Below are 72,089 nucleotides of genomic sequence, written 5' to 3' on the forward strand. Positions count from 1 at the left end.
GCTATAATAATGAAAGCTATATATAAAATGCTTAATTTGTTTATATGTGCTTAAATAATCCCAACATTTACATAAATCAACTAAAAAAAGTCTTGTTATTAGTTTTTATACTCTCACCAGTTATTCCCATGCCATGCCACCAACCTGAAAAAAAAAAATCACCTGATCCATTTCAAGTCTTCAACTTTCCCAAAAACACTGAGTCTATGTGCCTTAAATGACCAAACATGTTATTCTAAGTGGGTTTATCGGTTTTCCTGTATTTAAATAGTTGGAACATTGAGAGTTTTAGAAATGCATCATGTTGTAGAGTTATTGATTAATGGTGATGTAAGAGCCATTTTTTTGTTTTTGGTAAAATGGTAATATGTGCTATAGGAGCACCAATACCCTTTAGTTGATACCTTTATTTTGAATAGGACCTTTAACTTGACAGAGCTTGAGATGGCCTTAAAGTTAAGATGGCCGCCGCTCACCTGTTAGATTAATCTAGAGAACAAAGGAAAGGCGTAGAGACATATAGTTCTTTACAAGACTTGGATTTTGGAGATATTTTTGTTTGTTTTAATCTCTCATTGGATATAATTTGTACCACTTTAATCATCTAACCTGCTAATAATTTCTGAGCCATTGGTGCATTCTTGTTTATTCATGTTTGCCTGCCCACCTGCTTGCCTGTCCGCTTGCCTGCCTATCTACTATCCTACCCACCTGTCTACCATCCATCCATATCACCCCTTCGAAGGTACAATTTATAATTTATTTGAAAGCTTGTCAAAGGACCGACTAACGTCAACTCATTTGAAATATGACATAACAAAGGTAAAGAACTTTGCTATTATTTGCACGGGACTTATTTGAAGTGTTTGGAAATCATGGAATCCCTTGTTGACTGCAATTGAAGCATAATGTTTGAGTGAAACTTGGAATTGAAGACATTGGCCTTTTTTGGAACTTTGAGGGAGCCAAAGCTTTGAAGTTGATTCACCATTAGAGTGCTCTATTGTTGAATTTTGAATTTGCTATTGAAATTGAAGTTGTTATTGGGACAGATCAGACTTCATAGATAGGAAGAATATTTAATCCTTTGTTTGGAAGAATTAAGATGGCTATTATGGCTGATTGACATATTTAATGCGCTTTGTGCAACCCGCAGAGGAAAACTTGGGGTGTGTACCCGTAGAATGAATGAACTGAAGGAATTAATGAAGAATGGAGATATTAAAACTGTTAACACAGGCCTTGAACAGTTAAATGTGGCTTTAAATGATTTTCAAGATGCTCACCAGTCTGTACAAGTGTTACTTAATGAAGATGAAAGGAAAAGTGACAATAATGAGTGGTACGAACCAAAGATGCAAATGTTTGAAATATTTCTAAAGGAGGAAGACATATGGAAAGGTGATCAAAGCCTTCAGACCCTTTGGACAGCATATCTAATGTGTCGGCAAGTAGAATAGGACCTCCACGTTCTGCTAGCCATGCTTCCAAATATTCATCAGTGTCTTCTGCTCGTCTAAAGGCTGAAGCTGAAAATGCAGCCCTGCTGCGATGCAGCCAATCACTTCAGGAAAAACATGACCTGGAAAGACAAAGAATTGAAGTGCAAAATGCAATAGAAAGAGTTGATCTCGAAACAGAATCGGCTGCAGCTGATGCCAAAATACAGGTGTTACAGAATATCAACACTCAACCAAGGAGTTCTAAACTCAGATCAGCAGAATCTTCAGACTCAGCAGGAGATGGCATGAATGCATATCTGAAAAGCCAGTATGAAAGAGTTATGGGAGGTCTTCCATCAGAACCTTCACCTGTGGAATATGCTCAAATTTCTGTCATTCCCAAAACACCACTGCAAAGAACCTTAACACAAGACACACGGCCACAGAGGACTGAGAGGCAAGTTCAAACAATGCAGCTGACACGAAACAGTCAAGTTGGCAAAGGCACTTTCCCACCACTTGCACCTTCAACCTCAGGTAAGCGTGAGTGCTATTGCGGATCTGAATGTGCAGCAGCAAAGGGTGAATTCACTGCCAACTAGAGATCTGCATGTTTTCAATGGAGAAACTCTAAGTTTTAGACCTTTCATGCAAGCATTTGAACACCGCATTGAAAATAACACCAGCAGCAGCCAAGATAGGCTTTACTACCTTGAACAATTCACCTCTGGCCAACCAAAGGAGTTGGTTAGAAGTTGCCTTCATATGGGTGCAGACAGAGGGGATGCGGAGGCAAAGAGGTTACTGGAACTTCATTTTGGAGATGAGTTCAAGATTACAAGTGCTTACATAGACAAAGCCTTAAACTGGAATAGCATCCCATCAGACAATGGTGAGGCTCTACAGAGTTACACTCTCTTTCTTCGTGGCTGTTGTAATCTAATGCATACTTTGAGGTACATGGATGAATTAAATTTGCCATCGCATATGAGGCTTCTTATCTCCAAGGTACCATACAAGATTAAAGAAAAATGGAGAACACACGCTTATGATATAAAAGAAAAATCAGGAGCAAAGGCATCATTTGGAGATCTTGTCAACTTCCTGGAAAGACAGGCCAGGATTCTACAAGACCCCTATTTTTGGAAACCTTCAAGATGCATCAGCATCCAAAAAACCACCAAGGTCCACCATCTCTAAATCCATTTTGAGTTCAAAGCATAAGAGCAAAGGGACCAGTTTCGCCACTACTCTAGCTGTAGTGCCAGCGAACACTGCAGAGCGTTCTAATGTAGAGAATGTTGTGCAAGTGCCCAAAGCGTCCAGTCTGCCAAAAACTCTGTCCTGCCTGTGATAATGAGCATGGGATCGTGTCATGTCAAGAACTGCTAAAAAGGTCTCATAATGGAAGGGTTGATCTTTTGAAGACTAAATGTATTTGCTTTGGTTGTCTGGTTAAAGGGCACATGAGTCGAAACTGCAAAAATAGACAAACATGTTCAGTGTGCTCTAAAACCCATCCAACTATTTTGCACGTATTCCAGAATGAAATGCAAGTTCAGAATTCTTCAGATGATTCAAGCCAGGATCTGGGAAAAACAGTGAGCAATGGGCTAGTTTCACTGAAAGCAGCCACATTTGACCATAATAATGAGCACTGCACCTTTGCAATTGTCCCAGCTCAAGTCAAACTGAATAACTCAAACCGCATAGTTCAGACACATGCTTTCCTAGACCCTGGAAGCTCCGCAACATTTTGCACAGAACAGCTTGGAAGAAGACTGAATGCAGTGGGCAAGCAACAACAAATACTTTTGCGCACAATGGGACGAAAGAAGTATGTTAACACCCTGGTCATCAAGGGCCTAGAAGTTTGTGCTTTGGAAGGAAATGATTTCATAGAATTACCAGAAACTTATACTCAGCAGGAGATTCCAGTTAGTAAGGAACACATCCCTAGACAAGAAGATCTGCAAAAATGGCCTTATCTTCAGGATGTTCAAATACCCAATTGTAGCATCTTGGTACCAGTCATTTTAGATTTCATGTCCCAGGCACCCTAAATTTCAACATCTACTCCTCAATTAACCAATGAGCAACCCAGTTTTACACACACACCTGGCTCCAGAATGACTGGAGCCTACGCAAAGACCAGATAACCCCATGCGGCTTCTCTGATTAGGGGCCCTCAACACACACACACACAACACAATGAGACATTCCTTTTACTAATAAAACCCGAAGATAAGGTACTCTAAGGTTCTCATTCTTATAACCCTTTTTGTAATGTGTTCTTCTTTTAAGGCTTGCCTGACTTAAAATTATTTGCTCCTTAATTTTCTGACAAGGGTGTATTTTATTCATGTGTCAGAAAACAACATTGTACTTTAAAATAAGTTGTACTTTGATTAATGATCTATGTATGTAATGTACCGCTGCCTTCATACCGTCATTACCCTTCATGTTTAGTATCCAAATGACCACAAAATTATCGGTTACTCATTTTTCAAGCACTGGTGTATTTTATTTGAGCACGAAAGGCGCCATACCGTCTTAATACACCCTGGATCAAACTTTAAAGTCATCTAAAAGTTTGATAGCTAAACCACGCCCACAGACACCTGAAACAAAGGGAGTTTTTCCCTCGAAAAACTTGACCGAAGTATTGGTCATCTCCCCAAAGATGGGTGGAGTTTGCGACCTTTAAATTGTCACAAACACCACTAATCCGTGGTCAGACTTCCGGAACAGCTTCAAGACGACTCCATCTTCCTTCAAAGAAGTTCCAGCAAGCTTCACTTCCAAGAACGACAACTGCTCTGATCTTCAGGAGAACTTGGAAGAACGTCTGACCCCACCCTAACTGACTTTTCAGAGATTTCTCTGTTGCATCCGGACTCTTGTTCAGTAAGCCAATGCAAGTAACCGTTTCCTTTACCAACCAATTTAGATGCATAATTTTAAGTAGGAATCTTTCATTCAATCTTAAGGTGAGTTTAAGTTTCTGTGACGATTTCCCAGTTAGGGAAAATTAATTTTTGAGTCTAAGCTTGCCATTCCTTTCCTTCCTTTCTCTAGTTTCTTCTTTCCAGTCTCTTCCTCCCTTTCCCCAATTTTAATTTCTTTTGCTTTATTTTATTTTCATTTTCATTTTTGTTTTCCCTATTTCTTTTGTTTGTTTGTGTAGTTAGTTTTATGTTGTGTTTGTCTCATTCATTAAATGTCATAATTTTGAGCCACGTCTCTGAGTCTCGCTCACAAATTAAGGTACCGGCAATATCTGGTCTGAACTACATGCTCTATTAAGTTAATTTAATTTAAATTACGGTATACAGTAAAAGGAGAGCGAATCTTTCTTGGCCGGGAAGATACCGCCTTCATAGAATTAATAATGGTTACACGGCCTGTTCGGCGGACGAACAGACCAAATAAGCGTAACGTTAATTCCAGTACCGTTAATTTCAACTTAGGTTAAAATATTTGGAAGTCACTATAACATGTTATAGTTGTTTATAAATATTTACCTTGCTTCGCGAGCCAAAATCGCTACACAATATTGATGCGGAAGTTGACCTTCTCATAGGAATAAATGCACCCAAGTTTATGGAACCTTGGAGAATTATCAATAGCCAGGGTAATGGACCCTTTGCTATAAAGACACTGCTATTTTGGGTGGTAAACTTCATAGTGAGGATGCATATATTAATAAGCAAGGTCAAAGGCATGTTTATGCACATCGCATTCACGTCAACAAACTGAGTGAGCTTCTGATTCAGCAATACAACCATGATTTCCCAGAGAAGAGGTTGGATGAAAATAAACAAATGTCAATGGAAGACTGCACATGCAGATTATGGGCAGCTCTGCTGAAATTATTAATGGACATTATCAACTGCCTTTACCATTTAAGAAGGATAACCTTATAATGCCAAACAACCGTCATCTGGCAGAACAAAGGACATCGGCACTAAAGAAAAGGTTTCAGAGGAACAGTGGCTTTCACAAGGAATACAGGGCCTTTATGGAAAAAGTGATTTCCAGTGGACATGCTGAACGTGTACCCCACCACCAGCTGAATCAAGAAAATGGAAAGGTGTGGTACATACCCCATCATGGTGTGTTTCACCCTAATAAAGGTAGCTTGTGTGTGGTATTTGACTGTTCTGCAGCATATCAGGGGACCTCACTGAATATTGAGCTTATTCAAGGTCCGAACCTTACAAACACTCTAGTTGGAGTTTTAGTCCGCTTTCGCCAAGGCAAAATTGCCATCATGGCTGATGTGGAGAAAATGTACCATCAGGTGAAAGTCTCGCCTCAACATGTGAACTTCCTACGTTTCCTCTGGTGGCCAAATGGGGACATCACTCAGCCACTGAAAGAATACAGGATGGTTGTACATCTTTTCGGTGTAACGTCATCAGCCAGTTCAGCAAGTTATGCATTGAGGAGGACAGCTGAGGATAACAAAGGGTGTTTTTCAGCTGAAACGACAAGAACAGTTAAGAATAACTTTTATGTAGACGACTTGCTAAAGGCTGTTGATTCAGAGAATCATGCCATCAAATTCTGTAAGGAATTGAGCTTACTCTGTGCGACTAGAGGGTTCAAATTAAGCAAATGGATTAGTAATAATAAAGTTGTCTTAGCCTCCATTCCAGAGTCTGAAAGGGCAAAGGACATACAAAATCTTAACCTTGACATTGAGGATCTGCCCATTGAAAGAGCACTGGGTGTGCAATGGTGTATCAAGGAAGATGCCTTCACATTCCAGGTAATCATCAAAGAGTGTCCAATCAGCAGATGAGGAATTTTCTCTATGGTCAGATCCATATATGATCCACTTGGATTTCTTGCACCCATCACCTTTCCAGCAAAGTGCATTCTACAGGAGTTATGCAAGCAGAACATAGGATGGGATGAAGAGTTATCAGAGGTCCATGTCCAAACCTGGAAGAGATGGTGGCAAGATCTTCCTAGAGTAAGGGGGTTTAAGGTTAGTCGTTGTTTTGTCCCGGACAATTTTGGAACTGTCAAAACGGCCCAGATGCACCACTTCTGTGATGCGAGTGACATTGGGTATGGCACAGTCACTTACCTTAAGCTGACAAGCAACAGCAACAAGATTCATGTTGCCTTTTTAATGGGAAAAGCACGGGTTGCCCCATTGAAACTGATGACTACACCACGAATGGAGCTCACTGCTGCAGTACTGGCAGTACGTATGGACAAAATGCTATCTGAGGAAATGCATATGGAAATGGAACGGTCTCTGTTTTGGAGAGATAGCATGACTGTTTTGAGGTATGAAAACAGAAGATTTCAAACCTTTTGTTGCCAACCGTCTGAATGTCATCAGAGGTGCATCGGAGGTGTCTCAGTGGAAATACATAAACACCAAACTAAATCCTGCTGACTGTGCTTCACGTGGACTGCACATTGATACGTTTCTGAAAGGTCAGTCCTGGATCAGTGGTCCAGATTTCTTAAAGAAATCACCTGATTGCTGGCCAGACCCTCCATCTGAGCTTGTTCTATCCCCAGATGATCCTGAATTAAGAAAAGTTATCACACTAAACGTGGCTGTAAAGGACAGCTGTGACCCGACTACTTATCTGATGAATTACTTCTCAACGTGGACAAAGCTTAAGAAAGCAGTGGCATGGTTTCTCAGGTTAAAGTCTATCCTGTTGGAACTGGCTAAAAGGCATAAGATAGGAATGGATCAAAGCAGACACACGATGGCCACAAGAAAAGGAAAACAAGCGAAAACTGGTTCATATGTGCTATCAGTCAGTGACATGGAGGATGCGGAGATGGCTATTGTGCAGTTTTGCCAGATGCATGGATTTTCACAAGAAATAATTAGCGTACAGAAAGGCATGCAATGTGTAAGCAGAAACAGCATCATCTACAGACTAGACCCTTTCCTTGATGCTGGCATACAGAGGGTTGGTGGACGTTTACGCAAAATGCCCACTTCTGTTGAGCAAAAGCACCCTGCGATTCTCCCCAAAAACCATCATGTTTCCAAACTCGTGCTTTGCCACATCCATCAAGAAGTTGGACACGGTGGTAGGAATGTTATGCTCTCCAAACTTAGACAAAGATATTGGATTCCCTGTGCCAATTCTCTTGCCAGAAAAATAATTAATGAGTGCACTACATGCAGAAAGGTCAATTCAAAGGTTGGCGAACAGAAAATGGCAAATCTTCCTATTGACAGGTTGACCCCTGATCTACCACCCTTTACTTATGTAGGGGTTGATTATTTTGGACCACTGGAAATAAAGCAAGGGTGTAACAATGTTAAACGCTATGGAGTGATTTTCACATCTTGCCAGCCGTGCAATACATCTGGAACACGCATTCAGACGTTTCATTGCTAGAAGAGGGCAAGTGTCTGAGTTACGGTCTGACAATGGAACAAACCTTGTCTCAACTGAAAGGGAACTGAAAGAAGCCATGAAATCTTGGAACTTACAGCAGATAGAACAAAGTCTACTTCAAAAGGGAGTGAAATGGACCTTCAATCCTCCCCATGGTGCTCATTATGGAGGGATATGGTAGAGGCTCATTCACATGGTCAAGAAAATATTACTGTCGGTAACCAGCCATCAACGTTTGGATGATGAAGGCCTTCAAACAGTGATGTGCGAAATTGAGGCCATTCTTAATAGCCGTCCACTTACAACAATCTCTGACAATCCAAATGATTTAGAGCCACTAACACCTAATCATCTTTTACAGCTTAAGTTTCAGCCTGTGTTACCTCCAGGGCTGTTTGTAAAGGAAGATTTGTATGTCAGACGTTGCTGGAGGCAGGTGCAGTACATTTGCCGATCTGTTCAGGAAGCGCTGGGTCAAAGAATATCTACCTCTTCTGCAGACACGGCAAAAGTGGACCCGTGCCAGACGCAACTTCCAACAAGGAGACATTGTACTGGTAGCAGACGTCGCCGCACCACGAGGATCATGGATGTTAGCCCGAGTCACTGAAGCCCTCCCTGATTCTCAAGGCTTGGTTCGCAGTGTGCGACTTCAAACCCAAACAAGCCAACTTCAGAGACCCGTCAGCAAGATTTCCTTGCTGATAGAAGGCCAGCAACTTAAAGTTAACCAGACCAATGCGGACTTGCGCACGTGCATACACTCACACAGATGCATACACTGATTATTTGCATACAGTAAATTGTAATTTGTAAATAGATCATGGCTCTTTAGAGAATTTACATTTTGATTTGATTAATAGCTTGCTTCCCGTGGTAGCTATAAAGGGCGGGATATGTAAGAGCCATTTTTTGTTTTTGGTAAAATGGTAATATGTGCTATAGGAGCACCCATACCCTTTAGTTGACACCTTTATTTTGAATAGGACCTTTAATTTGACAGAGCTTGAGATGGCCTTAAAGTTAAGATGGCCGCCGCTCACCTGTTAGATTAATCTAGAGAACAAAGGAAAGGCATAGAGGCATATAGTTCTTTACAAGACTTTTGGATTTTGGAGATATTTTTGTTTGTTTTGATCTCTCATTGGATATAATTTGTACCACTTTAATCATCTAACCTGCTAATAATTTCTGAGCCATTGGTGCATTCTTGTTTATTCATGTTTGCCTGCCCACTTGCTTGCCTGTCCGATTGCCTGCCTATCTACTATCCTACCCGCCTGTCTACCATCCATCCATATCACCCCTTCGAAGGTACAATTTATAATTTATTTGAAAGCTTGTCAAAGGACCGACTGTCAACTCATTTGAAATATGACATGACATAAAGGTAAAGAACTTTGCTATTATTTGCACGGGACTTATTTGAAGTGTTTGGAAATCATGGAATCCCTTGTTGACTGCAATTGAAGCATAACTGGAAAGTTACTGACTTTTTTTCACAGTAAATTCATGACATAATTACAAACTGAGCATGTATTTGTTGGGAGTGTTTTGAGAGAGAGTTATTGATGTTTTATGGGTAAATCTGCTTTCACTTTTGAACTTGAACATGACCGAAGTGGCATCAAACAAAGGTAAGGTTCAACTTTTGCTGGATAAAGTGTAAGTCTTCTGAAACTGAATGATGTGTTGCAGGAATCTTGTTAGTCTGCTTGAAAAAGTGAGACAGATTTGTAGAGCATTTTTGTGATCTGCAGAATCTCCACTCACAGGATTCATTTGTCTTCCACACCATTCTGTAGAAACTGTAGAGACAGGTGTGTGTAAGAATCCCAGGATATCAGCAGTTACTCAAAAACCCATTGTGACCAAAATCCATTTAATCGTTGAAGTTACTGAGATCACACTTTTTCTTTATTCTGATTAACTGAAGCACTTGACCTGTATTTATAGTAACTTGTGATTAATAGCATGTTAAATCTTAAATCTTTCTCTCTTACAAACAATTATAAATATCTAGAGATGTTTGATCAGAGCAAAAAGTAATCAAAGCAAATGGGTGAGGTTATTGCATGTGTAAGTATTTTGAGAAAATGCCTTAAGAATCTTTTCAAACATAAAAACCTTATGAGTCAGGGACAGAGGACAATTTATGATTAACATACTGGGATTACACGATTTGAAAGTACTATTTGCAAATTTCTTGCATGTGTGTGTGTGTATATATATATATATATATATATATATACTTTCTTGTGCATATATTGCACATGTTCCCTTTACAGTGAGCAGCTGCATTAAACTAGCTCAATATGCTAATATATAAATAAATTTGTACACATACTCTATACTGTTGTGCATATAATCCTGTATAATGCATATAATCTCTCTGCAGCACCCTGTTGTGGCAGTTTTGCCTTAGATTTATAAAATACACTCAGACTCAGAGGTAACACACATCCAAGATGGCGGCGCGGCAGTAGCACGCAGCGGCCTCTCCGGATTCAATACGGTGCTCTTGTAATGGTAAAAGCAAAGAAATAAAGAAAGAATTTTATTTTGGTGCAGAAAAAGGCATCTTCCATACAGTGCAAAGTCTAAACAGTGAAGCAGCAAATTCTAGTGTTTCGGGTCTCCCTTTTGTACCCCAAGTGTATGTGTGTGATCATGCACCCATCATGGTGATTTAGTCAGGCAAGGCCACGTTCCATTTTCAGTTCTTATCGAGCACATGCACACATACTCCCAACACTGGAATATAAAGTTCCCAACTTTCTAACATGTACACAATCAATGGCTAGAAAAAGGGCTTCTTGTTCTTTCTCCCTAGTCTGACACGCAAAATTTACTGTTAAAGCACATAAAAATGATCATATAGAAACACTCATGACATTTAAAATTTCACTACATTTTCCTCCTTTTTATGCTTTAGGACAAACTCTATAAACAACATTTTAAGGTATTCAAAAGACAGTTTTAGACTTAACATCATTTATTGTTCACAGTTCATTTACACAGTTTGTTTCTGTTTTCTTCCTTATGTACTTTTTTCCTTATGTACTGTGTTTTCTCATTTGGATTTTGCTGACCTGTTTCTTGTCTGTCTGGGTTTTGGAAATCTGCCTGTCGCTCACGGTTTGGATTACTTGTATGTCTTGTTTCGTCTGCCATTAAACTCTGCATATGCATTCTTCAACTCCAGTGTCTGTGTAATGAAGCATCATAAGGCTGAGGATCGATTTGCATGCTTTATTAGAATACTCACAGTACAACAGGCAAGGGTCGACATTGGCAAAAACAACAATGCAGAGTAGACAGAAATCGTGGTCAATATAACAGTCAAAGGGTCACGACAGGCGGCAGAGAATCGTAAGGCAGAAATACAAACAAAGTAATAACCAGGAAATACAAAACAGGAAACGCTCAGAATGATAGCCGAGGCAAATTGAGACTTCGCACAGAAGTCAAGTTCAAGTCTGTTTATATAGTCAGTGGCTGATTGAGAACAGGTGGCGGTGCAATCAGTCCCAGTGAGAAGTTATGGGAAGTGTAGTCCGGAAGCTACTAAAACTTGGGAGAATGTTCTTTCTGGTGGTGATCGGAGGATGAGGCAGGTGCTTCATTCATGACAGTCTGGGGGTTCCTTACAGAAAACTTCAACTACTGAGTATCCAGCAGAGATAGAATCGCTACTTACCTCCCTGCAGAACACCAATGCCCAACTTGTGCAGGCCATGTGTGGAGTCCCACCGCTGTGGGGTGAACCATCTACAATGGTGCTGCTGGATAAATTCAATGGCACTGCAGACCACTGCAAAGGTTTCATCCACCAGTGCAACATTTACTTCTCACATCAAACTCTACTCACAGGGAAAACACTGGACTGGGTATCCACCATTTGGGACAGTGACAAAGAGCAGATCTGTGAGTCTATCAGTTATTTTTCTCAACAAATACGAGATGTGTTTGACTATCCTGCAAGCCGCAAGGATATTTCAGTGTGATTACAGAAACTGTAATATACAATGAAATTTAGAACCATAGCCTCTCAAAGCAGATGATATGAAGCGGTTATGTGGGCAGTGTTACCCTATAAGCAGAAATGGCCTGCAAAGACATGAACCTACATTCTGCCTGCTACCCTTATTTTTGGACCAGTCCAATGGGTCCTCATGGAAGAAATGCATAAAGCACATCATTAGGTCATTGGGTGTTACTTCAAATAGCTGACCAGCTAGCTTCACTCTTTTCAGGTAAGTGATCATATTGAGGCCCACCTATATACACCCTGGAGCTTTTGCTGATATATTTTTATAATTTAAAATATTATATTATATGTTGAGAACATCACTGACTGCAAATAATAAGACTTTGGACCATTTAGCTTAATTACAAATTTCCTTGTGCACAAACATAATAAACCTGACAGCAAAAACTCACTCAAAGTTGATCTTGCACATTAACATTTATTGTATCTCATCTCTTCTGCTTTCACTGACACACACATACTCAGCCCACTGAGAGTGAGAGAGAGGTAGATGGACAGCCAGTGGACATGTGGAAGGAACGAACATCACAATCATCAATGCAGCTCATTAATTTAACTCAACACTAAAACCCGAGGAACTGGAAGTGTGTGTAGATATTTGTGCTCCAGGACCTCATGCATTTTTAGTTGGAATAAAGCCTCACAAATTCACAGAGGAAGACAAGACTGCTTCGGTGAACAAGCGATAAATTATGCCTTTATGTTTGGTTTAATCCTAGATTCTAATACAGACAGTTCAGGAGGACTCTCAGAAGCCTCTCAAATGTTAAAAAAAATTGATCTCAAAGGTATCATGAATATAAACCAACAATTCATGTTGTCAGATTTTTGATGACCTCAGAAGAGTGGTCAAAGAGAACAGAGGAAATGCACTCATATGTGAGATATTTAAAGGTGTGCACGAGGAATATTTCCAAACTGATAAAAACCTTGAGAGAGGTAGAGAAGACAACACAAGGCATTCCTGTTAACATACAGGACAAGAATAAAATCCACTTCAGTGGGAAATGCCTTGGGTAGATTTTTATTTGTGTTTATTAAGAGAAAGGAACATAAATCCTCTCCTTGAACCGACACCTTATCGTGGTGGAGGAGTTTGCGTGCCTGAATGGTCTAGGAGCTATGTTGTCTGGGGCTTTCTGCCCCTGGTAAGGTCTCCCAAGGCAAACGGGTCCTGGGTGACAGGCCAGACAAAAAGCGGTTCAAAACCCCTTCAAAACCCCTTATGAGGAAAAATAAAACAAGGTCCGTGATGGCGCAACTGGGGCCCCACCCTGGAGCCAGGCCCGAGGTTGGGGCTTGCATGTGAGTGCATGTGAGGAGCGATGTGGGGCCAATCTCCTGTGGGCCCACCACCTGCAGGTGGAACCGTAAGGGGCTGGTGCAATGTGGATTGGGTGGCAGTCGAAGGTGGGGGTCTTGGCAACCTAATCCCCAGACACGGAATCTGGCTCTAGGAACATGGAATGTCACCTCGCTGGGGGGAAGGAGCCTGAGCTGGTGCGGGAGGTTGAGAGATACCGACTAGAGATAGTTGGGCTCGCCTCCACGAACAGCTTGGGCTCTGGAACCCAACTCCTCAAGAGAGGCTGGACTCTATACTACTCTGGAGTTGCCTGTGGTGAGATGCAGCGGGCTGGTGGGGGTTGCTCATGCCCCCCAGCTCAGCAGCCATGTGTTGGAGTTCTCCCTAGTGAACGAGAGGGTCGTTTCCATGCGCCTTCGGGTCGGGGATAGGTCTCTCCTTGTTATTTGTGCTTACGGGCCAAATGGCAGTGTAGAGTACCCGACCTTCTTGCTGTCTCTGGGAGGGGTGCTGGAAAGTGCGCCAACCGGGGACTTCATTATCGTTCTACTGGGTAACTTCGTTCTACTGGGGGACTACTGGGGGACTTAAGTGGGCAGCGACAGTGACACCTGGAGGGGTGTAATTGGGAGGAACGCTCCCTCCGACCTGAAACTGAGTGGTGTTCTGTTCTTGGACTTCTGTGCTAGTCTCAATTTGTCCATAACGAACACCATGTTCAAGCATAAGGGTGTCCATCAGTACATGTGGCACCAGGACACCCTAGGTCAGACGTCGATGATCGACTTTGTGGTTGTTTCATCTGACCTCCGGTCAGTCTTGGACACTCGGGTAAAGAGAGGGGCAGAGCTGATCACCACCTGGTGGTGAGTGGGATCCGATGGTGGGGGAGGAAGTTGGACAGACTTGGCAGACCCAAATGTACTGTGAGGGTCTGCTGGGAACGTTTGGCAGAGTCTCCGGTCAGAGAGATCTTCAACTCCCACCTCCTTACTTCCAGGGATGCCGAGAGGGAAGTCTGGGTGTCCCTGCTTAGACTGCTGCCCCCGTGATTCGGTTCCGGATAAGCGGTAGAAAATGGATGGATTGATGGATGGATGGAACATACATTCACAAACATCCACTTTGCCTTTCATAAATATTAAGCCAGATTAATGTGATTAATTTTGGAAGTACAGCTGTTCGGACTATGTTTTGGGATTTAAAAGTTTTATAGAACTGTAACTGCAATGAATATTGGTTAGTTGTGTGTGATTTGGCTGAACGCTTTGTAATCTTGCCATCTGTTTGTTTGTCATTAAATTCTTTACTACTAAAACGGTAACACCACTTTATTAATGGTTTGCCTTGTTTATTCATTTTAAAAGATTTAAGTGATTTGCCAAAAGAGGAAAAACTGGAGATGAATATTTAACAATAATAATAATAATAATAATAATGATAATAATAATAATAATATTATTATTATTATCATTAATTATTATTATTATTATTATTATTATTATTATTATTATTATTATTAATAATAATAATACTAATAAAAGCTGGTACAAAAATTATTTTTAAAAGAACGAAAACTAATTTTTAACAAATTGACATATAAAAAAAACAGAATACAGTTTAGTGTTCACATCAGTGTTTTAGACCAAACAAAAAAAAAACATTTTATAAATATTTAGCACACCTGTCATTAAAACAAACAAAAAAAAATTACAGACAGCTATTTCTAAATAGGTTAGGGTTCGTGATCACAGTGTAGTTCTCTTTCCCATCATGAACGTCAATGAAGCTCTGAAATGGAAGAACTTCAACACGTGTGGGGACAGATACAGTATATGACCTTGGAGAAAGAAAAAAACAACCAGCAGGTGACAGAACTGTTAGAACAAGTAACAAAACTGAAGAAGATTTATTCTCTTCAAATGTATATTGAAGTACAGAAAGATGGCGCTAAACAGCCACTGGAGGATAAACTGGCTGAAATGAAGAAGCAAATTGAAGCAAAAGAACAGGAAACATGTTAGTAGTTTAATATCTGTGTAAACATAAATTATGTAATAATTGGCATAACACCTATATGCGCTTGTTGAATAAAGACAAGTCATTTCAGTGAACACTGCAATGTCAACAAGTCTTTCCTCACTTCCTATCCTGGGACTTCCCAATTTTTAGCTACCTTTCACTTTCTACACTGATACAAGCATCGCTGATTTAGTCGCTGTGATTAACTAATCAGCCAGGCTAGAAATTACATTATAATAAACAGGACGTTTACCCCCTATCCCAAAATTCTATAACACCCTCAACACTAATATGTTGAGTAAGCTGTGATCTTTTGTGATCTTCTTCCTGATTTCTGCACAGATCTCGCATGGCATAGAAAGAGGAGGAAGAGTAAGAGCCCACCTCCATTAAGTAATTGAAGCCACACCCAATTTGAAAACACAGGTCAATTGTATGGAAGCAAGCAGCATTTTAAAATAATTTCATAATGAAAGTAATTTTCCAAAAATGAAAATGTAGTGTGTTTCCCTTTTATGTGCACCAAACCTCATATTTGACTTCCCATTCACCATCTTCCCCACATGACCATTTCTACTTTGTACATTAATTCCTATGATTTAGTCAATACCAGACTAAGAATTTTTATTATACAATACTTTCTTTTATCAAACATTGTTCATTTTGCATCATAACTGGAGCAATGTGGGGAGAAAACTTTTTCAGTTTCTGTGGAGGTGAGTGTTTCTCAGAGTGCAAGCGAGAAGAAGAGATGAGATACATTTTGTTAATCATATCAGAATAATTGACACTGCAAACCTTACACCGTCCTCTATACAGAGTGAACCAAGACATTCACACAGGATTATCAATGACCTAGTTGTTGGTGTCACAACTGCTTTTCCATACAGCTGCATTTAACAATGGCAGGACACTTCAGAGCGGATCTCGACATGTTTCTCAGATCTTATTTACATTTACAGCATTATGCAAACACCCTTGCAACTTACATTTAATCTTATTTTTTATACAACTGAGCATTAAGGGCATTGCTCAGGTGCCCAGTAGTGGAAGCTAACAACCTTTTTATCAGTAGTGAGCTTAGTGTGTTCTAAGCAGGCCAGAAGGGTCGAGCGATGTCCACATCCGAACAGAAGGGCAGAGTGACGTCCACAGCAAAGATCCTCCGCCATGGAGCAAAAAATAACCAAAATTCACAACTCTAAAGGAAAACAGCAAGCGGAGAGGCGTCCAGCCCACCCTAACACATGCGCAGCGATGTCGCACACAAAAAAAGAAAAAATACAACAGTCCAGAAAAAAAATGCTCCTACAATAAGCCGGCCCAGGTTAACACTATCCTGCAGAGTCTGGCGGAATCCTTCGTCCGGGATGCGGGGATAAAAACAGAACCAAATGGGGGATAGCGTAAAATAAATTGCTTTATTAATTAAAACAAACCTAGACACAGACATTTGGTAGTCCTGGTACTCTCTGTCTAATGTGCCAGGTCTGCAGGACACTTAGAAGCCTCGCTTCGGTTAATAGAGGAATGTGGTCAGCGGTATCATAAATATAAGCAAGTGGAGAAACTTTAACATCCTCAACTTTTTGATGACATCAGAAGAGTGGCTAAAGAGAATGGAGGAAATATACTCATACAGTATGTGAAATATACTATGTGAGAGATTTAAAAGTGTGCAAATTTATATGATATTTACATTTATTTGGGTAATAATTTTAAGAAAATTTAAGACAAATTGTCGTGTGTATTTAGCCATGCCGTGTTGCCTATGGCGGTGCGGAATCCTCGTCTTTTGACGTCTTGTGTCATGACTCTTGTTGTGTCTGTGGTCTAGTTTTGTTTGTTTTAAGTAATAAAGCAATTTATTTAACACTGCTTGCATTTGGGTCTGTTTTTATCCCTGCATCCCTGACACAAATGTGGTGAAATATATTCTGTTTGTTTTTTATCTTTAATTATGGAGTTATCTCAGAGCAGAGCTATTTTACAACAGAGCCCTTTTTTTTACAAAGTATTTACAGCACAGCAGTCATTAATGTTATCAGTTTTACAGACAGAGAAATCTAAATATGTTTATTTTCCCATTTCTCTTTCATTTCACTGACAGGAAGTGAATCCTCATTACCAGTGTTGAACTTGGTGTTGTGTGGAAAGATGAAGCATTAAAGACCTCCATATCAGATCTCATATTAGAGGATGTGAAGACCAGAGAACACTCATCTCTCAGACAAGGAGGTGATGCATCAGACTCGCTGTATCTCTCTTGATAATCCTGTCCACGCTTTTCTTTTCATCATTCCTGTTGGTCCTGTCACAGATGATGTCAAAGGAGAAACAGAGACGATTCAGAGAACCTTTGGTACAAAGGTCTGTTATCATAGTGTAGTTTATTTTTAACAAGAAGAACTTTATTGAAGCTGCTGCAAACTTTTTAACTTCATCTGTCAACCTGTCCATCACCATAGCAAACAAGAAGGGACTCCGATCCAATCCTTGATGTATCCCTACCTCCACCATGAACTCCTCTGTCTGACCTACAGCACATCTCACTGCTGTCGTGACACGTCCTCTCATACATATGCTGAACTATTCTGATGTACTTCTCTGCCACTCCTGACATCCGCATACAGTACCACATCTCCTCTCTCATCACCCTGTCATACGCTTTCTCTAAATCCACAAAGACTCAGTGCAGCTCTTTTAGACCATCCCTGTACTTCTCCATTTATTCATCTTTCCGTAGAAAGTGTAGTTGTTGGATCTGAGGGATGGTATTACCTCTAAGTGTCTAAAAGCTAAACGAATAACCGTCCTTTCAGCTCTTCTTAGTGGAATTTTTAGGTGCTTTATTAAAAGTATTTTGGTTTGGTGCCCCAGTATTTATCAAACTCATGTTATTACACATGTAACGTCCTTCTTTTACCTTTATCCTTGCACTAACAATGGAAAATGGCTTCTCAATATGGTATGGATTAAGTTTATCTTTACTTTATTCTAATGGCTAATTTACCATATTATAGGGAGATAAAACGCAAATGTCTTGTATCTGAGCGATGTGTTTTGTTAGTCTGCTTAGAAAAGTGAAACTTATTCTTAAGGGATTTTGTGAAACACTAAAAAGAGTCTCAGCTGTGGGAGATTTTACAAATGTATCCTATTTATACAATGCAAAGGATTGTTCTGTTATCTATAGAATGAACAAACTGTTGTTTCCGTTATCTTAAAATAAATAAACTATTTGATGCATTAAATCACTAACCTTTTCTCTCTAATAAGCGCAAAATACGCACACAACTATAATCTCTCTCACACACACAGAACCATAATCTCTCTCTCACACACAACTATAATCTCTCAGACACACACAACTATAATCTCTCAGACACACACAACTATAATCTCTCTCACACACAACTATAATCTCTCTCACACACAACTATAATCTCTCTCACACACAACTATAATCTCTCAGACACACACAACTATAATCTCTCACACACACAACTATAATCTCTCACACACACAACTATAATCTCTCGCACACACAACTATAATCTCTCACACACAACTATAATCTCTCAGACACACACAACTATAATCTCTCACACACAACTATAATCTCTCACACACACAACTATAATCTCTCACACACAACTATAATCTCTCACACACACACAACTATAATCTCTCACACACACAACTATAATCTCTCGCACACACACAACTATAATCTCTCACACACACAACTATAATCTCTCCCCCACACACAACTATAATCTCTCCCCCACACACAACTATAATCTCTCACACACACACACACAACTATAATCTCTCACACACACAACTATAATCTCTCACACACACACAACTATAATCTCTCACACACACAGGCTGGGGGGCTATTTCTATCAATAAATGAACTCAATGAGTAATACTATAGTAATACAAATGTGTATATTAACACGGGTCCTACTTCTTGCCTTATCATAAGCCTTTTTTCGCTTTTCGGACTCCTGTAGCACACCTCATTTCTTACATAAAAAGGAAATAGTAGAGTGAGAGGAAAGTTCATTTGGAGCTATTAAATGGTCACCTGCTGTTTGCTTCACTAATCCTGTTCGAGAAACCTTGTGTTTGCTGCTCAACCATACGTTTAATGCTTTCTTTGTTGTTTTTGTTTCATTTACATGCTTGAATATTTGTGTATCATTTGCAACAAAAGTGAATTTGTTTTTTCTTTTGTAGGTGATTTTGTTTTTCGCTTAAGATTGCATACCCTGCTCATACACTTATGCTGGCCTAACAAGCACTGGCCTAATATTGTATAATCCATTAAATCAGCAGATAAGACACAAACTTTTCATTGTCACAAACTGCTCGTCCTCTCAGCCTGTGATGCATTTTGTCAGACATTTAATACAGATGCACTTTGAAATTAGTTTCAGTTATTGATACCAGTCTCTCATTTGTAGCTCACATAAATAATATCACAATGGTAGCCTTCTTTCATCTCAGAAATATGGCTAAGATAAGAAATTATGTGATGCAGAAACACACAGAAAATGCATTTGTTGCCTCTAGGTTGGATTACTGTTTACTTTACTGGATGTTTCAGTAGGAGCATAAACAAGCTCCAGTTAATCCAGAACTCAGCAGCTAAGAGTCCTAACTAGAATATTTGTAAGGTACGAACACATCACCCCAATCCTATCCTCACTGCATTGGCTCCCAGTCAGATTTCACATTCATTCTAAAATACTATTACCAAACTATGAAGCAATCAATTATCAATTAATATTCTTTTCTTTTTTATGGTCAGTCACGCCTACTCCAATCAAAAGGTTCAGACTATTTGGTAGCACCTCATGTAAAAAAGGCTACAGCAGGGGACTGAGAGCCCAACAGTAGTGATGCGTGGCTCGTCTCATAACCAGTGGGTCCCGCAGGTGACCGATGGGTAGGTTTGGGGAGGGTAAAGAAATTGTCACTTTACTTGTATATACTGTATGTGAATACTGAACGTTCAAACAATATATTGTACAGTATGTGCAAAAAAAATTCTTCCCTTAACACTGGCTATGTGCAAAAATCTTTTAAGCTAGCTGATTAAAGATAGTATGAAGGACATTAGACAGTGGATGCTTAACTTCCTCCTGCTTAACTCTAACAAGACAGAAGTCCTTTTACTACTGTAGGTCCACAAGCAGCCAGAAGTAAGTTTTCTGTTTAAAGAGTAATCATGTTTAGTATCCTGTGCAGCAGTAAAAGACCTTGGAGTGATTATTGATACTGGTCTCTCATAAATAAATATATCATTTATAAACATATAAATATAAACATAAATAATATCATAAGGGTAGCCTTCTTGTGTCTGAGTTATATTGCTAAGATAAGAAGTTTACAGTTTAACCTAAACAGAGTAATAAAGAAACATGCCACTGCTATCGACTTCATATTACCTGCACCTTTGGCATTATTACACCCTGTGATTGCCTTGAGATAGGTTTGAGTTAAACGTGGGGGTGAGATAGGCAGCTCAAATTCTGCTTTCGTTTTTGAGCTTTCATGGTTGATAGGAAATGGCGGCGAACAAAGGTAAGTCCTTGGTTAAATTTCCCGTTCGCAATCTAGATAAATATAACACAGAGCAATTTTGTGATATTCTAAAAAAAAAAGGTGTATGAGATTTCCAAAATATAGTCTATTTATTGAACACAAAGGTTTTGGCTTTATCTTTTCTTACAAAGCCTTCATTTTGACCTAGAAGGTTCCAACTGTTTATTACCCCTATTTTAAATAATTGCTTCAGCTCAGAATTGCATCAGTATTTCAAAATGTAACTAGATTTGTAAAGTTCGTCGCAACAAACTTTGATGTTGGCTTAGACGGTGCAAGTAAATGCAAAGGCCGGTGCTTTTTGGAGGCGAGTGGATATAAGGGTCAGTGTTACTTTTGGAGGGAAATGGATAGGAAAATTGGGAAAGCTACTGGACCGCTAGGGTGACAATACTTTTGGAGGTGAGCGGACATGAGCATGTGACGTGATCCGAATATCTGTGAGGTAGTTTCCCTCATTGTGCTGAGTGTTTTGATATATGACATGTCCATGTTGTGCTAATTTTTGATTTCGCTTATTTTGGGGGCAAATTTTTTCTGAACTTTTTGGAATTCCCCATTCAAGTCTATGGGATGATCGATCGTCGACTATGGGAAAACCGAAAATTCTGTTTGGAACCCCGAAATAAAAATTTCATCCGGAGTAAGGTCCCAAAGAAGCTGTCCGAGTTTGGTGTAAATCGCTCGAAAACTTGCCGAGTTATAAACCTCCGAAGTTTATAATGGAAGTCGATGGGGAAAAAAGGCCACTTTGAGCTTCCGTACCGGGAATGCCGGAATTCCGATCGCTTAAAAAAGTAGAAGCAACAAACTTCAGACCTATGACAGAATACACGGAAGGCAGTTCCCCTCAGCAAATTTTTGATTTCGCTTAATTTGGGGGGCGGGGCTACACGTGACATCACGTAGTGTCGAGCGCCGTCACCGGAATACCCGGTTGGGTGCCAATACTTTTGCGAAAAGTGACTACTGAGGGTTTGGACATTTCATGTCAATACTGCAGTCATTATGGGATTCTACTTATTATTATACTGCATAGAACACAGAACAGAAGCCGTGCCTGAGCTCTGGAAATCCCCATTCAAGTCTGTGGGATGTTTGATCGTCGACTAAGGGAAAACCAAAAGTTCCGATCAGAACCCCGAAATAAAAATTTTGTCCGGAGTAAGGTCCTAAAGAACCTGTCCGAGTTTGGTGTATATCGCTCGAAAACTTGCCAAGCGATTGTTTATGGGAAAAAAGGCCACTTTGAGCTTCCGTACCGGGAATGCCGGAATTCCGATCGCTTAGAAAAGTAGGAGCACATATATATATATGAAATGAAACTGGAAGCTCACCAATTCTAACAACTGTGAAATATAGCAACAAGCTTTAAAGACCTTTACTAGATCTTTACTTCTAAAGTCTACAGAGAGATTTTAAGAATTCACCATTCAAGTCTATGGGGAAAAAAGACCCTTTGAGCTTCCATACTGGGAATGCTGTGGGACAAGTTACGCGCCGAAAAAGTGAAGAAGAAGAAGAAGAAGAAGAAGAAGTATGCAAGAGAATAAGAATTAATAATATTAATAATAAAATGAATTAATTATAAAGAATTAATAGAATTAATTAATTAATAAATAATAATAATAATAATAATAATAATAATAATAAGTATGCAGAATAACAATAATGATGCTTTGCAAGCACCATTTATAATAAGTATACAAGAGAATAAGAATGTTGCTTTAGCAAGCACCATTAATAATAATAATAATAATAATAATAATAATAATAATAATAATAATAATAATAATAATGATAATAATAAGTATGCAGAATAACAATAATGATGCTTTGCAAGCACCATTTATAATAAGTATACAAGAGAATAAGAATGTTGCTTTAGCAAGCACCATTAATAATAATAATAATAATAATAATAATAATAATAATAATAATAATAATAATAATAATAATAATAAGCTTATAACGGAAATCAGAATGTTGGCTTCTACAAAGCCAACATAATAATCAGTTTGAGTGTGTGTGTTCATGAGAAAGACAGAATCAGTGTGTTTTGCACATCATTGTATGAAACTTTGAATGATAATCGCCTACTGTACTTTTAAGATTAATATGTGACACAAAGAAACATGAATCTTATTAACCTTATGTGCATGTGTGGCATAAACTACTAATAGTTTTTCAAATTTAAAGGAATAGTGCACCTTTGAAGTTTTGATGTCTAATTGTATAAAACTGTTGAAAAGAACACACTGATAAAACAAATGTGCAAGATTTTATTGAGAAAGACCTTTGATATTAGACCTTTGATATTATCTAAAAGATTCTCAGTCTCAAAGTTTGATTAATGATTAACAGCTGTTTATATGATACTTAACAGCAATCACTAGGAAATTAATCAAACTGACCTACTGTGTCATAAAAACCTGAAATCTTGTACACCTAAACATTAGAAGTAAGAACTGTGTAAGAACTCAAGTGTGGATACTTGGGGAACAAGCTGGGTTTCCCTCGACTGTTAGTAATGCTAGAATATAATTTACTGTAATGCACTGTAAGTAGAACACCTGTAGAGCTACACACTGATGCAATTATCTAATCAGCCAATTATGTGGTAGCAGTGCAATGCTTAAAATCATGTAGATACATGGTAGCAGCTTGGGGTAATGTTCACATCAACCATCAGAATGGGGGAACCTCAGCTGATCTCAGCTCTTGATCTGTATCTACATGATTTTATAAATTTTGCTTCTGCCAGAAGTTCAGAGAATTGAATAAATTAGCATAAATCATGCAAACCCCGTCGGATGGAAGAATGCAACTGTGCTGTGGTAAAATAGTTGTAACATCTTGTAGCTTATGTATTTGAGTTGTTCTTTTTAGCTGTTGACTCATGGCAGCAGAAGGCATAGTAAAGTGTCAGCTGCAGATGGTGTGGAAGGCAGTTAAATTGGTTAAAAAAAAATGTGAAAACAAACAAATGTGTCATGGACATGAAGATGAAATATATAGACAAAAGTTTTTGAACATGTGACCATTACACCTTTATGTGCTTGTTGAACCTCCCGTTACAGATTTATTCCTTAGTCCAGAGATTCTTAGGATTAGCTGGATGGTATCATAGATTTGTACCAAACCTCTCACGGATCGTTGAACTGCTCTTTTCTTTTGTGATCTGATTTCTGCACAGATCAAGCATGGCAAAGGAAGAGGAGGAAGAGTAAGCCCCCAACTCCAACAAGTAAGTGAAACTACAACCAATTTGAAAATACAGGTCAATAGTATGGAAGCAGCATTTTAAAATAATTTTATAATGAAAGCAATTTTCCCGAAATGACAAAAACACAAATATGATATGATACTTCAACAATCATTAATAAATAAATCAAACTGACCTAAGTGTCATAAAAATTAATGCCATTAAATAGATCATTTATATAATGCTTAGGTGTTAACATTTTTAAATACAGTACTTCACAAGTATACTGTATAAGAATTTATAATGCACTCTGAATAAGAGTTATTCACGTCCTTTGACCTGTAAACATAATTTGATTGATGATGACACATTGCATATGATGTCTTATATCTTATTAAGTTTCTGAAATTCCATCCACAAATTTTTTACTTACAATACATCATATAGCTGCTTTTTATTTTACCATTACAGAATGTAGTATTTTAAAGCTTATATATTTAGTCATTTTCTATATAATTCCAAGTTATCATTTGAAATATGTATTGGAATATTTACAGTGTCTAATATTTCAGATACATTTCAGATGGCTTTCTAACCCTTTCTAATTTTTTTTACATTCTGAATAGTCTTAAATAGCTATTATTAGTCTTAAATAGTTAATAAAATGTACTGTGCTGTGTTAGAATAGTTCAATTAAATTATATTAAATTAAAATTTATTTGTATAGCGTTCTTACAATTGACATTGTCTCAAAGCTTTACAGAACATAAACATAGAACAAAGGTTAATATAAAGATTAATATAAAGAATATAATAAAGATTAATAGAATACAAAATTCAAGATTAATATTAGATATATTTAAATGTGTATGTATTTATCCCCAATGAGCAAGTCTGAAATAACTGAGGTGACTGTGGTGAGGAAAAACTGCCTAGAATGGAAGGAAGTAACCTTGAGAGGAACCAGACTCAAAGGGGAACCCATCCTCATATGGGTGACACTGGTGGGTGTGATTATAAATATACAGTCTGACAAATGTTGTATTGATGTAAAAGACCACATGGAGTTCACATCTCCTTTATAGTATCGCAGAGTCTAACTGGAGCTGGTAGATCTCTAGATGCCTCAGGATTCTCACAGAGTCGGCCTCATCTCAGTGGAGGTCCAAAATCTTCATCGCATGGAAGATAATCGGAGCTGTTACAATTTCTGCATGCCTTGGGATGGGTAGAAAGAGAGAAGCAGTGGAGAGGGATTAAGATATCTGCTGTTTATAATGTTTGCAAGTCTGATGTAATACTGCACAAATTTATGGGATGTATTCTGTGTACGTCTGACTAAAGAGATGAGTTCTACATTTAAACTGGGTAAGTGTGTCTGAGCCCTGAACACTATCAGGAAGACTTATGTATATGATCTGTATGATTTAGACAAAGGTTTTTGGACACGTGACCGTCAAACCTATATGTGCTTGTTGAACATCCCATTACAGATTTATTCCTCTTTTGCTGTCATAATAATCTCTGCTCTTCTGTCTTCTGGGAAGGTTTCCCACGAGACAAAGGAAAGCCTAATGAAAGCCTAAATAGTCAAAACAAAGTATTTATGAGAGCAAATTACATACATAAATCACAAATGAATTAGCTGTAAATATTATATAATATAATAGGTACAGTAAAAGAGAAGAGGTAGGATGCTACATACATCAGTTGGTTTTCCAAATGTGGAAAAGGTGAGTTATAGATGGTCAATTTTGGTTATGAAAGTTTGGTTTATCTGTAATAATAGGTACTGAACGTAATGAGGCAGACACTTAGGTGGGAGCTGAAGTTACTGTTTGTGGTTGAGAAGTCGTCAACACTTTTATCTGTGTTTGAAAATCTTTAGAAAGGGTTAATTGAAACTTTTGAATGTTACCACAAAATTCATCTATTTGATTTTTGCATTGATTAAACTCCTTAGTGAGCTGCTCTTGACTCCTTAGTGACTGCTCTTGACCTTAGTGCTGCATTCGACACTATAGACCACAACATTCTTCTAGCTCGCTTACAAAATTACACAGGTATTCATGGACAGGCTTTAAGTTGGTTTAGATCCTACCTGTCTGATCGATACCATTCTGTAGAATTAAATGGTGAATCCTCCAGTTTATTACCAGTTAATTATGCGGTCCCTCAAGGATCAGTTCTAGGACCTCTGCTTTTCTCGATATACATGCTTCCATTAGATAACATTATTAGAAGACATGGGATTAGTTTCCATTGTTATGCTGATGACACAGTTATATATCTCATCAAAACCAGATGAAATAGCCACAGTGTCCAAATTAACTCAATGCCTTAGAGAGATAAAAGACTGGATGAGCTGCAACTTTCTATTGTTAAACTCAGATAAGACAGAAATACTACTCATAGGTCCAAAAACCAGTGCACAGAAACTCTCACAACTTAACTCCCATTTAGAGGGATGTTCTGTTACTAGTAGCTCGACAGTGAAAGACCTCGGTGTTATATTAGACAGCAACTTGTCTTTTAAAAATCATATCGCCCATACTACTAAAACAGCCTTCTTCCACCTTAGAAATATTGCCAAGCTGAGAAACATCCTGTCTGTATCTGATGCTGAGAAGCTAGTTCATGCATTCATGACCTCTAGACTGGACTATTGTAATGCATTACTAGGTGGTTGTCCTGCATCTTTAATAAATAGGTTACAGTTAGTCCAAAATGCAGCTGCCAGATTTCTCACTAGGACAAGAAAGTATGACCATATAACCCCAATTTTATCATCTCTACACTGGCTACCTGTTAAGTTTAGAACTGATTACAAACTGCTGCTACTTACGTACAAGGCTCTTAATGGTTTAGCTCCCATGTATCTAACTAGTCTTCTAACACGTTACAATCCTTCACGCTCTCTGAGATCACAAAACTCAGGACTTCTGGTAATATCTAAGTCTACTAAAGGTCGTAGAGCGTTTTCGTCTTTAGCTCCCAAACTTTGGAATAGTCTTCCTGATAGTGTTCGGGCTCAGACACACTTTCCCAGTTTAAATGTAGATTAAAAACTCATCTCTTTAGTCAGGCGTACACATAATACATCCCATAATATCATGCACCAGTACATAAGATCGGCACATTTTTATGAACAGCAGATATGTTAATCCCTCTCCACTGCTTCTCTCTTTGTACCCATCCCAAGGCATCCAGACATTGTACCAGCTCCCAACGTCCTCTGTGGGCCTTTGGACGTCCACTGAGCCGAGGCCGACTCTAAGAATCCTGAGACATCTCCAGTTAGACTCTGTGATACTAAGGAGATCCGAAGTCCATGATCCTTACACCAATACAACATTTAAATGACTGTATATTACAATCACACCCCAGTGTCACCCATATGAGGATGGGTTCCCCCTTGAGTCCGGTTCCTCTCAAGGTTTCTTCCTTTACCAATTTAAGGGAGTTTTTCCTTGCCACTGCTGCCTGAGTCACCTCAGACTTGCTCATAGGGGAATAAATACATACACATTGTGAACTATATACATCTAATAATAACCTAGAATTTTTATTCTGTAAATTCTTATGTCTTTTATTATTCGTTATTTCCTTTATCATTAACTATGTCTTCCTTCTGCTCTATGTTTCTGCTCTGTAAAGCTGCTTTGAGACAATGTCTATTGTAAAAAGCGCTATACAAATAAACTTGAATTGAATTGAATTGAATATTTTTCAGATTCTGGTAAGGTCCTGTTGAACTTGAAGCTGTTGATTAAAAAACACCCTTCAGACACAACAGTAGACTCCCTGTTGTTTATTTCCTTTGTGATCAAACATTTTATGGCTTTAGTCCACTGATTTATCTCGGTCTCCATCTTTTGCACAAAGCTCTACAGCAAAAAGGAAACCCTGATAAGTTAATTTTCTTCTCAGTGGACCATTAACAGTGGGTATTGACAAGTTCCTATGGAATCAACAATCTAGTTGAAGACAGCTTTCATCACCTTTATCATTTTATTGTTCTGCCTTTTAGACTAAAAAATGCACTGTTAACTTTTTAAATACTGTTGAAGATTGTATTGAAAGAACTACTTGGAGTTATGTGTTTTGTTTCATTGTTTGTTTACCGACCATGGAACAACACTTCTCAGACCTGCAGATTATCTTGCAGAATATGAAAATAGCTGCATTGACCTTGAACTTGAAAAAGTGCAAGTTTTGTGTTCATGAGAATACCTTTCTTGGTCATATTGTGAACAGTCAAGGAGTAACTGCAGATCCAAGCAAAGTGGAAGCCATCCATACCTATACCTAGCTCCACAAAATCTTAAGAAAGTCCAGCAATTCTTAGGATTAGCTGGATGTTATCATATATTTATGCCAAACCTCTCGCAGATTGCTGAACCACTCAATGCTCTGAGGAAAAAAGTCATTTCAGTGGACACTGCAATTTCAACAAGCCTTTTAACATTTAAAAGTTTATCCTTCCTAACTCCCCATCCTGGGACATCCCAATTTTCAGCTACCTTTCACAGTATATACTGACGCAAACCTCACTGATTTAGTCACTGTATTGACTCAGTGAATGAGTTGGCTCATTTCTGTTGTTCCTCCAGCTCCAGACTCTTTCTTTCCTCTTTCTGTTTAAAAGTAATTACTGTTTTCTGGTGTGACTATTACTTAAAATAATGTTTATTAAAGTAAAATGTAAATAATTAGCTGGGCTAGACATTACATTATAATAAACAGACACTCACCCCTTTCCCAAAACTATATAATTCATACTTTGGTTGACATGCTGGTAAGTTGAGTAAGCTATGATAATTTGTGATTTTTGCATTATCTGATTTCTTCACAGATCCAGCATGGCATAAGAAGAGGAGAAAGAGCTCACCCCCAACAAGTAAGTGACACCACACCCAATTTGAGGTCAATAGTATGGAAGCAAGTGGCGTTTTAAAATAATTTCATAATGAAATCAATTGTCCAAAAAGGAATACAACACAAATATTCAGCAGGCCATATGAGTGACACAACAGAAAAGCATGGGCTGAAAAGTGAGATGACAACATCCAATAACCAACATGCTATTTTAAATTATTGACCGTCTTCACTTTTTTTCATGTAAGTGATACAGCTTAATGAGTTCAAACACGAGGAGGCCTGTCTCTGTAAGGTGTAATGTGAGGTTTGTGTGTCTGAAGAAGGGGAGAAAACAAATATGCACATTTCTATTGCAACTTGGAAACCTCTGCCTCTGTTTCAGCCCTCTGAGCTGTTCTCCAACTGAGATCATAGTAGAATCAGTTTTTATACACTCTGTTTACAAATGCTGTAGATGTAAATAAGATCTGAGAAGCATGTGAAGATCCACTAAAGTGCCATGATATTGGATTATGCAGCTGTGTGGAAAAGCATTTGTGACACCAACAACTAGGTCATTGATAATCTTGTGTCTTGGTTCACTCTGTATAGATGACGGTGTAAGGTTTGCAGTGTCAGTTATGCTGATATGATTAGCAATAAGTGTAATGAGAGCTTCTTACAAGTCAGCTTTATTTCAGCTTGCACGTATATTTTCATTGTATCTCGTCTCTTCTCCTCGCTTGCACTCTGACAAACTCACACCTCCACAGAAACTGAAGGAAATACAAAACAGTTTTTTCCCCCACATACCTCCAGTTATTATGCAAAATGAACAATGTTTGATAAAATAAATTATTGTGTAATAATAAAAAATTCTTAATCTAGTATTGACTAAATCATGGGAATTAATCTGTGCTTTGTGAAACTAATTAAGAACAAAAGGATTCACTTCATATGTGACAGATTTAAAGGCGTGCACAAGGAATATTTACAAACTGATGAAAACCTTGACAGAGAGGTAGAGAGGTAGAAAGACATCACAAGATCTTTCTGATGACACAAAACAGAAATCTTCTTTTACAGAAAATGTCTTGGATAGAATTGATAAATTCACAAAAGTCTACTTTGCCTTTTGTTAGCATTGAGCCAAATTAATCTTTAGGAACATCCATTTTCCAAGTAGTAGAGGAAAACAAATTCCAAACCTACATGGCCCTGTGTGAAAAAGTGTTTGCCCCCACACCGCAATTGCGATAACTTGCAATGAATCTGTTACAGTGCTGTGGAGGAATTTTGGCCAACTCATCTTTGCAGAATTGTTGTAATTCAGCCAAATTGGAGGGTTTGAGAATGAACCACCTTTTTAAGGTCATGCCAAAGCTTCTCAATGGGATTCAGGTCAGGATTTTGACTGGGCCACTCCAAAGTGTTCATTTTGTTTTTCTTCAGCCATTCAGAGGTGGATTACATGGTGTGTTTTACATCAAACACTTTTTCACACAGGGACATGTGGGATTTTGTTTTCCCTTAATAATAAAAACCTTCATTTTAAAACTGCATGTTGTATTTACTTGTTGTCTTTGACTAATATTTAAATTAGTTTGATGATCAGAAACATAAAATTTGTGACAAAAATGCAAAAAAATAAAATCACAAAGGGGGCCAACACTTTTTAACACCACTGAATGTGTTGCTAATTTATTAAAAAACTTGTAGAGTTGCAAAAATTATAAAAAAAAATTCTAGTTTAGACAAAAGAAAGTATAGTTTATTCAATTGGTTTGTTTGTACCTTTACAGTGCAAACCTTTAAAAGGTCTTCAAGTATGATTGTCAAAGTAGACAAATGTGAAAAGGAAGAACATGGGTTTATAATCATTATATGTTTATTGTATATACTCACTTTATTAAGACCTTCAAACGTGTTTATTTATGCACATTATATCTCATGTAGCAGCAGATACAGTAGGCTATTTATTGTTCTAGTGAAACAAATTTTATTTTTTAAATCTTTAATTATGAATTTAAATCAGAGCAGAGCTATTTTACATTTCCAAAACATTTACAGAAGCAATCATTAATGATCATTAATGAAATATCAGTTTTACAGACACAGAAATGTAAATATGTTTATTTTCCCATTTCTCTTTCATTTCAGTGTCAGGAAGTGATTCCTCATCACCAGTGTTGAACTTGGTGTTGTGTGGATGTGATGAAGCATTAAAGACCTCCATATCAGACCTGATATTAGAGGATGTGAAGACTGGAGAAGTCTGTGGACAGCGTCTCAGGCTGGAGGTGATGCCAGCTCTCTACAACACTCATCTCTCAGATGAGGAAGTGATGTCTGAGACTCTTCGCTGTTTTTCTTCGGATAATCCTGTCCATGCTTTTGTTTTCATCATTCCTGTTGGTCCTGTCACAGATAATGACAAAGGAGAAATAGAGACGATTCAGAGAACCTTTGGTACAAAAGTCTGTGATCATAGTTTTGCTCTTTTTACCAACAAGAACTTTAATAAAGCTGCTGCAATTAACTTTGTAGAGCAAAGTTCAGAAATGGAAGAAATTCGACACATGTGTGGGGACAGATATATGATCTTGGAGAAAGGAAAAAAAAATAAACACAAACAGGTCACAGAACTGTTAGAGAGAGTAACAAATATGAGGAGGATTTATTCTCTCCAAATGTATATTGAGGCACAGAAAGATGGAGCTAAACAGCCACTAGAGGATGAACCGACTGAAATGAAGGAGCACCTTGAAGCAAAACAACAGGAATCATGTAAGTAGTTTAGTATCTGTGTAAATATTCTTTAATTTCTGTATAGTGATTATTATATATTTTTTACAAGTTAATCTATGTATATAAATTTTTACAAGAGTAAGACACTGAGTAATGCTAATGTTTTTACATATACCAACATTACCATTTTCATTATTTTTCTAAATATACTGTATGTATTTCTAATAACCTTACACACACAAAAAAAACAAAAACAAAACAAAGAGTTTTCCACATGGGGATTAGATAATTGTCCCCACAAAGTCAAATGTTTCCTATCAAGGATATTTCGTTCACAAAGAGAATCATTTAAACAAACTAATATAAATTGTAGATTTTCATTAGCGTATTAATATAAATGAGACAGTTCATTAACAAGCCACTGTCATTTTTTTAGGTGCAGAGGGTGAAAACTCCATTTGTTTGAGATTATTACTGGTTGGAAAAACAGGAAATGGAAAGAGTGCAACAGGAAACACTATTCTAGGAAGAGACGAATTTGAGAGTGACGTGAGCTTGAATTCTATGACAAAAATATGTCAGATGGGATTGGGAGAAGTACAGGGCAGATCAGTAGCTGTTGTGGACACTCCAGGACTCTTTGACACCTCACTCTCAAATGAAGAAGTAACAGAAGAAATTGTGAAGTGTATCTCAATGTTAGCACCAGGACCACATGCCTTCATCATTGTGCTTAGTGTGGGAAGGTTTACTGAGGAAGAGAAGCAAACACTGAATCTGATTAGGAAGATGTTTGGTCCTGATGCTGTGAAGTACACTATAGTGCTGTTTACTGGAGGAGATAAACTGAAAAATAAAACACTTGAAGATTATCTTAAAGCTGGTAATAATCTATATCTCAACAATCTAATCAGAGACTGTGGTGGAAGAGCTCTCTTGTTTAATAACACTATAGAAGATACCAGACAAGTTAGTGAGCTTCTCCAAAGGATCGAAGAAATGATAAGGTTCAACAGGGACAATTACTTTACCAATGAGATGTTTGAGGCAGAGATGTCGATACAACAGAAACAGAAGGAGATGCTAAAAGAGAAAGAGGAGCAGATGCAAGCTGAAAGAGAGGCTCTGAAGGACAGATATGACGAAGTACTGGAACAGATGAGGAATAATATGAAGAAAGAGAGAGAGAGATCGGAAGAGGAAAGATGTAAAAGGGAAAAGATGTTTAAGGAGAGGGAAGAAAATATTAGGCGAGAATATGAGAAGAAAGAAGAGAAACAGAAAAATAAATGGTTGAAAGAGAACCAAAGAAGAGAAGAAGAGAAAATACGACAGACTGCAGAAAATAAACAGATTTTGGATGAGATGAGGAAAAAACTACGCGATCAAAAAGCTACATTTCAAACTGAAAGAGATGAGGAGAGCAGAAGAAGGGCAGAGAGAGAAAGAGAGAATAAAGAACACTTTAAGCAACAACAAAATGAAGCAATAAGAAAACTAAAACACAAACAGGAAGAAGAGATTAGAAAGAGAGATAGGGAGGAACAAAAGAGAAGAAAAGAACAGGAAGAAGAGAGAGCAAATTGGAAGAGAAAAATGAATGCAGAAAATGATAAAGCGATTAAGGAAGAAATTGAAAGGAAACTGAGACAACGCGAGATGAGATGGAAAGAGCAGATGAGAGAGAGAGATAAAGAAGACAAGAGAACAAAAGAGAGACATGCTGAAGAACTGAGAGCACAAGAGGAAAATCAGGAGCAAATGAGAAAAGAATTTGAACAGGAAAGAGAACAAGAGAGAAATGAGTGGCAGGAGACAGAAAGGAGGAAACGAGGGCAAATAAAGAAAGAGTATCAGGAAAATAAAAAGAAAATAATACAGAAGTATGAGGAACGGGAAAAAATAAGGCAAGAAAAATGGAATAAAAAAATCAGAGCAGAAAATCAAAGAAGAATAAAGGAGAGACAGAGTTTAAAGAGAATGAAAAAGGAAATGGAAGAAAAAAGGAAAAAAGAAATGGAAGAAGAAAAGCAAAAGGAATTCAAAAAGAGAGAAAGAGAAGAAAAAGAAAGAAGAGACAAAGACATAGCCTACAAGGAAATGAAAAATTACTATGAAATGAAAATGAATGAAATGGAGACCAAACATCAGGATGCGGCTAGAAAAAAAGCAGAGGAGATGAACGACCTGGAAGCAAAACATAAAGATCACATACAAGACTTGATTAACAAACATCAACATGATTATAAACTTCTCAGTGATCTGTATGAAAGTACAAAAGAGGAAGGAAAAAAAAGCAAAGGAATGATGTGCATTATCAACTAAGAGCTTGATCAGAATTAATAAAGAGCTCCAGGCTGTTGATCATGTCTACATTTGAAACATTGCAGATGATCGTACGTATGATGTAGGTTCACAGGAGAGGATTGTTTTCCAAACCAATAGTTTCAGTGAGATTCAGTGTTGTCATGTTCTTGTGTGCTTCATTTTACAACTTACATGGTACCAAATTGTGTTTAGTGTGTGTTTAGCTTTGTACCAGCAGCATGTAATGCATAAATGTCTTAAACAGCAGCATGTGTGGAGGGTGTGGAAAAATAGATGTGGGACTGTTTACAGTCTGTGCAGCTTTATCCTGGTGTTAAAGAATCTCTGTTCTTGTTCAAGAAGAAAGAAAGACGAGACCTTTCGTAGATAAACTTTGCCAAACATTTATTTCTAATGGGGGTAGCTCAGTGGTTAAGGTGTTGGGCTACTGATCAGAAGGTCACGGGTTCGAACCCCAGGTCCACCAAGCTGCCACTGCTGGGCCCCTGAGCAAGGCCCTTAACCCTCAGTTGCTCAGTTGTAAGTCACTCTGGATAAGGGTGTCTGCTAAATGCCGTAAATGTAAAATGTAAATGTAATTCACTGCTCCTGACCTCCAGTGAGACCTTCGACAAAGTCATTATATACTACCATAACTTTTGTTCTTCTTCCCTTTTTTCAAGTTGGAACTGTTAGCCAACATTGCTTTGCTTTCAGAACAAGAAATATGTCACAAACAGCCTTTGACTTATAAGAGAGGATCACATTCCTCCTGCTGCTGTTATAATTATTTCTTTGCATTTGTTCCTTGTCAGACCTTCAGAGAATCTGAATGTTTACAGAGCTATAATGTAAGAGGAAAACTGGAGAAATGAGGTGGATTTTTTTTAGCTAGACAAAAGAAAAAGAAAAAGAAAAACATTGATGTTGTTGAGACTTCAGGGAAAGTTTGGCAAGTCGGCACCTTGTGATGATTCAACAGCCACTGAATTCTTTGTGATGTGTGGAGGTGGTCTTGGACATCACAAAGAATTCAATGGCTGTTGAATCATCACAAGGTGCCGACTTGTACCTGACTGCTTCAAACAACTATGAGATGACGGATGTAATGGATGTAAAGAGATGGGATTGGATATTGTGATTGGATACAGAGAGAGGAAAGGAGTGAGGCTTTACTGACTGTCTTTGTAAGGTGCAGGTAAACTCTGAGATTTTGAGAATGTTATGTGGATTTTGTGTTATGTATTAATCATATTGTACATTTAGAAATATTGTAATGCTTCAATATAGAACAAAAACCCTTTATATTACGTCTGCTATGCAGATACAGGTTCATTACTATCCTTATATTAACTATTATATTATTTTATCCATATAAGAAGGTCATGTGTATACATGTAATAGTATTACTGAAATTTATTTACTTTATCTTGATGCTCCATCCTTTCCTTTTCATCTTAAATTGAATGGAGTGCTATGAGTGTGCTAATTTTTCATGAATCTGTATTATACTGTTCCAAGAAGCAGATACATGATTACATTTACATTTACATTTACATTTACAGCATTTGGCAGACGCCCTTATCCAGAGCGACGTACATAAGTGCTTAAATCTCTAATACTGAATACATTAATGCTGGTTCACTAGGTTACATACTTAAGATACCATGAGTTTAAAACTAAAACTGATTAGATGATGAGAGAATCGTGTCAATCAGAAGCCTGAGCATGTCAATATGAAAAAAATCAATATTTTTGTTGACTTAATAATACATGGTAATTAATGTCTGAATACACTGGATAAGTATTCATTATTTAATTTAAATAAATCATATAATCTTTATATTAACATGATGTCTGGTTGTTGTGCTTAAATACCACTGTCACATTTTTTCCCACTTAACTAGGAGTTTTCATTAAGGGGCTCCTGTTCTTTTGATAGATAATTCCCCTTGTTTATTTAGAAATAAAGATCTACAGTTCTGTTCCACAAAAAATTGGTTCAAACTTGGTTGAGCTTCAGATTTTTACAGGTAAAGAGAACAGCAAAAATTCAAGAGAGCCTTGGGGGGCTTCCTGTGTTTGGGTCCCTTTTATCCAGTGTTCATGACAGTCTTCCACACCATTCTGTAGAAATTGTAGATACTGTTGTGTGTAAAAATCCCATAATATCAGCAGTTACACAAAAACCCATTGTGACCAAAATCCATTTCATCGTTGAAGTCACAGAGATCACACTTTTTCTTCATTCTGATTAATGTGAAAATTAACTGAAGCACTTGACCTGTATTTATAGTAACTTGTGATTAATAGCATGTTAAATCTTAAATCTTTCTCTCTTACAAACAATTATAAATATCTAGAGATGTTTGATCAGAGCAAAAAGTAATCAAAGCAAATGGGTGAGATTATTTCATGTGTAAGAATTTTGAGAAAATGCCTTAGGAATCTTTTCAAACATGATAACCTTATGAGTCAGGGACAGAGGACAACTTATGAACAACTTACCTTAATTAATGGTACTGCACAATTATCAGACTATTGGTTAACATACTGGGGTTGCACAATTTTAAATTCTCAGTACTATTTGCAAATTTCTTGCACATATATGCACGGTCTTGTGCATATATATTGCACGCATTCCCTTTAGAGTGAGCAACTGCAATAAACTAGCTCAATATGCTAATATATAAATAGATTTGTACACATACTTTATATTGTTGTGCATATAATCCCTTATAATGCCTATAATCTCTCTGTAGTACGTTGTGGTGGCAGTTTTGTCCTAGATGTATAAACACACCAGCATGGTAGGAATTTTTATACTGAGAAGAGCTGCATATGACACCGAAGCTCCTCCAGATTCAGTAAAGCAGCACAGTGAGAGCGCCAGTGGACATGTGGAAGGAACGTACATCACTATCCTCAATGCAGATCATTTATTAAACTTACCATTAAAACCTGAGGAATTGGAAGAGTGTGTAGATCTTTGTGTCCCAGGACCTCATGCATTTTTACTTGTGCTAAAGCCTCACAAATTCACAGAGGAAGACAAGAACCATCTAGGATCATTACTAAACTGCTGCAGTGAACAAGCGATAAATTATGCCTTTGTGTTTGGAATATTCAGGATTCTAATATGGACAGTTCAGGAGGACTCTCAGAAGCCTCGCAAATGTTAATAAAAGATTGATCTGAAAGTTATCATGAATATAAACCAACAATTCATATTGTCAGATTTTTGATGACATCAGAAGAGTGGTCAAAGAGAATGGAGGAAATATGTAAAGCTGTTTGGACTATGTTTTGGGATTTAAAAGTTTTACAGACCTGTAACTGCAATGAATATTGGTTAGTTGTGTTAGTTGTGTGTGATTTGGCTAAAAATTTGTTGAGAGCCAGTGGCATGCTCGAGATGTTATCAGACACTGGCATGTACAGGATGGAGTTACAGGACTCTACATACCTGATACTGGTTTTCTTAATACTGGTTCTCAGCAAATAAATAATAATAAATATAAGGGTACACCACAACCAGTTATTAACTTATCCGTCAGTAGACTGACGGACATAGATAATACAAAGAGAAGGAGAAATAAGAAAAGAAAAGAGAAACGCAAGGTGAATAAACAAAGAAAGATTGATGTAAAAATACAAACGGTTGAAGGATTGGTTGAAGAGTTGAAAGATTTGAATATGAGTGTTAAGAAGACACCGAGGGATCAGATGCTGTACCTAGACAGCTGGAAGAAGATTCCAAAAGAAAAGAAAATTATAATGCATTATGTATTATGTTTTATTTTCAGAATGTTCAAGAAAATTCTGAAATGCTTTTCTTTTTCATATAATCATGTATTCTCATGTAATAGAGTTGATTAGATTAATATTGTTTATTTCACTGTAAAACTTTCTTGTAATGAAAGCTTATAAAGCCTACTGTGTGTTACTGGAAGTATCTGCATGCAAAGTGTTTCAAGGCTTGCTGTTGAAACGAAGCCTTCTGTGTATTCGCGGGGAGTAACCTGCACGTGCAGTGTTTTATAGCTTGCTGTCAAATTCCACAGCGAGAGAAAGCTTCAGTTCTATATAATCACAGCCTGAGAAGTCGCAGGAAGTATGACCATATATAGAAGTGTTAACAGTGAGGTTAGAAAAGAAGACATTCACAGCGCAAACAGAGTCGGCGGCGAGATATGTTTGGGAACCGAGATGGGTGTATGAAATAAGATGGTAGCCCTCTAAAAGGCACAAAGCTAACCAAAACTGACAGCCAAATCCAACTGGGCACAGTAAAAATGTATAAAAGCCTGCCTTGAATCACATTGTGTATGCATTCTATTGTAGACAGCCTTAGGGCATGTTATACTTTAGGTGCATCATGGAACAAACACAAGTTTACACTTTGAGAGTGTTTCTTGGTTTGTTATAATGTTTGCATCTTAATACCTTTTACTTATTCTAATACTGTTTGATTACTGTATTTGAAGGAGTTTGTAATTGTAATTTTCTTTTAATTTTACATATAGTACACACACCTATTTGTATTACACTACTTTTAATAACAATAAGGCCTCCCATTGTGAGGATCCTGAAAAGACAAAAAGGTCTAAGTCTGCCTCCTTCATTTAAAGATTCAAACAATAAATTAAGTAGAAGACCTTGGAGAGGAGCCTTTGTTAGAAGACTGAGGGGACTTCGAAGGACACCTGCGTTCAAGGTAAGACCAACTTTGATAGTTGATCTTGTGTTTCCAACACAAACCCGTGCCAATTAAGATACATTCCTTAGCGGGGGCGTGGAAGGGTTTCCTACGCAATCCGAAAACATGTGTCGCTAAGGGACAAGTATGTCAGTATAATTACTTCAAATTGTAAAACCCATAATCACTATTTTAGCCATTGAGCTGAATGCTTTTAATCTTGCCATCTGTTTAGTTGTCATTAAATTCTTTAATACTAAAATGGTAACACCACTTTATTAAGGGTTTGCCTTGTTTATTCATTTTAAAGTGATTTGCCAAAAGAGGAAAAAACTGGAGATGAGTATTTAATAATAATAATAATAATAATAATAATAATAATAATAATAATAATAATAATAATAATAATAAAAGCTGGTACATTAATGATTTTCAAAAGAATGAAAACTAATTTTAACAAATTGACTGATAAAAAAATAGAATACAGTTTAATGTTCACATCAGTGTTTTAGACCAAACAAAAAAAACATTTGATAAATCTTCAGCACACCTGTCATTAAAACAAAAAAAATTACAGACAGCTATTTCTAAATAGGTTAGTGATCATAGTATAGTGCTTTCCCATCAAGAACGTCAATGAAGCTCTGAAATAGAAGAACTTCAACATGTGTGGGGACAGATATATGACCTTGGAGTAAGAAAAAACATCCAGCAGGTGACAGAACTGTTAGAACAAGTAACAAAACTGAAGAAGATTTATTCTCTTCAAATGTATATTGAGGTACAGAAAGATGGCGCTAAACAGCCACTAGGGGATGAACTGGCTGAACTGAAGGAGCAACTTGAAGCAAAAGAACAGGAAGCATGTGAGTAGTTTAATATTTATATTTACATACATTTACAGCATTTGGCAGATGCCCTTATCCAGAGTGACGTACATAGGTGCTCAAATCTCTTTGAATACATTGAATACATTAATACATTAATGTATTGAATACATTAATGCTGGCTCACTAGGTTACATACTTAAGATACCATGAGTTTAAAACATTTGTTCAAAGTTACAATGAAAAGTGTCAAAGTTTTTTTTGTTTTGTTTTTTGTTTTAAATGCAAAAGATTGGAAAGAAGTGCTAGTTGAAGTGTTTCCTAAATAAATAGGTCTTCAACCATCACTTGAAAATAGCCAGAGACTCAGCTGTCCGGACCTCTAGGGGAAGTTCATTCCACCACCTTGCACCTTGAACAGAAAAGAGTCTTGTAGTAAACTTGCCTCTAGCAAGATGAGAGGAAAAGGACAGTTGATTGTCCATGGTTACCCGAAGGTTGCGAGCTGTGGCTGAAGGGGAATCAGATCATTGTGCAAGGATATAGCAATGCTGAGATCCGATCAGAAGCTGTGGTATCTGAGGATGGGAAAGAGAAGATAATTTGTGTATCATCAGCATAGCAGTTGTGGGAACTCAGAGCCGGTCTCCAAGTCGACACATCACAGGGTGATCTCTTCTCTTAGGCATTTAGATAAATTTCACTGTTAACTCTATAATTACTACAAAAATACTGAGAAAACTCCTCAGACCTGGATGAGAATGAGCAAACTTCTTTATTATGGTCAATCAGCCAACAAATTATAATTTGCCAAATTCAAAGTAACAAATTGCCAAATTCAAAGTAACAAATGAAAACCCCCAAAAAGAGCATGTCATGCAAAATCAATCAAGAAAAACAAGAACTCTCGTGACGTCCTTGCAAAAATAAAAACCACCCACCTTGACCCGCGGACACGGGCATGCGCCCGCGTGCGCGCGCACGCGCCCCCACACGCACACACACACCTTTGCCCCCGAAGAACCAAAAAAAAAACCTCAGATATCTTCTCAATATATACCCTGGCACTCCTAGGAGCCCAGGTGCCATATCACCTTATTTACCGGAATCATCTCCTATGTTTTCTAAATACACTGACCCAATTTCCCCTTATTTCCCATTACCTTTCACCCATATGCCCATTTATGGATTTTCCTTCCCTTATTTTTCATGACCTCAGACTAAACACCTGGGCCTTCTTCAGTCTGCACAACAAGTTTATGAGCACCACATGCCCATATATGGATTTTCCTTCCTTTAGTTCTCAGTGCCTAGGTCTGTGGACCACTGTTTTTTTCATTCTACATAACATGTTATTGCTATGGACCAAGGTCTGAGAACCATGGTGTTCTTCATTTTCCATAACAATTTATGAGCTAAGGTCTGGGAACAATGGTATTTTCCCTTCTACATAACAAGTTGTTATTACAAATGTGCTCAGACTGACTAGGCCTAACAGCCCCGAATCTGGTTGCAATAAACAGCTTTGGCCTACCACATCACCTACATATGTCTTATGACAGCAATTGTAATATTTTGCAAGGCCTAATACTTTACTTTGGTTATAGTATTGTAAGGAATAATATTTTAATTATTTCTACTAAGATTTTTTTCCAACACAGTGGTAAGAGAACCCATGTGAGGAAAAATATCTGTGTAAAAATAAATTATGTAATAATAGGCATAACACCTATATGTGCTAGTTGAATAAAGACAAGTCATTTCAGTACACACTGCAATGTCAAGTCTTTCCTCACTCCCCATCCTGCGACATTTTTCAGCTAATTTTCAGCTACCTTTCACTTTATACACTGATACCAGCATCACTGATTTAGTCGCTGTATTAACTAATCAGCTAGGCTAGAAAATACATTATAATAAACAGGACATTCACCCTCCTTTACCAAAATCATATAACACACTCATCACTCAACACTGATATGTTGAGTAAGCTGTGATCTTTTGTGATCTTTTTCCTGATTTCTGCACACATCCAGCATGGCATAGGGAGAAGAGAAGAGCCCACCTCCATTAAGTAAGTGAAACCACACACTGTGTTTGAAAACACAGGTCAATAGTATGTAAGCAAGCAGCATTTTAAAATAATTTCATAATGAAAGCAATTTTCCAAAAATGAAAATATAATGTGTTTCCCTTTTCTGTGCACCAAACGTCATATTTGACTTCCCATTCACCATCTGACCCCACATGACCAGTTCTACTTTGTACATTAGATCACATTAAGCTCACTACTGATAAAAAAGGTTGTTAGCCCAGGACTACTAAGATTCCATTACTGGGTCCCTGAGTAATGCCCTTAATGCTCAGGTGTATACAAAATAAGATAAAATGTAAGTTGTGCTTGATAAGGGTGTTTGCATAATGCTGTAAATGTAAATAAGATCTGAGAAACATGTGGGGATCCGCTCTGAAGTGTCCTGCCATTGGAAAATGCAGCTGTGTGGAAAAGCAATTGATAATCCTGTGTGAATGTCTTGGTTCACTCTGTATAGATGACGGTGTAAGGTTTGCAGTGTCAGTTATGCTGATATGATTAACAATAAGTGTAATGAGAGCTTCTTATAAGTCAGCTTAATGCAAGCTTGCACGTGAACTTTTGTTGTATCTCGTCTCTTCTTCTCGCTTGCACTCTGACAAACTCTCAGCTCCACAGAAACTGAAAAAAAATAGGTGTTTTTACCCACATCGCTCCAGTTATGATGCAAACCAAACAATGTTTGATAAAATAAATTATTCTATAATAAACAATTCTTACTCTAGTATTGACTAAATTATGGGAATTAATCTGCACTTTGTGAAACTAATTAAGATACTTCATAGTAAAACTATTTCAGTGTCATGCTTCCTGTTCATAACTTTATTTCAGTCAGGACCACTTGAGTCGAAATAAATTCAATTCTTTGACATATCTGAATTTTTTTATTTGCAAGCTTATAAAATTTACATTTGGCGGTATGGCTCTGTTCTGAATTCCTCATCCTTTTCATGAGCTCCATGAAAGCTGGTCAGGGAACAGCAGCAGCTTCTGGGGACAATCTCCCATTTAACTGGGAAAGCAGCAAGAGAACCCCCCCCCCCCCCACCAAAAAAAAAAAAAAAAAAGACCATACCAGGCAATCCTCCCTGGCTCTTCCTGCTATAACTGAAGAGCCAACAGAGGATTAAAGCGAGCATATCACTAGACAATCTTATTAGTAAAATATCAACAGAGCAGAGAACATGTTATTATCGGGCACAGAAAGCAGTTCCGTTGCCATTTACTAGCAACCACTGACCAAAAAAAACCCCCCAAAACCAACATAATGTGCAGCATCTGTATACGATTCAAGGCTGCAGAAGACTCCAGAACATCATGATGATAGAAAAAAAAGAAATGCCATCCCAATTTTCCAAGGAGCAACCAGAACCTTTTTTAACGTTCCACTTCTGATTCAGCTACCTTTAGGGACAGCAGCAGAGGAGAGCTAGCAGCAGCAGAGGAGAGCTAGCAGCAGAAGACGAGGGCTAGCAGCAGCAGAGGAGGACTAGCAGCAGCAGAGGAGAGCTAGCAGCAGAAGACGAGGGCTAGCAGCAGCAGAGGAGGACTAGCAGCAGCAGAGGAAAGCTAGCAGCAGCAGTGGAGAGCTAGCAGCAGCAGAGGAGAGCTAGCAGCAGAGCTAGCTCAATCACAAACAGAACACAAGAAACCAAGTGCCTCGTCCCTGAATAACCCCCTAGTAGCCATCCCTCTAGGATCCATCCAACAACCCGAGAAAGGAGACTTCCAAAAGGCCTAACAAGAAATCCATTCTTAACTTCCTTTTCCAACAAAGAATCGACAATTTCAGGTTCTTTATCAGCAGAAAGCTAATTTTTATAGGCAAAAGAATGTGTAGGCAACCAAGACATTCCTGCGAAAACCTCCGATAAGTCCAGCTATTAAATAATTGAAGAAGCAGCGGTTAGAATGCTCCTCAGTGCCCTTCCCACCTTTGGGACAATTTTTTAATATTTTTTTTTTAAGCACAGAAACACAATACAAGCAGCACCAGTAGCCATTGATTATCAATCCACCAGATCACTATTTTTCTTTCGCTGGACACTGCTGCAGAGCTTCTACAAGGAGGAGAGAAATTTAATCAAGCTTTTCATTTTCATTGCTGGCTAGCATTTAACCATTGTCAAGTTAAGAAGTTAGATCATTTGTCAGTAAATATTTCCCGCATAACGTATCATAACAGCCTAGCGAGTCCGAACATAACGTATCATAAGGCCTAGCAAGGCATGGCATAAGGTATCATAACAGCCTAGCGAGTCCTAACATAATATGTCATAAAGCCTAGCAAGGCATGGCATAACGCATCACAACAGCCTAACAAGGCACAGCATAATGTAACATAACGCCTAGCAAGTCATGGCATAATGTATCATAACCGCCTAGCAGGCAATAGCATAACAGAACATAGCCTAGCGAGGCATCGCATAACGTAACAATGCCTAGCAAGGCATGGCATAATGCATCATAAAAGCCTAGAGAGTCCTAGCACAACGCAACATAACGCCCAGCAAGGCATGGCATAACGTATCACAACAGCCCAGCGAGGCACAGCTCAACGTATCACAACAACCTAGCGAGGCATAGCACGACGCATCACAACAGCCCAGCAAGGCATAACCCAGCATAACGCAACACAACACAGCCCAGCAAGGCACAGCACAACGCAACCCAACACAGCCCCACAAGGCATCGCATAACGTAACACAAAACCAGCCAGCAGGGCACAGCACAACGCAACATAACGCCTAGCAAGGCACCGCATAACGTATCACTACAGCCCAGCGAGGCATGGCATAACGTATCATAACAGCCTAGCGAGGTATAACATAATGTGTCATAACGCCTAGCAAGGCATGGCATAACGCATCACAACAGCCTAACGAGGCACAGCATAATGTAACATAATGCCTAGCAAGTCATAGCATAATGTATCATAACCGCCTAGCAGGGCATAGCATAACAGAACATAGCCTAGCAAGGCATTGCATAACGTAACAATGCCTAGCAAGGCATGGCATAATGCATCATAAAAGCCTAGAGAGTCCTAGCACAACGCAACATAACACCCAGCAAGGCATGGTATAACGTATCACAACAGCCCAGCGAGGCACAGCTCAACGTATCACAACAGCCTAGCGAGACATAGCACGACGCATCACAACAGCCCAGCAAGGCATAACCCAGCATAACGCAACACAACACAGCCCAGCAAGGCACAGCTCAACGCAACCCAACACAGCCCCACAAGGCATCGCATAACGTACTGTAACACAAAACCGCCCAGCAGGGCACAGCACAACGCAACATAACGCCTAGCAAGGCACCGCATAACATATCACTACAGCCCAGCGAGGCATGGCATAACGTATCATAACAGCCTAGCGAGGCATAACATAGCACAATGTAACCTAACCTGGCCTAGCAAGGCATAGCATAACGTAACAACATAGACTAGCAATGCAAGCCTAACCTAGCATAACGCAACATAGCCTAGCAAGGCGTAGCCTACCTAGCATAACACAGCATAACCTAGCATAACATAACGAGCTGCCATAGCAAGGCATATCGAGGCATAGCATTACCTAGCATAAGGTAATCTAGCCTAGTATAGCAAGCATGGCATGACCCATCGTGACGAGCAATGCAGAAGCATAGCATAACCTTATCTTATAACATAGCGTAACATACAATATAACCTAGCCTATCATAACAGACATAGTATAGCATAGCATTGCGAAGCATAGCCTAACGTAGTGTAGCATAACAGACTGTACAACAGCCAGCCCTAAGGTCGCTTCTGGGTCAACAACCGCACCATTATAAGTGATCATGCGCACCATATCGTTTTACTGTAAGTTCAAAGCTTCTTCAAACTTCCCCTTCAGCTCGAGTATACTAATAGTAATCACAACCACTTATAGTTCCATATCGCGAAACACAAAAGGATATAGCTTGCGGTTTAAACTCTAATTAGCGGCTGAGTTTAACCCTCCAGAGCCTGACCATTTTGGGACACTTGCAGAGGTTCTGACATGCTCTTACATTTGGTCTTTTTTCAGTTACTTCAAAACATACTAATGGCTAATATCACATAACATTGTATTCAGCACAAACTGGTCTACAATATTATGTAAGTAAAATGTGTGTACATGTTTGTATTTTTAAGTAAATGATGTTTATGCGTGGTTAGTAAAAAAAGAACAAAGAAAAGTTGCTGAAATAAGGCCAAGAAACACATACTAAACATTTGTTCACAAACAATAAAGTTCTCTACTCTTGTAGAGTTGATAATTTGCTACAAAAAGATGTGAAAACCATTTTACCCACTCATTCACATGAAAAAATACACTGATTTAACTTTTTTAAGACAGTTTTTGTTGTGTAAAGGCAATATGCAAGGGAGGGTCAATGGTCATGAATATTGATGATTCACACCTGAGGAGGCCCAACCCCCTAATGGCTTAGTCTGGATTGTGTTGACAAAAGAATGAATGTGGAGAGACTTAAAGAGAAAATCTTTTGCTTGAAGTTTAATAAAATAGTGTACAATAAAGTACAAAATACTTAAGATTATATTTATATCTGTACTTGACAAAATAAGACTTTTATTTTACCAATGCTAAAAAAAACATGAACAGAGTCAAGAAGCTTTATTGTATGGAATGATTCTAAATGTCAGCTGTAAATGTACATGTACAAATGTACATGATGTGCATCTAAAAATACTTTACAATATAAAAATAAGATATAAATTTGTAAGCCATCACACACTGTGAATCTTTGAAATTGGATTTAAATGTCGTCATGCCACTGTTCAAAACAGTTCCTATTTAACTGAACACACAAGAGAACATTACATGTTTTGCATTTCCAAGGTGTGTCCTGTCTTTTACCATGCACTGTCTTGCAGCGCTCACATTTCCGGCGACCAACAGTGGCAGTATTGCTTACATCTGAGGTCAGCCGAGCTACTGGAACTGGCACATGGGTACTCCTGGTCTGTTTTGGTTCTGCTTTATGTGTTATGCCACAGAGCTCTAAAACGAGCTGTTCCATGAACTGTTTGTGGGTCATGTTACTGTAACCCTTCTTCTAATTCCTACAGACACAACATGTCTGAACTATGGACCATCTCGTTCAGAAGATTTGATTCGACTACTGAGCCCAGGAGCTTCCAACAAATGAATCACTCACACACTTAAGTTCAACTGAAAATAGATAAATGTATTGAATTGCCAAGTAACATGACATGAAAAGGAAAATAAACAAAAATAAACCAAAATAATTGTTCTGTTGCTATATTGTAAACAGTATAACAAAATTTCCCTTTTATAAATATATAATTTACTCTGTGAAAGTAAATCACCTGAATCACAGTAAAAACAGGAAAAAAATGGTAAGTCACTGGTAAGCACTGGTAAGTAAATTCACATTAACACTTCTCAATGTGCATATGATTACTTCAAAAGGTTAGACTTGAACCTTACAATTTAACATATAACCCAAAACAAAACAACAAATTCACTGTAAGCTCTCACATGCACATTTAAAATGTACATCACATTACACAAGCTTCATCAAATCAATATTTTACAAAACAGTAAATCAGTCTTTATAATCCTTTCCACAAAAATGAATTGTGTTGTATCTCAGTCTTTCCTTTAAGTTGAATTTCTTCCACAAGAAAAATAGGAAAAATGTAACTGTGTGGATGTTTCACTTGCCTACAGTCTGTTTGGCAATGAAAGGGTTAAATCTCACGCATTTACGACTCGATGAAAACTCCTCATGGCTCGCCAGTCCCAACTCCATCCATTAACGAATTGAAACGATTCCAGGAAACGCTGGAGTTACCGTAGCACGTTAGCCTCATGTACAAACCAACACCCCAACACGCAGCATTCAAGTCAAGTCAAGTCAAGAAGCTTTTATTGGCATTTCAACCATATATAGCTGTTGCAGTACACAGTGAAATGAGACAACATTTCTCCAGGATCATGGTGCTACAGTACATAAAACAAAGACAGGGCTAAGGACTTAGTAAGTAGTCTTAGCCACATAAAGTGCAACTGTGCAACCTGGTGCAAACAGTGCAGGACAAGACAAACAAGACAGTGCAGGACAAAAGACAGTGCAGGACAAAAAACAGTGCAGACATAAAGTTACAAGACAATACAAAAAGTCAAAAAAATGCAATACACAAAAGACAATAAACAGTAACAGAAACAGCGCCGACTGACCAGTGTAAATACTGAATGTTCAAACAATATTTCGTGCAGTAACATTAGAATGAACACAGTTTCTTAGCAGCAGGTCCTTTGGATAATATTTAGAGTTGTGCAAAAAACAGCAAATGACTGAAATATTGTATAGTATGTGCGTAATGGCTGAGATATTGTACAATATGTGCAAAAACAGCTGAAATGTTGGACAGTATGTGCAAAAACAGCAGAAAAGTGTGCAAAACAGTGTGAGTGTTTTGTGAGGGTCTGTGCAGTCCATAAAGATGATGTGTGTGTATGTTGTGCTCAGTATAGTACAGTTCAGTTATTGAGAAGTCTGATGGCTTGTGGGAAGAAACTGTTAGACAGTCTGGTCGTAGGGCCCGAATGCTTCGGTACCTTTTTCCAGACGGCAGGAGGGTGAAGAGTGTGTGTGTGAGGGGTGTGTGGGGCCATCGACAATGCTGTTGGCTTTGCGGATTCAGCGTGTGGTGTAAGTGTTAGAGGGAAGAGAGACCCCAAAACCAAAACCAGACAGTGATGCATCTGCTCAGGATGCTCTCAATGGTCCCTCTGTAGAACATGGTCAGGATGGGGGGAGGGAGATGTACCTTTCTCAGCCTTCGTAGGAAGTAGAGACACTGCTGGGCTTTCTTGGTGATGGCGCTGGTGTTGAGTGACCAGGTGAGGTTCTCCGCTAGATGAACACCAAGAAATTTGGTGCTCTTGACGATCTCAACAGATGATCCGTCGATGTTCAGCGGAGAGTGTTCGCTTTGTGCTCTCCTGAAGTCCACAACCATCTCTTTAGTTTTGTCCACATTCAGAGAAAGATTGTTGGCTCTACACCAGGCAGTTAGTTGTTGCACCTCCACCCTGTATGCTGACTCATCGTTCTTGTTGATGAGACCCACAATGGTCGTGTCATCGGCAAACTTAATAATATGATTCGATCTGTGCATTGCTGCACAGTCTTGAGTCAGCAGAGTGAACAGCAGTGGGCTGAGCACGCAGCCTTGAGGAACTCCAGTGTTCAGTGTGGTGGTGCTGGAGATGCTGTTCCCGATCCGGACTGACTGATGTCTCCCAGTCAGGAAGTCCAGGATCCAGTTACAGAGGGAGGTGTTTAGTCTCAGCAGGCTCAGCTTCCCAATCAGGTGCTGAGGGATGATTGTATTGAATGCTGAACTAAAGTCTATGAACAAGGTCACCGTACAAAAAAACAAACAAAAACAATAAAAATCAAATAGTTACATAACATTATTTACAAATAAATAAATACATATGTTCCTTCCCAGCCGACCGCTAAGGGTCAACAACTAAGTCAAGGCAGGAAACTTGAGCCTACAAACAGAGGTGGAAGGTCAGATTTAACTGTCCATGCATACCTTCCTTACACACATTAACACATACACAAAGAGACTCGTGAAGGTGAGAAGACACCACCACTCAGGAACAACCAGTCTTCTATCCCCAGTGATCAGACCCTGGCAAGACAACAAAAAAGCATATCAGGAAGTAGTCAATGGAATAAACTTTAGTTGGTATTGTCATCAGGCTCAGTTAACCAAACAAAAACAATAAAGCAATTACAGGATAAGCCCACAATGCTCAAACAACCTCAAACCTCACACAACAGAACAATAACACAAAAACAGCAATTAATCTAATCCAGTAGATCAAAATAATTGAAATCAAAACTGAACAAAACAAAACAAAAAAAAGTATATAATGAAAAACTAAAGAGTTAATCAAAGTGCTGTATTTGGAAACAGAACAACACGGCCGACCAGCGCGAACACGGTCTCAATTACAGGCCTTCACTGACCAATTAAGCTATGAAAAAATGAAACCATTAATGCTCTAATTACATCTGTCTCTCCAATCTAAAACCAAACAATAAAACTTATATACCAACCGTTGGATATTATAAAGAAGCAATACTATTTTCCTAACAATTTTTCTCTCTCTCTATCCTAACCCGATTGTCTCATCTTATGGAGCGATTTCATCAATCCTGATGTTCTACCGCTGGCTAGAGTCTCATTGCCCGGTTGTCACCTTGCCAGGGTTTGATCTACATGGTCAACCAGTGTCTCATGGGATTGTTGTGAACAAAGCCGTGCAGAGACTGTCATGCCTTCTTTTGAACCAATGTTGTGTCATTCGGCTGTATGGTCTGGTCTTTATCAGCAATCAGGTCTGCGCTGAACACAGAGATTACAATGGGCCATTAGTTCCTTAGGAGCTCTCAGTTGCACTATTATAAACTGTTGTAGAAATGACATTAACATTTACACTATTTACTGTAGAGTGTCACCAAAATGAGGACCCTTCTGAGCCTGGTTCCTCTTATCATCTCAGGGAGTTTTTCCTCCGGCTTGCTCATTAGGGATAGGGATAGATATATAGTATTTTAAATTAAATTAATGTTTTTCAAATTAATTTTAAACTTTAATTGTATATATTCACTTATTTATTCCATCCCAGTGCTGCATCAGACTCTTACAGCTGTGAAAGCAAATCAGTAGAATCCTGACATTTTGGTCAATGTTCTAATGTCCACATCCGGTGCATAAAATAATGATCCTGTAGTGAAGATTAAGGTAAAAATTAGCAGTCGAAAGCGACAGCAAACTCAAAACAAATTGTTCTGTCAGTAAAGATTCATTAAAATGAATATACGTGTCATAACCAAAAACAAAAAATATATACACCTGTATATATATATATATATATTGTATATATATTGCATATACGTAAAAAAAAAATAAAGCTGAGTAAGTCATCTGGCGAAGAATAATGTGTTGGTTCTTATATAGCGTGGACCTGGTTAAAATAACGCCCCAGAAGTGAAACTCCAAGATGGCCAAAGACCCGGAAGTGACGTCACAGAAACAAGACACACGTGTCACGACCTGGGAAGCGCGGGAAAACACACTGTCAAGGACACTAAAGACATAAAAGATATGAGACCCAAACTAGCAACCATATCATTTAAAATGATCCTGAATTGAATATGATATTAGAATTGAAAATAATAGTCAACACATTTGGGATTTCAGAAATGTATCAGGTGCTAGAGAGTTTATTTGTCAAGAAAACTTGGATATAATTAAAATTCATGTTCCCAATAAATCTAAACTGACTCTAAGCAGACTGTAGCCTACAGTTTAACATAAACAGAGTAATAAAGAAATATGCCACTGCTATAAACTTTATATTACCTGCACCTTTGGCATTATTACACCCTGAGATTGCCTTGAGATGGGCTTGAGTTAGAAGTGGGGGTGAGATAGGCAGCTCAAATTCTGCTTTCGGTTTTGAGCTTGCATGGTTGATAGGAAATGGCATCGAACAAAGGTGAGGCTCAAACTTCTCTTTAATTAAACTAAATTATGCGACCTTGGTTAAATTTCCCGTTCGCAATCTAGATAACACAGTTTCGCAGAGCAATTTTGTGATATTTGAAAAAAAAATCTATTGAACACAAAGGTTTTGCCATTATCTTTTTTTACAAAGCCTTTATTGTGACCTAGAAGGTTCCAACTGTTTATTCCCCTGTATTTAAAAAAATAATTGCTTCATTCTAGCTCGGAATTGCATCAACATTTCAAAATGAAATTATTACTAGGCAAATAACAGATATTAACAGCACAGCTTTAATGTCAATGCTATTGGATTCACTGTATTCATGTAATGTAATTTCATTAATTGCAGACCATCTAAACTTTTGTACATTTTGTACACACCTACAGTATATTTACAGTTAAGTGATATAGAGAATTTTAGTTGGACCTTCATCAGCCATCAAATTTGACAGGTAACTGGTGTTCATTTCGATAAAAATCCCAACATGTTGGGTGACATCACATTAGATGAGTTCGAGTGTGTGTGTTCATGAGAAAAGACAGTCAGTGTGTTTTGCACATCACTGTATGAAAATCTGAATGATGACCACCTACTTTTAAGATTAATATGTGACACAAAATAGGATATAAGAAACATGAATCTTATTAACTTTAAGTATATGTGTGGCATAAACTACAAATAGTTTTTCAAATTTAAAGGAATAGTGCACCTTTAAAATTTTCTTGTCTAATTGTATTCAACTGTTGAAAAGAAGACACTGATAAAACAGATGTTGTGCAAGATTTTATTGAGAAAGACCTTTGATATTAGAAATTATTATCTTATTATCTATTATCTAAAATATTCTCAGTCTCAAACTTTGATTAATGATTAACAGCTGTTAATATGATACTTGAAATTACTATGTACTATAGTTTATTATAGTACTATACTATGAAATTAATCAAACTGACCTACTGTGTCATAAAAACCAGAAAACTAGAAGTAAGAACTGTGGAAGAACTCAAGTGTGTATACTTGAGGAACAAGCTGGATTTCCCTCGACTGGGGAACAAGCTGGACTTACCTCGTAGCAGTGCAATATTTAAAATCATGTAGATACACGGCAGCAGGTTGTGGTAATGTTCACATCAACCATCAGAATCTCAGCTGATGTGAGATTTTGATATGCATCTACATGATATTAAGCATTGCACTGAAACCACATATTTGGTTGATAATTGGGTTTGCATTATTTATGCTCAGCCAATCGGATGAAGAATGCAACTGTGCTGTGGTAAAATAGTTATAACTATTACTAGTATTTTAGCTCTTCTTTTTAGCTGTTAACTTGTAGCAGCAGCAGATGGAGAGGAAGGCAGTTAAATTGGTTGAAAACAAACAAATGTAAAAACAATCAAATGTGCCATGGACATGAACATGCACTATATAGACAAATGTTTTGGAGCATGTGACCATAACACCTATATTTGCTTGTTAAAAAAAGACAAGTCATATAAGTGGATACTGCAATTTCAACAAGTCTTTCACTTTATACACTGGTGCAAGCATCATATTAATTACATTATAATAAACAGGATGTTCACCCCTTTCCTAAAACTATATAATTCACACTGGTAAAATTTAGAAGGCTGAAATATTGAGTAAGCTGTGATCTTTGCATGATTTCAGATCCAGCATGGCCTAGGAAGAGGAGAAAGAGTATAACCCCACCTCCATTAAGTAAGTGACACTACACCAGAATTGGAAAACACAGGTCAATAGTATGGGAGAAAGCAGCAAGCATTTATTTTAAAATCAATTAATAATGAAAGAAATTTTCCAAAAATTCAATACAACACAAAGGCCATCTAAGTGGCATGCAGGTGAGATGATATCATGTTGGTTATTGGATGTTATTTTAAATTATTGACCATCTTCACTTTTTTCATGTGATACAGCTTATTGAGTTCAAGCACGCTGAGGCCTGTCTCTGTTAGGTGTGCTGTGAGGTTTGTGTGTCTGAGGAAGGGGAGAAAGCAAATATAAACATTTCTATTGCAACTTGGAAGCCTCTGCCCTTGTGACATTAAGAGCTGTTCTCTTTGCGTTTTGTGAAACTAATTAAGCAACTGAAACATAAATAAGTTTATGAAGTTTATGAAGTATTCACTTCATATTAAAACTATGTCAGTCTCATGCATCCTGTTCATAACTTTACTTATTTGTTTGTTTTGGTGTTTTAATTACATGAATGTTGTACATTAATAATTAAGATCTTGTAGATTATCTATTTTTTATATAATTTATACAGTGTCTGAGTTGAGGATTGTTCTGTTGGGAAGGAGTCTCAAAAGCACAAGCATGGTAGAAAATACTGGGAAGAGCTGCATTTAAGACTGAAGCTCTTACAGATTCAGTAAAGCAGCACAGTGAGAGAGCCAGTGGACATGTGGAAGGAACGAACATCTCCATCATCAATGAATGCAGCTCATTTATTTATTATTCATAACTCACCACTAAAACATGAGGAACTGAAACATTTTGTAGATCTTTGTGCTCTAAAATCTCATGCATTTTTATTTGTGATAGGCTGTAGCCAGCCTATTGAAAGGGGGAGTTCTTTTTTTTTTTTTAAAAAGTGGACCTTTTTGCAGTATTTCTCCTCCGTTTGTATTTAATTATGAGGTTCAATACTTCATTCTGGTGACCTTTTATGCACTAATTTGTGCTGGATTAGCTTGTCTGCTGGTATTTTAACGCACATGCTTTTTGATGCACCTAAATTATTTACTGTACTGCATTGTTGTCAAATCGCTTCCTCATGTACCACCTTTGTCAGTCCATACACAGTTCATAAGTTTAAAGACCACACTGACAACAGAATAGATTTAATGAACTTTACTGAAGTATTGATAATAATTATTTTCATCATCATTTCTTGACTCTCTGTCAATGCCTCTTTGCTTGTTGCTGTATTTGTCTTGACACTTATGGATTTACTGTAGTATCAGTTCCAATCTTCTTGGGTGCAATTTGGAGAATATGTTACATGTTTCCCATGTAAAGAGCAACTCGCATGGTGTATTTAATCTATTTTGACTTATTTAAGGGGAACTTTGAGACTGAAAAGTTTTACGTATATAAACCCCCCTCGGGGGTTTCCTCCGGGTACTCCGGTTTCCTCCAAAGACATGCATGGTAGGTTGATTGGCATCTCTGGAAAATTGTCCGTAGTGTGTGAGTGCATGAGTGAATGAGAGTGTGTGTGTGTGCCCTGCGATGGGTTGGCACTCCGTCCAGGGTGTATCCTGCCTCGATGCCCGATGACGCCTGAGATGACCAAACCCCTGACCGAAAATATACTCATATGTGAGAGATTTAAGGATGTGCAAATTTAAATAATATTTACATTTATTTGGTAATAATTTCACCGAAATGTAGGACAAAATGTAGATATGCATCATTGTCTATGAATAAAATAATGAAGTGAAATATATTTTCTAGTAAAACACATTCTGTTTGGGGTTTTTTTAGCTTAAGTTATGGATTTAACTCAGAGCAGAGCTATTTTACAACAGAGCTCTTTATCTTTTTACAAAGTATTTACAGCACAGCATCATTGATGTTAATCAGTTTAACAGACAGAGAAACTTAAATATGTTTTTTTTCCCATTTCTCTTCTATTTCAGTGTCAGGAAGTGATTCCTCATCGCCAGTGTTGAACTTGGTGTTGTGTGGAAATGATGAAGCATTAAAGACCTCCATATCAGAGCTCATATTAGAGGATGTGAAGACTGGAGAAGTCTGTGGACAGCGTCTCAGGCTGGAGGTGATGCCAGCTCTCTACAACACTCATCTCTCAGATGAGGAAGTGATGTCTGAGACTCTTCGCTGTTTCTCTTCTGATAATCCTGTCCACGCTTTTGTTTTCATCATTCCTGTTGGTCCTGTCACAGATAATGACAAAGGAGAAATAGAGACTATACAGAGAACCTTTGGTACAAAGGTCTGTGATCATAGTTTTGTTCTTTTTACAAACAAGAACTTTAATGAAGCTGCTGCAATTAACTTTGTAGAGCAAACTTCTGAAATAGAAGAAATTCGACACATGTGTGGGGACAGATATATGATCTTGGAGAAAGAAAAAAAAATCAACACAAGCAGGTGACAGAACTGTTAGAGAGAGTAAAAAAGCTGAAGAAGATTTATTCTCTCCAAATGTATATTGAGGCACAGAAAGATGGAGCTAAACAGCCACTAGAGGATGAACTGGCTGAAATGAAGAACAGAATTAGGCAACTTGAATCAAATCAACAGGAAGCATGTGAGTAGTTTTTATCTCTACATCATAAAATATTACATTTATGTAATGTCTGTATTAGTAGATTATTATTTAGAGTTATAATAAGTTTCCTATAACAGACATTTGGTTCCAACACAAAAATAAATAAATGTGGAATTTTCATCAGAATATTCATATAAATAATCAATATTAATGCCACTATGTCATTTTTAGGTGCTGAGGGTGAAATCTCTGACTCAATTTTGAGATTATTACTTATTGGGAAAACAGGAAATGAGAAGAGTGAATCAGGAAACACTATTCTAGGAAGAGCCGAATTTGAGAGTGGTGTGAGCATGACTTCTATGACAAGAATGTGTCAGAAGGGATTGGGAGAAGTACAGGGCAGATCTGTAGCTGTTGTGGACACTCCAGGACTCTTTGACTCCACACACTCAAATGAAGAAGTAATACAAGAAATTGTGAAGTGTGTCTCAATGTTAGCACCAGGACCGCATGCCTTCATCATTGTGCTGAGTGTGGGAAGGATTACTGAGGATGAGAAGCAAACACTAAATCTGATAAAAATGATGTTTGGTCCTGATGCTGTAAGGTACACTATAGTGCTGTTTACTGGAGGAGATAAACTGGAAAATAAAACACTAGAAGATTATCTTAAAGCTGGTAATAATCCATATGTGAACAGTCTAATCAGAGACTGTGGTGGAAGAGCTCACTTGTTTAATAACAATACAGACGATACCAAACAAGTTAGTGAGCTTCTCCAAATGATTGAAAAAATGAAGTTCAATAGGGACACTTACTTTACTAATGAGATGTTTGAGAAGGCAGAGATGTCGATACAACAGAAACAGGAGGAGGTGCTAAAAGAGAAAGAGGAGCAGATGCAAGCTGAAATAGAAGCTCTGAAGGCCAGATATGAAAAAGAACTGGAACCGATGAGGAAAAATATGGAGAAAGAGAGAGAGAGATCGGAAGAGGAAAGATGTAAAAGGGAAAACATGTTTAAGGAGAGGGAAGAAGAAATGAGGCGAGAATATGAGAAGAAAGAAGAAGAAGAGAAAGAGAAATGGTTGAAAGAGAACAAAAGAAGAGAAGAAGAGGAAAAACGACAGACTGCAGAAAATAACCGCATGATGGAGGAGATGAGGAAAGCGAAGGACGAAGAACTGGAACAGATGAGGAATAATATGGAGAAAGAGAGAAAAGAGAGACATGCTGAACTGAGAGCACAAAAGTTAAATCAGGAGCAAATGATGAAAAAATTTGAAAAGGAAAGAAAACAAGAGATAAAAGCCCATCAAGTGACAGAAAGGAGGAAACGAGTTCAAATAAGGAAAGAGTATCAGGAAAGTAAAAAGAAAATAATGCAGAAGTATGAGAAACAGGAAAAAATATGGCAAGAAAAATGGAATAAAAAAATCCAACAAGAAAATAAACAAAGAGAAAAGGATAAAAAGAGTATACAGAGACTTAAAGAGAAAATAGAAGCGGAAAAGCAAAAGAAGGTAAAAGGGAAGATAAAGATGATAAAGAAACAAAGGAAAAAGAAGACAGACAGCATGAGAAAATGAAAAATGACTATGAGAACAAAACAAAAGAAGAAGAGAACAAACATAAAGCTGAAGCTAGAAAAAAGCTGAAGAGATCAATGCCCTAGAGGCAAAAATTAAAAAACACAACAAAATTGAAAAAAACTACATTATAAAAACTATAATGCTTACTTCATACTTTATCACATGAAAGATATGTTGGGTTAAGCATTTAGTCATACGTTCTCCTCTCCATCTCCCTGTCCTCCTGCTGAAGTGGCCGCAGATAAGGTTGATGGCCGGTTTGATGCGAATGGTGGAAGCAGTGTTGATGTTTCATGCATCACTGCACTGCATTCAGCAAAGTTGACCATGTAGCACACATCTCACTATATTGTTTTCCAAATTGTTCCCAGACAACTGACCTTGGTCTTTTTACTCCACTCATTATACAATATAATTGAAACGCAAACTTATCCACTTTTTCCACCAACTCAATAACCCACACCATCTGGCCTTGGTTTGTTTGTTTTATTGTACAATTTCATGTAAGGTGAATACGACTGATCCTGAAGAGAGCACTGATGATGGATCAGCACAAACAAAATGGACACATTCCATTTTCATTAACATTCATAATAAAACTGACCTGAAATCAGTAAAAACCGTGGCAGACAGTGGTTCATGTGTTCACTTTGAAACCAACACTCCCCCTAGTGGCAGCCATCGGAGCTGTGAAACTTTTCGAAACAGTAATGACGTAACGAAGCCTCTTTTGGTGAAGTCACGTGACTTGTCCAACTTGATACACTGAATCAATGATTCGAAAGAAAAGATTCGTTTGATCAAACTAGAGCTTCTGCATGTTATTACACACGTAACGTCCTTCTTTTACCTTTAAACTCGCAAGGTTCATAGAAAATGGCTTCTCAAGAAGGTATGGATTAAATTTATCTTTAACTTCAAAAAAGTGAAACTTATTCTTAAGGGATTTTATGTAAAATACTAAACAGAGTCTCAGCTGTGGGACATTTTACAAATGTAGCCTATTTATATAATGCAAAGGATTGTTCTGTTATCTATAGAATAAACAAACTGTATAAAAAATCTATATAGTTCATTATTTATTTAAGATATATAATATTTTATATGTATACATATATAATATGTGTCATTTGTAAACTGTTCTGTATGTGGTGGTGAGACATGTTATTATACAAGGGACTTCCTGCTTTCACTTTCCATCTCACACAATTGATAGAAAATGGTGATAAACAAATGTAGGGATTAATTTATTCCTTAATGAAACTAAATTTATTACTTTGTCCTTATGGTTAATATGCAATTCTGTTGCTAGATAAAATGAAATATTTAGTCTACTCTGGAAAAGAGAAACAGATTCGTAGTGCACTTTTATGAATTACAAAAAACTGGAAGATCAGGTGTAGAGCATAGATATATATCTACACTAGATGTCGCCTTGTATACGGCAGTACATTGGAACGAATGCGTCAATAGAGCCACCATCTTGATACGGGGAACTCCTCCTCTTAATGCATTAGCGTCAATGTAGGCATATAAATAAAATCACCATAAATCGTCATGAATGACATTTTCTATGTTTTTTTTGTTAGATATTAGATATCTACAGAGAGACCAGACAGACAGTGTAGTGTGTTTTTTTTTGTGACAATTGTGAGGGAAATACACAATTTATTCCCATTAAATATTTCCATAATGAATGCGTCCTTTCATGAATGCAATTTTCTAGGTTTTTTTTTGGTTCATTCCAACAGTCAGACATGTATTTATCATTGATTCCAGAGAAAATTTAAGGTTTTGATATTACGATAATCTACTTTTTCAAAATATAATGCTGACTTCTCTGTTTATCACTTGTGAATCTACAAACTAATTCAGATTCAGATTATTTTATTTTTTGCCATGTCAGCAATCAAAGCTATTTTCATGGCAAAAATTCTATTACAAAAACACAAATATCATATAAATACAATTAAAAACAAAACAAATATAAACAGCAAGTCATATTATAATTTTTTTTTTAAATTAACATACGATAAAAAAAATCCACACCCTTTTTCAGGCATAATGTCATTAAATATGTCCTTAAGTGAAGTAAGTTGATAAAAGAGCATTCTGCTAGTGTTAAGTCCAGGACAATCTAATAAAATATTCTTGACAGATAAGGGAATCTTACAAAACATATATAAAGTTGGGTCTTCACCTTTGAGCAAAAAAAGCATGGGGCAATTTAATGTCCTTATTAAGAGCTTCGGAATCTACAAACATTGTCGGTTTTCCTAACTGTCAAAAACGAACGGGTAACTATCATGGATTAGCTGCGGTCGTTAACCAAGGACTAAAACAAACCGACGTAACCAGAAATATAATTTCATAACATTCAATATCATAAAACACATTCTCACCTGTGAAATGTAATCCCTTGCTGTCTGGTTTTTAGATTTCGTTCATTTGAACAACCAAACGCAGCAAAAAAGTCCGGCATCGTCCATGAATTTGAAGTACAAGACCCCTGTTCCAAGAAGGCAGTGGTTTTGATACACTTTTAGAACCCCAAGGCATCTAAAAGTAGATATCTATGATTTTACAATCCCCCTTCAACAGTTTTTATATTGTGGGGCATGTACTAACAGCCCTGTGTGCACATCTGAGGTATGGACATAAATACTCATATCTCTAGTCTAGGATTTAATCTGAATGATTAAAATTAATTAAAATTCGCCTCACTTCAAATTAGCACTAAACGCAGAGATGAAAATGAATGTATCAGTAAAATTGTACTTACTATGCTAAAATGAACTGTTAATATCATCCAAAGTTTTTATTTATTTATTTATTTTTTACACACAGTGTTGGTAATGCAAGCAGAAAGGACAGTAAGATTTATCATACCAGTGAGTATAGAAATGAGTAAATAAAGTCTGCTACAAAGTTCCCCATGTTAGGTTGTACCCTGATCCTCCAGTGTAAACATCCTTAAATCCATTTTAGTAAACTTACCCCCATGTTTCCATTCTATTAACTTACTTCCCCACCTTTTTTCCAGTGTTTACAGTTTCCAAACGGTAAAAGAGTTTCCAAACGTTTTTTTCAATTTATTTATTTACTAAAATTATGGGAAGCATATCCATTCATGCATCAATTAGATTTTAAATATATGTGTGCTACAGTATGTAACTCCGTCCAGGGTGTATCCTATCTCGATGCCCGATGACACCAGAGATAGGCACAGGCTCCCCGTGACCCGAGGTAGTTCGGTTAAGCGGTAGAAAATGAGTGAGAGAGAGAGTGAGAGTGTGCTATGTAAAGGTTTTATGTATGCATTAAGGTTTTATGAATGCAAGCAGTGTTGTAGAACTATTTCAGAATGAAACCAATTTTCCAAAAGCTAATATAATAGAATTATTCACTGGGGCTGTCTGTGTGGTGGAACAGAAGAGCATTTGCCCTGTTGAAGTGTGATAAGTTGAGTCTTATTTCAAACTGTTGGCCATCTTCAGTGTTTTTAAGCTCAGGTAAGCTATATGGAATGATGTGTACAACCATGCCTAGAGCAGTGTCTGTGTGCTGTTGTATGAGGTTACAACCCAGTCTAAGGTTGAGCTGCACAGAGTTATAGCTCGGGATTCAGTGATTTGAAACCTTTATAAATTAGCAAAGAAAGAAAGACACATAGAATAGAATAGAATTTCTAGATAAGTGTATTGGTATATTTTCATAGATAAACAGTATACACAACCAACAGTACAATGGGGTCTCTTAAAATAATAAACAAAAAAGCTAATAGTTAGGTAACTATTCTTACCTGGACACAAAGAAAAGAAAAATACAGCGGAACTTCCCTGAGTCCCTACCAAAACACACAGGGGAAAAAGAAAGCCACTACGAAAGAAAAATATTACAGTGAATATATATATATATATATTATACACAAAGTAACAACTACAAGGGTAAACTAAGCTGAAAGAGTCAGAAACAGGCAGAAGTCAAACCAGAACACAAACACAATAATCACTCTCTCACAACACTGCAATGAACCAGCACTACTAACACCCTCCACCTTCTTCTTCTGCTTCCTCTTTATACAGGTGCTGGTCATATAATTAGAATATCATCAAAAAGTTGATTTATTTCACTAATTCCATACAAAAAGTGAAACCTGTATATTATATTCATTCTTTACACACAGACTGATATATTTTAAATGTTTATTTCTTTTAATTTTGATGATTATAAATTCAGTATCTCATAAAATTTGAATATTACTTAAGACCAATAGAAAGAAAGGATTTTTAGAAATCTGGGCCAACTGAAAAAAATGGACATGAAAAGTATGAGCATGTAAAGCACTCAATACTTAGTTGGTGCTCCTTTTGCCTGAATTACTGCAGCAATGCAGCATGGCAAAGAGTTGATCAGTGTGTGGCACTGCTCAGGTGTTATGAGAGCTTAGGTTGCTCTGATAGTTCCTTCAGCTCTTCTGCATTGTTGGGTCTGGCATATCACATCTTCCTCTTCACAATACCCCATAGATTTTCTATGGAGTTACGGTCAGGTGAGTTTGCTGGGTAATTAAGAACATGGATACCATGGTCCTTAAACCAGGTACTGGTAGCTTTGGCACTGTGTGCAGGTGCCAAGTCCTGTTGGAAAATGAAATCTGCATCTCTATAAAGTCAGCAACAGGAAGAAGGAAGTGCTCTAAAATGTCCTGGTATATGGCTGCGTTCACCTTGGACCTCAAAACAAATTGGACCCACACCAGTAGATGACATGGCACCCCAAACCATCACTGACTGTGGAATCCTCTCAAGGGTGCGGTTATCTCTATTGATTATACACTTTTTTCTACCATATCTTTTCCTTCCTTTCGCCTCTCTATCAATGTGCTTGGACACAGAGCTCTGTAAACAGCCAGTCTCTTTTGCAATGACCTTTTGTGTCTTGCCCTCTTTGTGCAAGATGTCAATGGTCGTCTTTTGGACAACTGTCAAGTCAGCAGTCTTCTTTATGATTGTGTAGCCTATAGAACTAGACTGAGAGACCATTTAAAGGCCTTTACAGGTGTTTTGAGGCAATTGGCTGATTAGAGTGTGGCACCAGGTGTCAATAATATTGCACCTTTTCACAATATTCTAATTTTCTGAGATACTGAATTTGGGATTTTCCTTAGTTGTCAGTTACAATCATCAAAATGAAAAGAAATAAACATTTGAAATATATCAGTCTCTGTGTAATGAAGGAATATAATATACAAGTTTCACTTTTTGAATGGAATTAGTGAAATAAATCAAGGTTTTGATGATATTCTAATTATATGACTAGCAGCTGTATAGCTAATCAGTGATGATGTCATCAATATGGGGGCAGGATCAGGGCAGGCTGTAAACTCTGGCCTTGAATCAACCTGCACACAGACATGTACAGAACAAAATACAATACACAATTTTACAGGTTGTAACAATGAGGTTTAGTTCATTCATTCCTTCATTTTCTACCGCTCATCCAAACTATTCTTGGGTCACAGGGATGATGTTTAATTAATTAATTATATTGCCTTAGTTGTGACTGCCTTATATAGACCATTTGTTGCCTGTCCTGAGCCTGGCTCAAATTCTCTCTCAGTAAGTGACCCATGTGTGGAGCTCTGCTTTAGGTCCATATCCAGTGCACCCTGGAGCTTTTGCTGATATATTTTCAATATTCAAGAAATTAAATACTCCAGGAAGGCCTGGGGAACCTCAGACAGTTTATGCTGTAATATAATTAATAATTAATAATATAAGAGTCTAACTAAACTGGTTCAGACCATCTCATCTCCAGTGCATTCTGACCCTCAATCAGCTTCCCCAAACAATTTCTAGTTTCAAATTTAGACAAAACAGTCAAGATTGGCTGAAAAAGACATTTTGTGTAGCTGACTGCTTTGAATTAGATAGTGATTTTCTCACCCTTACTTCTGATTTTCACAAATTAAAGTATATCCAAGTTCTTGTTCATTTTCTTTCTCTATTTGTGCTAATCTACTTTTTAATGGTCTCATAATGACTCACACTCAGTCAGACCCCACATCTACTGTGACACAGACTCAGTACCATAACTCTAACAGCGCTAAAGGACAAATTTATTATTTATAGAAGGGTTTCAATAGTTACTGAATATCTGCATACCTGTAAGTAAGGGATCCAGTATGCAGGATAATTTTGAGGAAGAAATCAGTGAAATTGAAGGGGAGTAAATTAATTTTCTGAATTTTCTGCTTGATATTCTGGAATTTTTTAGTTTTTGCTTCTTCACACTGTTGGCATGTGTTTGTACAGTTTTTATCCCTAGTTAATTTTGCTACAGCATCAAATAAAACATTTAGAGACTTTTAAATAAAGCTACAAGTCTGTAGCATAAGGGGTACAGAAACACTATTGTCGTAACTCAGAGCCGGTCTCCAAGCCGACACATCGCAGGGTGATCTCCACACTTAGACTTTTTGGTTACTAAAGACTGTTTTAGTTAGACTTAACTGATAACTCTATAATTACTGCAAAAAATACTGAGAAAACTCCTCAGACCTGGATGAGAATGAGCAAACTTCTTTGTTGTGGTCAATCAGCCAACAATCTTTTAAGAGAAATTGCCAAATTGAAAGTAACAAATGAAAACCCCCAAAAAGAGCATGTCATGCAAAAATCAATCAAGAAAAACAAGAACTCTCGCGACGTTCTTGCAAAAATAAAAAACACGCACACACACCACACACGCACACACATCACACACGCGCACACACACCACACATGCACACACACAACACACACACACAGACACACACAGACGCGTGTGGGGCTGCCTCCTTCATCTGGCCAGAAGAATTTGACACCCACGTTCACCCCCGATCTTCTCAATATATACCCTGGCGCTCCTAGCCTCCTCTTTGGTTCCCAGTATTTCTTGGAGTCCCAGGTGCCATATCACCTTATTTATCGGCATCACCTCCTATGTTTTCTAAATACACTGACCTAATTTCCCCTTATTTCCCATTACCTTTTCCCCATATGCCCATTTATGGATTTTCCTCTCCTTAGTTCTGAGGGCCTAGGTCTGTGAACCAATGTCTTTTTCATTCTACATAACAAGTTTGTATTTGTTATTACAAATGTGCTCAGACTGACTAGGCCTGACAGCCCCGAATCTGGTTACTTTTACTAAGTTTATGATTACAATAAACATCTTTGGCCTACAACATCACCTACATATGTCTTATGACAGCAATTGTAATATTTTGCAAGGCCTAATACTTTACTTTGGTTATAGTATTGTAAGGAATAATATTTTAATTATTTCTACTAAGATTTTTTTTACAACACTACCTTCTCCTGATAATGTTCTGTGGGGTCAGACTGTGATCCAAGTATGGATTATAATTTTAGGAGACTATTGGTAAATCTCTCTGCAGTACAAGATGTAAATGTATGCTTAACACAGTGATGTGGCAAATTTAAATGAAATGAGATAATTGTCTGTCATTCCACAATCAGAAGTGTGACTACATTTTCTACGTTTAATCCAAATTTTATAATGAGATTAAGAGTATGCCCTCCATCATGAGTGGGTCCTATTTCATTATGATTAACCCCTACTGAACCTAAGACAGACATTACTGCTGCTCTCTGAGGAACTTATCTAAAAATTAATATTAAAGTCTCCCACAATTAATAGTCTAAAGAAACAACTAAGTTTGAAAAGAAATCTGCACATTTTCAGAAGAATTCAGAATATGTCCCTGGAGGTCTGTAAATAACAATCAGAGGAACTGACTCAGTCAACTCAGGACAGGCTGGAATAGGTAAATACAATTAGAGTAGGCAGAGAAACACACACACACACACACACACACACACACACACACACACACACACACACACACACACACACACACACACACACACACACACACACACACACACACACACATTCTCAGCTCACTGAAGAAAGAAAAAGAGAGAGTGAGAGATGGACCTATGTTAATTTGCTCATTCTCCTACACAAACACTCCCGCTGTGCCTGACAAACCAAACCCCCATTTTTTTCACATAGGTCCAGTAATGATGCAAATTAAAAAATGTCTAATGAATAACTAAAAAAAAAGTCATGAAGTAATGACTAAATCTAGGGATCCATCTGCATGATACTTCATTTTATAAAACCCCTGTAACTATTAAGTTTTTATTATGGATATAACTAATGGATTGACTTTATAGTAAAACATACTGGTGTCATGCATCCTGGTCATAGTTTTTATTTGTTTGTTTTTTTAGGTGATTTCTGTTGCCATTTTTTAAACTCTGTCTGAATGTGGCTTTAATAGTTATGGTCTTGTAGCTTATGTACTTTTGATATCTTTTGTACAGTGTCTGAGTTGAGGATCGTTCTGTTGGGAAAGAGTCTCCAACACACCAGTATAGTAGGAAATTTTATACTGGGAAGAGCTGCATTTGAGACTGAAGCTCTGCCAGATTCAGTAAAACAGCACAGTGAGAGAGCCAGTGGACATGTGGAAGGAACAAACATCACCATCATCAATGCAGCTCATTTATTTAACTCACCACTAAAACCTGAGGAACTTAAAGAGTGTGTAGATCTTTGTGCTCCAGGACCTCATACATTTTTACTTGTGATAGAGGCTCATGACTTCACAGAAGAAGACAGGAACCATCTGGGATCATTACTAAACTGCTTCAGTGAACAAGCAATAAAGTTTGCCTTTGTGATTGGTTTAACCCTGGATTCTAATATGTCCAGGTCTGTAGGACACTTAGAAGCCTCTCGAAAGTTAATAGAGGAATGTGGTCAGCGGTATCATAAATTCAGGCAACTACAGAAAAATAAGAATTCACGTTGTCAGATTTTTGATGATGTCAGAAATGTGGTCAAAAAGAATGGAGGAAATTGTGTCATATGTAAGCGTTTTAAAGATGTGCATGAGAAATCTATCCAAACTGATCTTGAGAGAGAGGGAGAGAGGACAACACAAGATCCTTCTGATGACACAAAGGAGAAATCATCTTTAAAGGGAAATGTCTTTGGTAAAATTGGTAAGTTCCCAAATGTTTTTTGTCATAAGCATTAAGGCAAATGAATCTTTAGAAAAATCCATTTTCCAAGTACAGCTGTTCTAGAATGTGTAGCACTAACTTGGGTTTATTTATTTATTTAAATTAATGTGTTAATATCTTTCTGTATCTTGTTATTTATTTAATTCAATATTTAACTGCATTGCTGCCAGAACAAAAGACTGCAGAACACTCGTCAAGGAGTGAGTATTTATTAATAAAATACAATACAGTTTGTTTGGGCTTTTTACTTTAATATGAACAAGTTTACAGGTATCAGTTATCATGTAGCAGCAGCACAATATATAAAATCTGGTAGATGCAGGACAGATACAGGATTTTCCCCATTTCAGGATTTGGGTCCTTGCCTTAATTATTTAGCCAATAAGATGTTTTACATGAGAGCTTCAGCCAAAACAAACCATTTTAAAAAGCAGATACATCACAGCAGTCAATAATGTTAATTAGTTTATCAGACAGAAATCTAAAAAAAATATTTTCCCATTTCTCTTCCATTTCAGTGCCAGGAAGTGATTCCTCATCACCAGTGTTGAACTTGGTGTTGTGTGGAAGTGATGAAGCATTAAAGACCTCCATATCAGAGCTCATATTGGGCCAGAGAGACGTGAAGACTGGAATAGCTGACAGACAGCGTCTCAGGCTGGAGGTGATGCCAAGTCTCTACAACACTCAACTCTCAGATGAGGAAGTGATGCACGAGATACTTCACTGTATCTCTCTTGATAATCCTGTCCACGCTTTTCTTTTCATCATTCCTGTTGGTCCTGTCACAGATGACAAAGGAGAAATAGAGACGATTCAGAGAATCTTTGGTTCAAAAGTCTGTGATCATATTTTAGTTCTTTTTACCAGAGAGAATGTTGATGAAGCTGCTGCAAGTAACTTTGTAGAGAAAAGTTCAGAAATGGAAGAAATTCGACACATGTGTGGGGACAGATATATGATCTTGGAGAAAGGAAAAAAAAGGAGAGACAAACAGGTGACAGAACTGTTAGAGAGAGTAACAAATATGAAGAAGATTTATTCTCTCCTAATGTTTATTGAGGCACAGAAAGATGGAGCTAAACAGCCACTAGAGGATGAACTGACTGAGATGAAGAAGCAACTTAAAGCAAAACAACAGGATGCAGGTGAGCAGTTTAATATCTGTGTAAACATTAATTAAACATATAAATTACATATATACATCTGTAATTTCTGTATAATAGATTATTATATTTTTGTTACTTTATGTATGTAAATATTTACAGGAGAAAGACACTGAATCATAGTGAAGTCTTTACATATACATAAGTATATGTAAAGACTTACAGTATATTTCTTCTCAATATATTTGTAGTTCTAATAACCTAACACATAATTTAAATTTAAATGTAAGCCACAATTTAAATTACAACTACAAGAACAATCCATCAAACAACAACATAAACAAATTATTGTCCCCAAAAAGTTTCCTATCAAGGATATTTGGTTCACACAAAGAATCATTTAAACAAACTAATATAAATTGTAGGTTTTTCTATAGCGTATTAATATAAATGTTTAAATAAGAAATAAGACATTTAATTAACAAGCCAATGTCATTTTTTAGGCACAGAGGGTGAAAACTCCAACTGTTTGAGATTATTACTGGTTGGGAAAACAGGAAGTGGAAAGAGTGCAACAGGAAACACTATTCTAGGAAGAGAAGAATTTGAGAGTGAGATGAGCATGAATTCTACGACAGGAATGTGTCAGAAGGGATTGGGAGAAGTACAGGGCAGATCAGTAGCTGTTGTGGACACTCCAGGACTCTTTGACACCACACTCTCAAATGAAGAAGTAATACAAGAAATTGTGAAATGTGTCTCAATGGTGGCACCAGGACCGCATGCCTTCATCATTGTGCTGAGTATGGGAAGGTTTACTGAGGAAGAGAAGCAAACACTGAATCTGATTAAAATGATGTTTGGTCCTGATGCTGTAAAGTACACTTTAGTGCTGTTTACTGGAGGAGATAAACTGGAAAATAAAACATTTGATGATTACCTTAAAACTGGTAATAATCCATATGTGAACAGTCTAATCAGAAACTGTGGTGGAAGAGCTCACTTGTTTAATAACAATATAAAAGATACCAAACAAGTTAGTGAGCTTCTCCAAATGATCGAAGAAATGATAAAGTTCAACAGGGAAAATTACTTTACTAATGAGATGTTTGAGAAGGCAGAGATGTCGATACAACAGAAACAGGAGGAGATACTAAAAGAGAAAGAGGAGCAGATGCAAGCTGAGAGAGAGACTCTGAAGGCCAGATATGAAGAAGTACTGGAACAGATGAGGAATAATATGGAGAAAGAGAGAGAGAGATCGGAAGAGGAAAGATGTAAAAGGGAAAACATGTTTAAGGAGAGGGAAGAAGAAATGAGGCGAGAATATGAGAAGAAAGAAGAAGAAGAGAGAGAGAAATGGTTGAAGGAGAAACATAGAAGAGAAGAAGAGGAAAAACGACAGACTGCAGAAAATAATCGCATGATGGAGGAGATGAGAAGAGAACTAGAACATCAACAAGTAAAATTTATCCAACAGAAAACTGAAAGAGAGGAGGAGGACAGAAAAAGGGCAGATAGAGAGAGAAAGAATAAAGAACGCTTTGAACAACAACAAAAGGAAACAATTACAAAACTAAAACTCAAACAGGAAGAAGAAGTCCAAAGGAAAGATGAGGAAGAAAAAAAGAGAAGAAAAGAACAGGAAGAAGAGAGAGAAAACTGGAAGAGAAAAATGAAGGAGGCAGAAAATGATAAAAAAGAAATTAAGGAAGAAATTGAAAGGAAACTGAAAGAATGGGAGATTGAATGGAAAGAGCAGATGGAAGAGATAGATAAAGAATACAAGAGAACAAAAGAGAGACATGCTGAAGAACTGAGAGCACAAGAGGAAAATCAGGAGCAAATAAGGAAAAGGTTTGAAAAGGAAAGAGAACAAGAGAGAAATGAGTGGCAGGAGACAGAAAGGAGGAAACGAGAGCAAATAGAGAGAGAGTATCAGGAAAGTAAAGAGAAAATAATGCAGGAGTATGAGGAACGGGAAAAAATAAGGAAAGAAGAATGGAATAAAAAAATCCAAGAAGACAATAAAAGAAGAAAAGAGGAGCAAAAGACACTACAGAGACTGAAAGAAAGGATGGAAGCAGAAAGACAAGAGGAAATGAAAAGGAGAGAGAAAGAAGATGAAGAGAGAAAAGAAAAAGCAGACAGAACCTGTGAGGAAATGAAAAATGATTATGAGAAGAAAATTAAAGAAATGGAGAAAGAAATGGACAGTAAATATAAAGATGAAGCTAGAAAAAAAGCTGAAGAAATGATTGACTTAAAAGGAAAATATATAAAAGAAATAATAGAATTGATTCAGAAACATCAAAATGATTATAATGCTCTCAAAGCTCTATATGAAAGTACAACAAAAGAGTTAGAGGAGTTAAAGGCACAGCAAAGTAAATGCACTTTCCTTTAAAACCCTAATGATACTTGAATGTTTACATTCACACAAGACAAAATAACCTACAGTAAATTATTGAGGCTATGATGCTTACTTCATGCACTTTTTATGACAAGAAAGATACAGACATTTTATAGATAAGTTGGTTTAAGCCGGTGCTTCTCAATTATTTCCCCCCAACTCTCCGCCGCGACTGTAGATAGTATCATATAGTATTGTCTATAAAATTGTTATATAGTACACCTCTGCATAACATTGTATCCTTATTAACATTAAAGAAAACAAAAAAGAAAAAAGAAAGAAATATAGATCAACTTACAACAAATAATAACTTTATTAACTGTAACAGAAAAGACTTAAAGTGCATCAATTTGCATGAAATTAAAAAAAGAATTGCAATCCTTATTTAAACTCTAAACTCTAAACATTTTTTGACCATTTGATACTGAAAAATAAAATTTAAATTTAATCAATAAATAATAATAAATTCAAATTGATCAGCAGCATTAACTCAGGAGCACAATATATAAAACAAAACAAAACTTTGACCTACAAAACAAATTTTTTTTTAATCAAAATGAGGAAGTCAGGATTAATGGCTACAATGAGCACGTTTTGCAGTATGCCACTTTATATGATGCTAACACTGCTCGCTGGTTTACTGAAGATGCATTCACAAATGATGATGATTGTTGGCAATATTCAGCACGTTTTCATTGAAAAAAAAAACGTGCCAACATTTTTAGACACAGTAAACATACAGGTCTTTCCTTGTCTCCCACTGTAGTCACAGTGAAGCCAAGCACTACATACGCTGCGTCATATTTCCTCATCTAAGTGTAGCGATTTTGGCTCGCGAAGCAAGGTAAATATTTATAAGCAACTATAACGTGTTATAGTGACTTCTAAATATTTTAACCTAAGTTGAAATTAACGGTACTGGAATTAAGGTTACGCTTATTTGGTCTGTTCGTCTGGCGAACAGGCCGTGTTACCTTTATAAATTCTATGAAGGCGGTATCTTCCCGGCCAAGGAAGATTCGCTTTCCTTTTACTGTACACTGTAATTTAAATTAAATTAACTTAATAGAGCATGTAGTTCAGACCAGATGTTGCAGGTACCTTAATTTGTGAGCGATACTCAGAGACAATCACTTATTTGGCACAAAAATATGGCATTTAATGAATGAGACAAACACGACATAAAACTAACTACACAAACAAACAAAAGAAATAGGGAAAACGAAGATGAAAATAAAATAACACAAAAGAAATTAAAATTGGGGAAAGGGAGGAAGAGACTGGAAAGAAGAAATTAGAGAAAGGAAGGAAAGGAATGGCAAGCTTAAACTTCAAAATTAAATCACACCCTAACTGGGAAATCGTCACAGAAACTTAAATTCACCTTAAGATTCAATGAAAGATTCCTACTTAAAATTTTGCATCTAAATTGGTTGGTAAAGGAAACGGTTACTTGCATTGGCTTACTGAACAAGAGTCCGGATGCAACAGAGAAATCTCTGAAAAGTCAGCTAGGGTGGGGTCAGACGTTCTTCCAAGTTCTCCTGAAGATCAGAGCAGTTGTTGTTCTTGGAAGTGAAGCTTGCTGGAACTTCTTTGAAGGAAGATGGAGTCGTCTTGAAGCTGTTCCGAAAGTCTGACCACGGATTAGTGGTGTTTGTGACAATTTAAAGGTCGTGAACTCCACCCATCTTTGGGGAGATGACCAGTACTTTGGTCAGGATTTTGGAGGGAAAAACTCCCTTTGTTTCAGGTGTCTGTGGGCATGGTTTAGCTATCAAACTTTTAGCTGACTTTAAAGTTTGATCCAGGGTGTATTAAGATGGTATGGCACCTTTCGTGCTCAAATAAAATACACCAGTGTTTGAAAAAAGAGTAACCGATAATTTTGTGGTCATTTGGATACTAAACATGAAGGATAATGACGGTATAAAGGCAGCTGTACATTATATACACAGATCAGTAATCGAAGGGTAACTGATGTTAATACGATATTGTGTTCTTATAAAGGCAAAGAAACAAAAATGAAACATAAACAAGATTCAACTTTCATTAGGGAAGTAAAAAGAAAATGATAGCTTCGTATACATTCTGACATCAGACCTTAAAGGGGCATACAGCATTAGAACAGGTATACATTAACATGCCATGATCAGTAATTAGAGTATAACTGATTTTAAAATACAATGTTGTTTTCTGACACATGAATAAAATACACCCTTGTCAGGAAATTAAGGAGCAAATAATTTTAAGTCAGGCAAGCCTTAAAAGAAGGACACATTACAAAAGGGTTATAAGAATGAGAACCTTAGAGTACCTTATCTTCGGGTTTTATTATTTAGTAAAAGGAATGTCTCATTGTGTGTGTGTGTTGTGTTCTGTTTGCGGGCCCCTAATAAGCCGCATGGGGTTATCTGGTCTTTGTGGAGGCTCCAGAC

At 37.5% G+C, this 72,089-nt stretch overlaps 2 protein-coding genes across 3 annotated transcripts; both read left to right on the forward strand.

The window, feature by feature from the left end:
- Positions 1-20,679: 20,679 nt before the first annotated feature.
- LOC113640863 (putative mediator of RNA polymerase II transcription subunit 26) lies at positions 20,680-35,798 on the forward strand. 2 transcript variants are annotated; one of them, XM_047814091.1, is made up of 5 exons: positions 20,680-20,808; positions 24,026-24,076; positions 28,890-28,934; positions 31,055-31,681; positions 32,079-35,798. In XM_047814091.1, the coding sequence occupies exons 1-5, from the start codon at positions 20,793-20,795 to the stop codon at positions 33,965-33,967; spliced, it is 2,628 nt and encodes an 875-aa protein (XP_047670047.1). In that variant the 5' UTR covers positions 20,680-20,792; the 3' UTR covers positions 33,968-35,798. The 2 variants fall into 2 exon arrangements, with proteins under 2 accessions (XP_047670047.1, XP_026999277.2); XM_027143476.2 differs by having other exon boundaries at positions 31,061-31,681.
- A 15,257-nt stretch (positions 35,799-51,055) lies between these two features.
- Positions 51,056-70,590, forward strand: LOC113640867. Its single transcript, XM_047813588.1, has 7 exons — positions 51,056-51,157; positions 52,838-52,888; positions 54,838-55,472; positions 55,665-56,993; positions 65,428-66,111; positions 66,651-67,280; positions 67,742-70,590. Exons 3-7 carry the CDS (start codon positions 55,367-55,369, stop codon positions 69,643-69,645), a joined length of 4,653 nt encoding a protein of 1,550 aa, XP_047669544.1. The 5' UTR covers positions 51,056-51,157; positions 52,838-52,888; positions 54,838-55,366; the 3' UTR covers positions 69,646-70,590.
- The last annotated feature ends 1,499 nt before the right edge of the window (positions 70,591-72,089 follow it).

Source organism: Tachysurus fulvidraco, chromosome 5 (genome assembly GCF_022655615.1).
Source record: "Tachysurus fulvidraco isolate hzauxx_2018 chromosome 5, HZAU_PFXX_2.0, whole genome shotgun sequence".
NCBI classification, from domain to species: Eukaryota; Metazoa; Chordata; class Actinopteri; order Siluriformes; family Bagridae; genus Tachysurus; species Tachysurus fulvidraco.

Excerpts from the sequence above, each read along its gene's own strand:
- LOC113640867 (XM_047813588.1), top strand. The coding sequence starts at position 55,367 with ATGTATATTGAGGCACAGAAAGATGGAGCTAAACAGCCACTAGAGGAT. Across the intron at positions 66,112-66,650 it reads AAATGTCTTTGGTAAAATTG|TGCCAGGAAGTGATTCCTCA; the intron begins GTAAGTTCCCAA and ends CTTCCATTTCAG. Across the intron at positions 67,281-67,741 it reads AGCAAAACAACAGGATGCAG|GCACAGAGGGTGAAAACTCC; the intron begins GTGAGCAGTTTA and ends GTCATTTTTTAG.
- LOC113640863 (XM_047814091.1), top strand. Across the intron at positions 24,077-28,889 it reads TAAGCCCCCAACTCCAACAA|ATCCAGCATGGCATAAGAAG; the intron begins GTAAGTGAAACT and ends ATTTCTTCACAG. Across the intron at positions 28,935-31,054 it reads AAAGAGCTCACCCCCAACAA|TGTCAGGAAGTGATTCCTCA; the intron begins GTAAGTGACACC and ends CTTTCATTTCAG.